This window comes from Bombina bombina, chromosome 8 (genome assembly GCF_027579735.1).
Source record: "Bombina bombina isolate aBomBom1 chromosome 8, aBomBom1.pri, whole genome shotgun sequence".
In the NCBI taxonomy this organism is placed as follows: domain Eukaryota; kingdom Metazoa; phylum Chordata; class Amphibia; order Anura; family Bombinatoridae; genus Bombina; species Bombina bombina.
The window spans coordinates 79,860,542-79,932,630 of record NC_069506.1 but is presented as its reverse complement, the minus strand read 5'-3'; the positions used below and the strand labels follow the sequence as shown (position 1 = coordinate 79,932,630).

General features: G+C 38.7%; 1 pseudogene; it reads left to right on the top strand.

The window, feature by feature from the left end:
• The first annotated feature begins 44,299 nt into the window (after nucleotides 1-44,299).
• LOC128639347 (uncharacterized) lies at nucleotides 44,300-44,417 on the top strand (annotated as a pseudogene).
• Nucleotides 44,418-72,089: the final 27,672 nt, after the last annotated feature.

Here is a 72,089-nt window from a genome sequence, read left to right as displayed (position 1 = left end):
AATAAATCCTAACCTAAGTTATAATTAAACCTAACACTACCCTATCAATAAATTAATTAAATAAAATACCTACAATTACCTACAATTAACCTAACACTACACTATCAATAAATAAATTAAATACAATTGCTACAAATAACTACAATTACATAAACTAACTAAAGTACAAAAAATAAAAAATAACTAAGTTACAAAAAATAAAAAAATATTTACAAACATAAGAAAAATATTACAACAATTTTAAACTAATTACACCTACTCTAAGCCCCCTAATAAAATAACAAAGACCCCCAAAATAAAAAAATGCCCTACCCTATTCTAAATTAATAGAGTTAAAAGCTCTTTTACCTTACCAGCCCTGAACAGGGCCCTTTGCGGGGCATGCCCCAAGAAAATCAGCTCTTTTGCCTGTAAAAAAAAACATACAATACCCCCCCCCCAACATTACAACCCACCACCCACATACCCCTAATCTAACCCAAACCCCCCTTAAATAAACCTAACACTAAGCCCCTGAAGATCTTCCTACCTTGTCTTCACCATCCAGGTATCACCGATCCGTCCTGGCATCCGGTGCTGAAGAGGTCCAGAAGAGTCTCCAAAGTCTTCCTCCTATCCGGCAAGAAGAGGACATCCTGACCGACAAACATCTTCTCCAAGCGGCATCTTCGATCTTCTTCCATCCGGTGCGGAGCGGGTCCATCTTGAATCAGCCGACGCGGATCCATCCTCTTCTTCCGGCGTCTCCTGACGAATGACGGTTCCTTTAAGGGACGTCATCCAAGATGGCGTCCCTCGAATTCCGATTGGCTGATAGGATTCTATCAGCCAATCGGAATTAAGGTAGGAATATTCTGATTGGCTGATGGAATCAGCCAATCAGAATCAAGTTCAATCCTATTGGCTGATCCAATCAGCCAATCAGATTGAGCTCACATTCTATTGGCTGTTCCGATCAGCCAATAGAATGCAAGCTCAATCTGATTGGCTGATTGGATCAATCGGATTGAACTTGATTTTCTTGGGGCATGCCCCGCAAAGGGCCCTGTTCAGGGCTGGTAAGGTAAAAGAGCTTTTAACTCTATTAATTTAGAATAGGGTAGGGCATTTTTTTATTTTGGGGGTCTTTGTTATTTTATTAGGGGGCTTAGAGTAGGTGTAATTAGTTTAAAATTGTTGTAATATTTTTCTTATATTTGTAAATATTTTTTTATTTTTTGTAACTTAGTTATTTTTTATTTTTTGTACTTTAGTTAGTTTGTGTAATTGTAGTTATTTGTAGCAATTGTATTTAATTTATTTATTGATAGTGTAGTGTTAGGTTAATTGTAGGTAATTGTAGGTATTTTATTTAATTAATTTATTGATAGGGTAGTGTTAGGTTTAATTATAACTTAGGTTAGGATTTATTTTACAGGTAATTTTGTTATTATTTTAACTAGGTAGATATTAAATAGTTCTTAACTATTTAATAGCTATTGTACCTGGTTAAAATAATTACCAAGTTGCCTGTAAAATAAATATTAATCCTAAAATAGCTACAATAGAATTATAATTTATATTTTAGCTATATTAGGATGTATTTTACAGGTAAGTATTTAGCTTTAAATAGGAATAATTTATTTAATAACAGTTAATTAATTTCATTAGATTTAAATTATATTTAAGTTAGGGGGGTGTTAGTGTTAGGGTTAGACTTAGCTTTAGGGGTTAATCCATTTATTATAGTAGCGATGAGCTCCGGTCGTCAGATTAGGGGTTAATAATTGAAGTTAGGTGTCGGCGATGTTAGGGAGGGCAGATTAGGGGTTAATACTATTTATGATAGGGTTAGTGAGGCGGATTAGGGGTTAATAACTTTATTATAGTAGCGCTCAGGTCCGCTCGGCAGATTAGGGGTTAATTATTGTAAGTAGCTGGCGGCGACGTTGTGGGGGGCAGGTTAGGGGTTAATAAATATAATATAGGGGTCAGCGGTGTTAGGGGCAGCAGATTAGGGGTACATAGGGATAATGTAAGTTGCGGCGGTTTACGGAGCGGAAGATTAGGGGTTAATAATATAATGCAGGGGTCAGCGATAGCGGGGGCGGCAGATTAGGGGTTAATAAGTGTAAGGGTAGGGGTGTTTAGACTCGGGGTACATGTTAGAGTGTTAGGTGCAGACGTAGGAAGTGTTTCCCCATAGGAAACAATGGGGCTGCGTTAGGAGCTGAACGCTGCTTTTTTGCAGGTGTTAGGTTTTTTTTTCAGCTCAAACAGCCCCATTGTTTCCTATGGGAGAATCGTGCACGAGCACGTTTTTGAGGCTGGCCGCGTCCGTAAGCAACTCTGGTATCGAGAGTTGCATTTGCGGTAAAAATGCTGTACGCTTTCTTTTTTTGGAGCCTAACGCAGCATTTTTTTGAACTCTCGATACCAGAGTTAATTTTATGGTGCGGCCAGAAAAAAGCCCGCGTAGCGTTAACAGCCCATCTACCGCCAAACTCCAAATCTAGGCCTAAGCTAGCTACAATATAACTAATAGTTACATTGTAGCTATCTTAGGGTTTATTTTTATTTTACAGGCAAGTTTGTATTTATTTTAACTAGGTACAATAGTTATTAAATAGTTATTAACTATTTAATAACCACCTAGCTAAAATAAATACAAAAGTACCTGTAAAATAAAACCTAACCTAAGTTAAAATTACACCTAACACTACACTACAATTAAATTATTTCCCTAAATTAAATACAATTAAATACAATTAAATTAAATTATCTAAAGTACAAAAAACAACACTAAATTACAGAAAATAATAAACAAATTACAAGATTTTTAAACTAATTACACCTAATCTAATACCCCTAACAAAATAAAAAAGCCCCCCCAAAATAAAAAAGCCCTACCCTACACTAAATTACAAATAGCCCTTAAAAGGGCCTTTTGCGGGGCATTGCCCCAAAGTAATCAGCTCTTTTACCTGTAAAAAAAAAGTACAAATCCCCCCCCAACATTAAAACCCACCCAATACCCCCTTTAAAAAAAACTAACACTAACCCATTGAAGATCACCTTACCGGGAGATGTCTTCATCCAACCGGGCCGAAGTCCTCAAAAGAACCGGGAGAAGTCTTCATCCAAGTCGGGCGAAGTGGTCCTCCAGACGGTCTTCATCCAGACGGCATCTTCTATGTTCATCCATCCGGCGCGGAGCGGGTCCATCTTCAAGACATCCGACGCGGAGCATCCTCTTCTGACGACGGCTAAGACTAATTGAAGGTTCCTTTAAATGACGTCATCCAAGAGGGCATCCCTTCAATTCCGATTGGCTGATAGAATTCTATCAGCCAATCGGAATTAAGGTAGACAAAATCCTATTGGCTGATGCAATCAGCCAATAGGATTGAACTTCAATCCTATTGGCTGATCCAATCAGCCAATAGGATTGAGCTCTCATTCTATTGGCTGTTCCAATTTTTTCTACCTTAATTCCGATTGGCTGATAGAATTCTATCAGCCAATCAGAATTGAAGGGACGCCATCTTGGATGACGTCATTTAAAGGAACCTTCATTCAGTCTTAGCCGTCGTCAGAAGAGGTTGCTCCGCATTGGATGTCTTGAAGATGGACCCGCTCTGCGCCGGATGGATGAAGATTGAAGATGCCCTCTGGATGAAGACTTCTGCCCCTCTGGAGGACCACTTCGCCCGGCTTGGATGAAGACTTCTCCTGGCTTCATTGAGGACTTCAGCCCAGTTGGATGAAGTCTTCTCCCGGTAAGGTGATCTTCAAGGGGTTAGTGTTAGGTTTTTTTTAAGGGGATATTGGGTGGGTTTTAAAGTAGGGTTGGTTGTGTGGGTGGTGGGTTTTAATGTTGGGTGGGGATTTGTAATTTTTTTTACAGGCAAAAGAGCTGATTACTTTGGGGCAATGCCCCGCAAAAGGACCTTTTAAGGGCTATTTGTAATTTAGGGTGGATGAAGATAGAAGATGCCGTCTGGATGAAGACTTCTGCCCATCTGGAGGACCACTTCGCCCGGCTTGGATGAAGACTTCTCCCGGCTTCATTGAGGACTTCAGCCCGGTTGGATGAAGACTTCTCCCGGTAAGGTGATCTTCAAGGGGTTAGTGTTAGGTTTTTTTAAGGGGGTATTGGGTGGGTTTTAGAGTAGGGTTGGTTGTGTGGGTGGTGGGTTTTAATGTTGGGCGGGGATTTTTAATTTTTTTTACAGGCAAAAGAGCTGATTACTTTGGGGCAATGCCCCGCAAAAGGCCCTTTTAAGGGCTATTTGTAATTTAGGGTAGGGCTTTTTTTTATTTTGGGGGGGCTTTTTTATTTTGTTAGGGGGATTAGATTAAGTGTAATTAGTTTAAAAATCTTGTAATTTGTTTATTATTTTCTGTAATTTAGTGTTTGATTTATTTTGTACTTTAGCTAATTGTATTTAATTGTATTTAATTGTATTTAATTTAGGGAAATAATTTAATTATAGTGTAGCGTTAGGTGTAATTGTAACTTAGGTTAGGTTTTATTTTACGGGTACTTTTGTATTTATTTTAACTAGGTAGTTATTAAATAGTTAAAGGGACAGTAAACACCAGAATTGTTGTTGTTTAAAAAGGTAGATATTCCCTTTATTACTGTCAGTATATTTATGAAAATCTTAGTAGTGCTCTCCAAATAATATATCAGCTTATGGCAGGGTTATAACACAATACAAATAATAATTATCCTTAAAAATAGAAACCCTTAACCAACATGCATCTACTAGAAACCATACAATTAATATAAATATCTGAATTCTTTTATTTAGTTAATATCCATGAACATTTTTAAAATATATTTGCAATAAAAGGAATATGAAATAATATTATATGCGCTTGAAAACTATTTAAATATGCTATGCAAAGTTCATACACGCTTACCTTTAAAACCAACCTTATTTATAAATAGCCTTTTATTTAGTTAACACAACGAGACTAAAATCTTTATCTTTTAACATCCAAGCGATACAATTTTAAACAGTGCTTATAAACAATAGGATAATATATATATTATGCTAATTAATTGCAATTTATCCTAATACAATATTGATTTAAAACACCAGAACTTTCATAGATAAATCACTTAGTCTACCAGATAAACTTAACACCATATAGGACTATGAGACATTAATTAAAATACAAACTGCTCTCTTAATCTATCAACTGTAATTTAAACTGCAGTGACTTTAAAATATCACATGTAATTAGCAGCCCTTTTCTTATACTTTACCAAAATGATCAAAATCGATAATTCAGTTACCAGAAATTTCTTGTTTCATCTCAGAAGACAGATAAGTAACTTTTGCAATCAATGAGAAAGAGGTATTCAGCTTGTTCAGAATGGTTTAAAAATGCCCAGCAGCAGATATCATCCAAAGTTAAACCAGCTTTTTTTTCTATCTCTCTCTTGCTTACTTATATATGTTTTCACTCATTTATGAAATCATGTGGGTGGCACTACGGGAGCTGACCTTCCCATTGGTCACCTGGGAAGTCTAATCGGATTGGCTCTTGGAAATTTCATTTTTAACAGTCAAAAAGCCTTCTGGCTGTATTTCTCGCAACATAACACCGGGGGCAGCGTGATGGACAGACACAGCAATACATACAGCATTTTTAGACAGTGAAATTATTATTTCTTTAAAATATGTAATAACTGCCATACGGCTAGATTTAGAGTTTGGCGTTAGCCGTCAAAGCCAGCGTTAGAGGCTCCTAACGCTGGTTTTGGGCTACCGCTGGTATTTAGAGTCAGTCAGGAAAGGGTCTAACGCTCACTTTGCAGCCGCGACTTTTCCATACCGCAGATCCCCTTACGTCAATTGCGTATCCTATCTTTTCAATGGGATCTTTCTAACACTGGTATTTAGAGTCGTGGCTGAAGTGAGCGTTAGAAATCTAACGACAAAACTCCAGCCGCAGAAAAAAGTCAGTAGTTAAGAGCTTTCTGGGCTAACGCCGGTTTATAAAGCTCTTAACTACTGTGCTCTAAAGTACACTAACACCCATAAACTACCTATGTACCCCTAAACCGAGGCCCCCCCACATCGCCGCCACTCTATTAAAATTTTTTAACCCCTAATCTGCCGACCGCACACCGCCGCCACCTACGTTATCCCTATGTACCCCTAATCTGCTGCCCCTAATACCGCCGACACCTACATAATATTTATTAACCCCTAATCTGCCGCCCCCGCTATCGCTGACCCCTTCATATTTTTTTTAACCCCTAATCTGCCACTCCGTACACCGCCGCAACCTACATTATACCTATGTACCCCTAATCTGCTGCCCCTAACACAGCCGAACCCTATATTATATTTATTAACCCCTAATCTGCCGCCCCCAACGTCGCCTCCACCTACCTACAATTATTGGTCTATAATTTGTCATCTGGTTCGGGTCTTTACCTGGCTTGGGAATTACCGTAATGTTGGCCTCCAGCATACGACTAGAGAAAGTGTTCCCCCCTTCAATGTCATTAAATAGCCTTTGGAGATGTAGTCCGATTTCTGGTGACATTAATTTATAAAATTTTGGGGTGAACCCGTCTGGTCCTGGTGCTTTCTCAGGAGCTAATTGTTTGATTGTATCTTGCACTTCTTTTAGTGTAATGGGGGATTCTAAGTCCTTTTGTGCAGCTTCTGATAGACAGGGTAATTCTAGTTTAGATAGAAAATTTTCTATTTGTTCCTTCTTATTTTGGGGGTTGGGGTTATCCAGATTATATAGTTTACTGTAGTATGCCGAGAAGGCGTCTGCTATGCTTTCACTCTTGTTTTGTTCTATATTGTTTTCATCTCTTATTGTTCTAATGAAAGATTTAAATACTCTCTTTTTTAATGACCTGGCCAGTAGTTTGCCTGCTTTGTTGTTTTCAGCAAAATATTTTGCGTTTAGTGCTAGGGCGCGCCTGTGTGCATTTTTATTGAGATATTGGTTAAGTTCATCTCTGGCTTTGTTAACCTTATCTAATAGATCATTAGATCTCAGGGTTTTCTTATGTTCCCTTTCTGCTGTGTTTAGGGTGTCGAGAAGTGTTTTATAAATCTGTTCCATCTGCCTACGATGATTTGATGTCTGTTTGATTATTTCTCCCCTTATATAGCACTTATATGCTTCCCAATTATTGATGTTTGAAGTATCTACTGGGTCATTTAAATCGAAAAAGAGGGATGTTTTATCTGTGATGCTTTTAAAGATTACGGGATCTGTAAAAATTGTATTGTTTAGTTTCCATGTGTCTCTTATCCCCGGTTTCTGTGGCCATGCAAAGGAACTTATTACCATAGAATGATCCGACCAGGGGGTTTGGGAGATTTTGGCGTCTATTAACAATTGTAGGGAGGACTGGTCACAGAGAATGTAATCAAGTCTCGTATAGGTTTTCTGTGGGTGAGAAAAGAAGGTGAAATCTCTAGTAGTGGTGTGGGTCATGCGCCAGACGTCGAAAGTTGGAATCAATTGTAATGCAAGCCAATTAGCCTTAATCACTTTGAGAGGCATGTAAGTTTTCCCTGTTGATACATCTAACGAGGGGTCTACTGGGAAGTTAAAGTCTCCTGCAATATATATAGGACCCTTTGCAGAGTCAAGTAATCGGTTCATTGCTTTCCTGAAAAATGTGGGTTTGGGGCGGTTTGGGGCATAAATATTAAGTAATGTTAGCGGTCTGCCATAGCAGGTGCCTACTACCAATAGGAATCTACCTTCGTCATCTCTCATACATTTCAAAAGCTCGAATGGAAGGCCTTTCCTAATTAGTATACTGACTCCATTTTTCTTAGTAATGTTGGAGCTGGTATATTGTTTATCGTAATATCTTGTAGGAAGAGATGGTTCATGTCTTTTTTTGAAGTGGGTTTCTTGAATGAATACTATATCTATGTGTTTTTTATGGAAGTCATAAAGTGCAATGGATCGTTTTTGGGCTGAGAGAAACCCTTTAACATTTTGTGTAGCCATAATAAGTTTATTGGGTGTGGATTGTTGTGTCATGTTTTCTTATCAAGCTAAGTGAGTGTGCGCTGCTTTAATATTAGTCGGAGGTTAGTCTAGTCAGGAGGTGAGGGCAAGAAAGAGGGTGAAAGTAGGAGGAGTAAGTAAAGGTGTTAGAAATCCTTAGTAAGTTAAGAAGTATGCAGAAAGTAATGCACAAAGAGTAATAAGAGTAATGAAGGGGAAGTAAGGGTTCTTAGAAGGGGGTCTTGTAGTGGTCAGATAAGGCTTTCAGTTACTCATGGAGGCTCTGGGAAAATCAAGTTCTTACAATACATTCCTAATTTAAAATATGAGATATAGCCAAATAAATGCATTCCTGTAAAACAGCTAAATAAACAAATACATTGAGAAGGTAACAAAAGATGAACAGACATAGATAGCACAACTTAACCATACATTTCAGTGAACAGTGGCTTTTATGTCCTCAGAGAGTTTATGCAGAAATAAAGAATAAATCCATGTAGCTAACGATTGTGTCATCTCTAGCCCTTGTATAACAATACCACGGAACTTTAGATTTTAACTATACGGAACACTTATGAATAACCATTAATTTATAAAGCCAAAAGAAAAGAAAAAGCATTCATAGCATTAAAGTTAATATATAATTTCTTTCTTAATTTATATCAGCACAGTCAGCTGCATTAACACCTGCTCATGCCCAGCAGGTTAGTGTATTAATAGTCTCTTTAGCTTCGTGTCGGTGGTTAGTTTGCAGCTTGCAATAGTAAATGAGGATCTAACCAATATATTGGCAACATTTGATGAGTTCAGTCTGTACAGCTCTTAACTACATACTTTGCAAAATTGAAACAACTCAATAAACTAGAGAAAACCATGAACCTAAAAACTGGTGCATAATAATAAACATAAACATTGAAATGATGAGAGAACCATACTGGACCTATACATGCCTCATACATACTAGCAGGTTCTAGTCCTCTCTCCAAGGCATAATCAAAAGTCAGACTGTAAACAGTGCAAAAATGGGACATCAACTTAGATTAAAGCTGATGGATATTATGTCTTGATCACATACAATAGTTACCCACACTCCTCAGGTCAGTCGATAGGTTGTTTATCTTTAGATCTACTCCTTAGCACAGCTTGAAGAGTGGAGGCAGACTTAAAGGATAGCGGAACTGTCCCATCTCATACTTTGCTGGGTAATGAATCAAGGCTTGGTTAGTAGGGGTCTAGAGATGGGTAACTTCTTAGGAGGAGGTGATTTAGTAATGTCACTCCATGATCTATGCTTGGCGGTAGGGGAGCGACTTTTTTCTGGTAAGTCCTCGTGGTTAGGTAAAGTGGCCTTATTCGTAGGAAGAGCTATATCTAATTTAGTGCAGAAGGAGTTAATATCAGACACCTGTGTGCATTCATATCTTTTCCCGTTCTTCATCACCTGAACCTGCACAGGGAAGCCCCATCTATAAGGTATGTTAAGAGACCTCAGGTGCTGTGTGAGGGTAGAGAATTCTCTCCTCCTTTGCAGTGTCAGGATAGAGAGATCAGCAAAAAATGTAATGGGTACACCTTGATATTTAAAATTTTGCTGCTTGCGTGCCTGCTGTAGAATCAACTCCTTTTCTAGGAACTTTGAGAAGCATATAACCACATCTCTGGGCGGGCTGGTTTCTGGAGGTCTCGGTTTTAACGATCGATGTGCTCTTTCCAGTTGTATAGTTGTTGTATCTGGGTATTCCTCTTCCAAAAGAGAATGAAACAGTCCATCTAAGTAATTCCTTAAATGTGGGCCTAATACCGTTTCTGGAATGCCTTTGATTCGTACATTGTTACGTCGCGTTCTATTTTCAAGCTCATCAAGCTTCGTTTCCAAATCTGTGATCTGTTTCTGTTGTGATCTCATTTTATTTGACATATTCAACATTCCTGCTGTTATCTCTTCTCTATCTTCTTCTAGAGTATCTACTCTAAGTCCCAGATCAGTGATATCTCTTTTTAGCTCTGCACATTCTTCTTTTATGCAGGATTTCACCTGATTGATAAGCATTTCCATTGCCTTGTACGTGATAGGACCTTCCTTATCTTTTTCTGTAATTTGCGTTTCAGCGTCACTGTCAGCCAGCACTATATCTGATTCTGGTTCTGTGGTTTGATCTGCAGATGACTCAGCCATTTTAGGCTTCTCTGTGGCCTTAAAAAAGGTGCTAACGTTGTTGGCTGTAGCCTTGTTGGTTTTTTCCAGTTTTGTTAGTCTCCTAGAGGCCATCTCATGTAAAATATTAAGTGGTCACGTCTAGTGGGTTTAACTATTAGTGATGTAGATCCAGAGCTGCTTGTAAGTATTTAGATCTGCGTCATATACTTGATCGTGGCCACTAATTTGTATCAGAACCGCAGCGTGTCATTTCTCATATAACTGCAGCCATATCCTAATTTATATGGATGTGGATACAATAATGTAGTTTAAGTGCACCAAATGTTTATTGTGGAGCTGATAACAGAAATTTACAACAATGCTTTAGGAGACGTTACTGCATTTATACCTCCAGAAAGTCTCCTGACCTTAATATATTGGTGATCATGTTTCACATTTAAGCAATTAGTTCAGGTCGCAGGTTTTTTTTTTTCAGTTAAGGGGGGAGTATAACTGTTTGTGCAGTACATAAAATCCTCTGCTGCTGCCCCTCAGTTTCCTTACTGCGCCATGAATCATAAATAGATATGACCTGTAGTAAAGTTCAACTGTGGCTTGTAGCTCTGATGCGCACTATGTTAATGTCTCGTAACTGATTGTAAAACATCGTGACCTTTTGTAATCTTGTCACGGATTTTGTCCCCAGTCAAAACTATGTTAGCTCAACTGCCGGTTTGGCCGAGTCGTGTTGCGTGTCTTACCCGGCTGTTGTTTATATGCCTGGTCCTTTTTTGCAGCGTTCCGGTTCAGGCCTCTGTTTTCTTTCACCGGCGTGGTGGAGAGGGCCGCAAACGCCGCGGCGTAATGTGTTCACGCTGAGGTATAAGACTTACATCGATCAGCTGGGCAAGTTTAGATGTTTTGGAATATGCCTCTTGTAGATCTCTCAGAGCCTCTAAGACTGCAGGAATTATGCCTTACACCATGCCACTAGCAGGAGCTCAATGCGGTGCGGCCATCTTAGATGGCGTTCCGGCTCCGCCCCCCCACCTACCTACAATTATTAACCCCTAATCTGCCGACTGGACCACACCGCTACTATAATAAATGTATTAACCCCTAAAGCTAAGTCTAACCCTAACCCTAACACCCCCCTAACTTAAATATAATTTAAATCTAACGAAATAAATTAACTATTATTAAATAAATTATTCCTATTTAAAGCTAAATACTTACCTGTAAAATAAATCCTAATATAGCTACAATATAAATTATAATTATATTGTAGCTATTTTAGGATTAATATTTATTTTACAGGCAACTTTGTAATTATTTTAACCAGGTACAATAGCTATTAAATAGTTAATAACTATTTAATAGTTACCTAGTTAAAATAATTACAAAATTACCTGTAAAATAAATCCTAACCTAATTTACAATTAAACCTAACACTACACTATCAATAAATTAATTAAATAAAATACCTACAATTATCTACAATTAAACCTAACACTACACTATCAATAAATAAATTAAATAAAATACCTACAATTAAACCTAACACTACACTATCAATAAATTAATTAAATACAATACCTACAAATAAATACAATGAAATAAACTAATACAAAAAATAAAAAAATATTTACAAACATTAGAAAAATATTACAACAATTTTAAACTAATTACACCTACTCTAAGCCCCCTAATAAAATAACAAAGACCCCCAAAATAAAAAAATGCCCTACCCTATTCTAAAATTAAAATAGAAAAGCTCTTTTACCTTACCAGCCCTGAAAAGGGCCCTTTGCGGGGCATGCCCCAAAGAATTCAGCTCTTTTGCCTGTAAAAAAAAACATACAATACCCCCCCCCAACATTACAACCCACCACCCACATACCCCTAATCTAACCCAAACCCCCCTTAAATAAACCTAACACTAAGCCCCTGAAGATCTCCGTACCTTGTCCTCACCACACCGGGTCCCGATCTGTCCAGAAGAGCCTCCGAAATCTTCATCCAAGCCCAAGCTGGGGCTGAAGAGTGACGTCCATCCTCCGGCTGAAGTCTGGATCCAAGCGGCGGCTAAAGAATTCCATCTTCGGGCAGAAGTCTTCATCCTATCCGGGCAGAAGAGTCGATCCGGACCGGCAAACATCTTCATCCAAGCCGCATCTTCTCTGTTTTTCCATCCGATGACGACCGGCTCCATCTTGAAGACCTCCGGCGCGGATCCATCCTCTTCTTGCGACGTCCTAAGTCCGAATGAAGGTTCCTTTAAATGACGTCATCCAAGATGGCGTCCCTCGAATTCCGATTGGCTGATAGGATTCTATCAGCCAATCAGAATTAAGGTAGGAAAATTCTGATTGGCTGATGGAATCAGCCAATCAGAATCAAGTTCAATCCGATTGGCTGATCCGATCAGCCAATCAGATTGAGCTCGCATTCTATTGGCTGTTCCGATCAATTTTCCTACCTTAATTCCGATTGGCTGATAGAATCCTATCAGCCAATCGGAATTCGAGGGACGCCATCTTGGATGATGTCATTTAAAGGAACCTTCATTCGGACTTAGGACGTCGCAAGAAGAGGATGGATCCGCGCCGGAGGTCTTCAAGATGGAGCCGGTCATCATTGGATGGAAAAACATAGAAGATGCGGCTTGGATGAAGATGTTTGCCGGTCCGGATCGACTCTTCTGCCCGGATAGGATGAAGACTTCTGCCCGAAGATGGAATTTTTTAGCCGCCGCTTGGATCCAGACTTCAGCCGGAGGATGGACATCACTCTTCAGCCCCCGCTTGGGCTTGGATGAAGATTTTGGAGGCTCTTCTGGACAGATCGGGACCCGGTGTGGTGAAGACAAGGTAGGGAGATCTTCAGGGGCTTAGTGTTAGGTTTATTTAAGGGGGGTTTGGGTTAGATTAGGGGTATGTGGGTGGTGGGTTGTAATGTTGGGGGGGGTATTGTATGTTTTTTTTACAGGCAAAAGAGCTTAATTCTTTGGGGCATGCCCCGCAAAGGGCCCTTTTCAGGGCTGGTAAGGTAAAAGAGCTTTTCTATTTTAATTTTAGAATAGGGTAGGGCATTTTTTTTATATTGGGGGTCTTTGTTATTTTATTAGGGGGCTTAGAGTAGGTGTAATTAGTTTAAAATTGTTGTAATATTTTTCTAATGTTTGTAAATATTTTTTTATTTTTTGTAACTTAGTTCTTTTTTATTTTTTGTACTTTAGTTAGTTTATTTCATTGTATTTATTTGTAGGTATTGTATTTAATTAATTTATTGATAGTGTAGTGTTAGGTTTAATTGTAGGTAATTGTAGGTATTTAATTTAATTTATTTATTGATAGTGTAGTGTTAGGTTTAATTGTAGATAATTGTGGATATTTTATTTAATTAATTTATTGATAGTGTAGTGTTAGGTTTAATTGTAACTTAGGTTAGGATTTATTTTACAGGTAATTTTGTAATTATTTTAACTAGGTAACTATTAAATAGTTATTAACTATTTAATAGCTATTGTACCTGGTAAAATAATTACAAAGTTGCCTGTAAAATAAATATTAATCCTAAAATAGCTACAATATAATTATAATTTATATTGTAGCTATATTAGGATTTATTTTACAGGTAAGTATTTAGCTTTAAATAGGAATAATTTATTTAATAATAAATAATTTATTTCGTTAGATTTAAATTATATTTAAGTTAGGGGGGTGTTAGGGTTAGGGTTAGACTTAGCTTTAGGGGTTAATACATTTATTATAGGAGCGGTGTGGTCCGGTCGGCAGATTAGGGGTTAATAATTGTAGGTAGGTGGAGGCGACGTTGGGGGGGGCAGATTAGGGGTTAATAAATATAATATAGGGGTTGGCTGTGTTAGGGGCAGCAGATTAGGGGTACATAGGTATAATGTAGGTTGCGGCGGTGTACGGAGCGGCAGATTAGGGGTTAATAATAATATGCAGGGGTCAGCGATAGCGGGGGCGGCAGATTAGGGGTTAATAAATATAATATAGGGGTCAGCGGTGTTAGGGGCAGCAGATTAGGGGTACATAGGGATAATGTAGGTTGCGGCGGTGTACGGAGCGGCAGATTAGGGGTTAATAATAATATGCAGGGGTCAGCGATAGCGGAGGTGGCAGATTAGGGGTTAATAAATATAATATAGGGGTCGGCGGTGTTAGGGGCAGCAGATTAGGGGTACATAGGGATAATGTAGGTTGCGGCGGTGTACGGAGCGGCAGATTAGGGGTTAATAATAATATGCAGGGGTCATCGATAGCGGGGGCGGCAGATTAGGGGTTAATAAGTGTAAGGTTAGGGGTGTTTAGACTCGGGGTACATGTTAGGGTGTTAGGTGCAGACTTAGGAAGTGTTTCCCCATAGGAAACAATGGGGCTGCGTTAGGAGCTGCTTTTTTGCAGGTGTTAGGTTTTTTTTCAGCTCAAACTGTCCCATTGTTTCCTATGGGGGAATCGTGCACGAGCACGTTTTTGAAGCTGGCCGCGTCCGTAAGCACCGCTGGTATCGAGAGTTGCAGTGGCGGTAAATATGCTCTATGCTCCCTTTTTGGAGCCTAACGCAGCCCTTCTGTGAACTCTAAATACCAGCGGTATTTAAAAGGTGCGGGGGTAAAAAAGCATGCGTAGCTAACGCACCCCTTTGGCCGCAGAACTCTAAATCTAGCCGATAATTTCTTGTATTAATCTCTCACAATATTCATTTTATATGGGGCAGGATCACGTCACCTCTCTGATCATTTTGATATCAAACATCAATATGCCTTTAGCATACTATATTAAGGCAATTTAATACTGTTAATTATTAGCTTAAAATGCATTACAATTTTATCAGTATCCTGGCATTTATATATAAATAACAGCCTATTTTGAATTCAGTATTGTATTGTATTCCAACAAGAATATGTTATATTTCATGTTTCTAATGGATCTTGGAAGCATGAATCCTTTCTATGCAGATACATTTTCACTTCCATGCAGTATCTTGTATTTGTCATCATCTTAGTTCCATATGGAAAATAGGAAAGCATGTTATATATACATGTAATTCAAATATGGTATTATTAAAAATTTGATTTAATCTATAATAATTCTGAATTTATTTCCTATATAAATGTCCCATGCAGCAATTATCTATTAATACAATGTGTTTATATTTATTATCATATAAAAGACCGTCACATATCCATTAAAAATATATATATTTTCTTATAATGCTGAAATGTATTTTACTTGCCTATAACATAGTTGTTTAAAAATTTCATTGTGAGCCATTTGCTTTCTCTGTGTTATCCTAAGGTCTTCACTGCCCTTTCCTCTAACTCAGTTCCCAAACTCTTCATCTCTTACTCACCACATGGGGTCCGTTTGTATATCTCAGTGTTAGCAGCCACACAGTATGAGCCATTCAACAAATTTGTGCTAATTATCAGCTCCTTTGTTGGCAGGAAGTCCATATATGAGTAGGTATCCTGATCTATGCATCTAAATGCTGTCTTTGGTTCAGCCTGGAGATGTCTATTCAGAATTTTACCTGTGTTAATTTTCAGTTCCTTGTGGTCACACATTTGCATAATTTAGCATATTGAGTGTGGGAGATCTCTTGGAAACAATCCTTGTTCTACAAACAATCCATTTGATAATATTATTTAATAATATTTCAAATACCTTGACATTACCCATTGCCCAATTTTGCATAACCAACACAGTTATAATAATATACTTTTTACCTCTGTGATTACCTTGTATCTAAGCCTCTGCAAACTGCCACCTTATTTCAGTTCTTTTGACAGACATGCATTTTTAGCCAATCAGTGCTTGCTCTTAGGAGCTTCACGTGCCAGAGCTCAATGTTATCTATATGAAACACATGAACTAATGCCCTCTAGTTGTGAAAAACTGTCAACATGCTTTCCGATTAGAGGCAGTCTTCAAGGTCTAAGAAATTAGCACATGAACCTCCTAGATTTAGCTTTCAACTAAGAATACCAAGAGAACAAAGCAAAATTGGTAATAAAAGTAAATTGGAAAGTTGTTTAAAATTACATGCCCTATTTAAATCATGAAAGATTTTTTGTGACTTTACTGTCCCTTTAATAACTATTTAATAACTATTGTACCTAGTTAAAATAAATACAAATTTGCCTGTCAAATAAAAATAAACCCTAAGCTAGATACAATGTAACTATTAGTTATATTGTAGCTAGCTTAGGGTTTATTTTATAGGTATTTAGTTTTAAATAGGAATAATTTAGTTAATTATAGTAATTTTTATTTATATGTATTTTAATTATGTTTAAGTTAGGGGGTGTTAGGGTTAGACTTAGGTTTAGGGGTTAATAACTTTAATATAGTGGCGGCAATGTTGGGGGTGGCAGATTAGGGGTTAATAAATGTAGGTAGGTGGCATCGATGTTAGGGATGGCAGATTAGGGGTTAATAATATTTAACTAATGTTTGCGATGTGGGAGTGCGGCGGTTTAGGGGTTAATATATTTATTATAGTGGCGGCAATGTCCGGTTCGGCAGATTAGGGGTTAAAAATTTTATTTTAGTGTTTGCGATGTGGGGAGCCTCAGTTTAGGGGTTAATAGGTAGTTTATGGGTGTTAGTGTACTTTTTAGCACATAAATTAAGAGTTTTATGCTACGGCGTTGTAGTGTAAAACTCTTAACTACTGACTTTAAAATGCGGTACCAGTCTTGACAGGACAGGGTGTACCGCTCACTTTTTGGCAAACTCGTAATACCGGCGCTATGCAAGTCCCATTGAAAAAAGAGGATATGCAATTTACGTAAGTGGATTTGCGGTATTTCCAAGTCTGGCCAAAAAAGTGAGCGGTACACCTGTACCTGCAATATTCGTAATACCAGCGGGCGTTAAAAAGCAGCTTTAGGACCGGCCAATGCTGCTTTTTAAGCCTAACGCACAACTTGTAATCTAGCTGACAGTTTCCTTGGAAACATTGCTGGGACTTGAAGTTCGTGAAGGAGCCTCTTTGATTGGACGATTGTACATCACGTGACCGGAACAAACTAGAACATGGAGAAATCAGCCGGTGTTCTATCAAGAACTCCAATACATCGAAAACTCCAATCTGACATCACTTCCGGTGATTCCATACATCTGATTGGTTCGTGTCTCAGTGAGTGACAGGATTCACAACCAATCAGATGGGCACTGTAATCGCCTATCTTCACTATCGATTTTGCCTCCGCCTGTGGGGTTCAAAGCCCCCCTTGTAAACCTCCCCAAGGTTTACTTGGGGTGTATGCCAGAGGATGGGCGGTGCGCCCCTTCAAGACAGGCAAAACAGTGAAAATAGAAGAGTCACCGGAAGTGACGTCAGATTGGAGTTTTCAAGGAATTGGAGTTCTCAACAGAACACCAGAGTTTTTTCCTAACAAGGACTAAACAGCTTGAGCTTTTTTTTCACACGACTCAGTGAGGTTAAGGTACATTTCGCTTTTTCAGATGTGCACAGCTGAAGATTTCTCGTCTTCTAAACATGCGGTGACTATCACATTTACAATACGAAGTGATAACTTTATGTTTTAAACACACAGTGACTATCACATTTACTCTACGAAGCGACATCTTTAGATTAGATTAGATTCCTTTTATTGTCCTTGCACAAGTAAAAAAAAAACAGGGCAACGAAATGTATTAAAACATCTAGCCCAGACATTGCAAATAGATAGTATAAGGTGCAAAATACAATAGTAGTTATAAATAATTATAAAAATGGAATAACTTAGATGTTAAATACACATAATAGAACGTGCAAAATTCCAAGAATATATAGTAAAAGTGCATAGTGCAAATCAGTATCAAGCAGCAGTCAGTTGCATGAAAAAGAATGTGTAAGACACAGAAGAAAATGTAACAATATAGTACAAATTATTAATGTGATTTTGAAAGTGCATAGTGCAAATCAGTATCAAACAGCAAGTCAGTTGTACAAAAAGAACATATGAGACACACCAGGAAAAGGATGTGAATGTGATACAAGTTATCGATTTGGTATAGAAAAATGCATGGTGCAAATCAGTATTAAACAGCAGTCAGTTGTATAAAAGAAATATATAAAGCACTGGAAAAGTGTAATAGTGTAATACAAAATTATCAATGTGATATGGATATGTGCATAATACAATCCATGTGATGAGCACAGATGATAATACAAATTAATAAATAAAGTGACAAACAGCAATTGTAATCCGAGATAGTACTGATTTATGGTTTAATAGCGGTCATCTAGTCATGCTTTCACGCTTTCCAGATCAGTAAATCACTTGTCTTTGGGATTTTTTAAAGGACTAACAGTCTCCTTTTCCAGAAAGTGTGATTTGCCTGTTCACTCTTTTATGCAATATTACTATTGCTTTTCCTATAGTTTTATTTTTTATACTGTTGCTATATATATATATTATCTAGCTTTTATATACTAGCTTGATGCCGGCATCGTATATCATTATTTTTTAAAAACCACATTTGGATTAAATTGGCTGCTTCAACTTACTGATTCTATGTTTATTATTAAATATATGTTTATGTACCAATAAGTTTTCTTTTTGTATATTAATAATTGATCTTTAGACAGTTAGCTCTTATTAATAGGAGCTTTTAACCCAAATGTCCTAATGTACTAATGAGAGGGCTAAAATGAGATAACTAAATGCGAGTCTGTCAAAAGAACTGAAATAAGGGGGCAGGCTGCAGAGGCTTACATACAAGGTAATCACAGGTAAAAAGTGTATATTAATATAACAGTGGGGGTTATGCAAAACTGAGGAATGGGTAATAAAGGGATTAACTATCTTTTTAAACAATAAAAATTCTGGAGTAGACTATCCCTTTAAGTCCACCACTGTATCATATCAAGCTACTGGTTATTTAATCTTTTTATATGCACAAAGTTGCAAGCATATACTATAGCTATAAGTAACTGTTTGGAATGTAAAGTTATAGAAAATGTCTCACAGCACTTTTATACAAAAGTGCAATCAGTTAAGTGTTGAGAGAGATTTTCTATAATGTTACATATACTATAATTTATATACATATAATGTAATATACATTCCAAATAGTTACATATACCTAGAGCCTATACTTATAACTTTGTGTGTATAAATCAGCATTCCATAATCACTCTAATACTGGTAACATATGATATTGCTATTGAATAATTTCCTATTCCAGAGGGAATCATATTGTGTGCATTAGTGCTTGTGGAACTTCCAAACAAGCTGGATAGCAGAAATTTAAGCCCTTTTCCAGTAAACATCAAGTCCAACTAACCTGAAACTGATTAACAACACCTCAAAGCCAATTTCACTAGCTTTTGTGATAGAGCCAGCATTAATCTGTGCCTTATGTTGTCAGTTTTAGAACATTCTTAATTCTTAAAGGGACATGAAACCCAATTTTTTTTCTTTCATGTTTTTGAAAAAACAAGCAATTTTAAACAACTTTCTAATTTACTTCTATTATCTAATTTGCTTCATTCTCATGATATCCTTTTTCTGAAAAGCATATCTAGATAGGCTCAGTAGCTGCTGATTGGTGGCTGCTCATAAATGCCTCATGTGATTGGCTCACCCATGTCCATTGATATTTCTTCAACAAAGGGTATCTAAAAAATTAAGCAAATTAAAAGTTAGAAGTAAATTGGAATGCTGTTTAAAATTGTATTCTCTACCTGATGCACAATTTTAATTGCATTGCTAATTTGTGAATTTGAGATTTGTCTTTTCAGCCACACATACTCAAAATACAGTATATAAAATATAATTTTCTACTATTTGAGAGTAAATATTTTTTAGTTGTTTGACCAGATCTATGAAAATAAAATGTTCAGTTACTATAGAGAACATGTGCAGTTTGTGTTTTTGTGACAGGACAGAACATTATGTCAAGTAAACATTAGTCCAAGCTATTGAGAGTTAGGGAGGAGGAGAGTGTGGGTGGAAGCTACCACCCTTCGATTCATGTCCTCAGGTAGTTAACAGGCAGTGTAAACACACAGTGTAGGAGAGTTTTCTGCTTGTGATTCAGCAAACATTTTATGTTCATTCTAGTAATGTGTGCAGGTTTAACAGACAAAAATTGGCTTGTTAAAGTGGTAAAAGAAATTAAAGCAGACATTTCTAATTTATGGAATGTCATTGGTGGGCTTAAGAGGCCATTATAGTGCAAAAATGATGTGTTGTGACAAATTAAACATCATTTTGCACTTTAATAATTTTTTAGAGACATGATAGTAAAAACTTAATTGTATAGAAATGCATTTCAGTTTCAAATACTTATTTTTACAACATACAGATACAAGCCCCTGTATACAAATTGCTTGGGACCAGAAAAAGTTTGGATTGCATAATAGTTTGTGTTTGGAATATTGGTGTATTTAAAGTGAAATAAATTTTAATGAATGAAAGCCCGTTTTTTAAAAATACTATTAAAAACAGAGACACTTTTATTCATCAAAGTTTACAAAGCATAATAAAAACTTACTTTTCTTTCTTTTCACAGCCAGAGCAGCTTCCCCCTCCTGGAAATTCTCTCTTCACACGTCAGCAATGACTAATCCGGCTTCCTCCAAACACAGCATGGCCTCAGGCAATGACTACCCTGGGGGGAAAGCAGTGATTGGAGGAAGCCGGATTAGTCATTGCTGACGTGTGAAGAGAGGATTTCCAGGAGGGGGAAGCTACTCTGGCTGTGAAAAGAAAAAAAGGTACGTTTTTAATCAAAATGGCTGCTTTGTAAATTTTGATGAATGAAAGTGCCCCTGTTTTTAATAGTATTTTTAAAAAAATGGACTTTCATTCACCAAAGTTTACCTTCACTTCAATACTGTAAAAAGAGACAGCTTGGAGAGGGGATAGGACCAAGGGGCCAATTTATCACGGCCCGAATGGGGCCATATACCCTTGTTTCTACACGAGCCTTCAGGCTCGCCGGAAGCAGGAGTTAAGATAAGAAGCAGGGGTCTTAAGACCGCTGCTCCTTAACTCGTTCGCCTGCTCTGAGGTGGCAGACAGCAATCCGCCCAATCGAATACGATCGGGTTGACTTACACCCCCTGCTAGCGCCCAATTAGCTGCGAATCTGCAGGGGGCGGCATTGAACCAGAACTGCTTGTGCAACCAGAACTGCATGTGCAATAATAAATACCGACAGTGTATGCGGTCAGCATTTATCGATGTCTGATGGACATTATCTGCTACAGCGGATCATGTCCTCCAGACACTTGATAAATCAGCCCCCAAGTGTAAATCGCAATATCTTATGTCATTTAGCCAACATTTACATGTCATAATACAGCTTATAAATGAAACCTAAAGGTAGATTTATATCATTTTAATACTTTAGTATACATAGTGCATTCAGTGTTGTACAGTACTGTAATCTGAAAAGTAATATCTGTTGTTTTAAATAAATATAGTATAGCATTTGCATTTTAGAAAGAAAAAAAAAACCAAGGATGTAGGCAGAGAAGATTGTGACTTACTGGTGGGGGAATAATGGAAAAAATGAAAACAAAACAATGAGATGTAGTAGTTTCCATTGTAGCAATTTGTATCCAGTTGTATCCAATGAAGTATTGTAGTCTCTCCACTGTATAAATGATATGTCCAGTTTATAAACTGTGTATGTGAACAAGGCGATCTAGTGTGTAATGCAAATTGTTTACTTTGGAAAGAAATAAGTGGCACACAGTTAAAGGAAAAAAAAAATGTAAGCAGTATTTTGGTGTGTCTGCAGGCATGGCCTGACTGTTATCCGACGAACATTTGTCCGATTGACATTTGTGTGACGGATAATATTCTGTTGGATAACAGTCCAGCCACGAGATAGATAGATAAGGATAGATACAGATCGAAAGATAGATCGATTAGATAGATAGATTAATACATAGATGTATTAGATGGATAGAACCACAAGAACAGTACTCACACATTCTGTATGCGCATTAAAAGCACGTCATGGGGGGTGGGACCCATGGTTAGGTTCCCAGAGACGGTTGCGGTGCCCGAGGCTCTGATTAGAACAGAGCCCTCTGGAGCGTATCTGTCCTCGGCCGTCTCTCGTACATATGTCTAACAGACAAATGTGCTTCACCATTCTGTCCGTCTGCATTCTGTCCGAGAACCCTTTGTAGGATAGCCTATCATGTTAAGTTATTTGCTAGAGAAATACATTTAGGTAAGTGATTGCTATGTTTATGCCAATCACCTGCTAATGCAAGGGGTATGAGGCCAATTGGAAGGAGGATATTTCCCTCTTCTAAACATGGGTCTCATGCCTGTCTGTATTTTTTTGGGGGGGTGGGGCTTTAAAATTGATCACCTGGAAATTAGAGGGGGTTTCTTTCACATGATGGGTTTAATACCACACTAATTTAATCATAGGAGCCCATTTCTTCACTAGAAATCACCTAGTTTCTAGTTGGATAGAGGATCAAGTTTCTAATGGTGATCATCTGCATCCTTGGTGGGTTAGTGACTTTCATTTAATAGAGGGAATTCTACCCTTTTAAATGAAGAGTAACATCCCTTCAGCCCAAAAAGAGGGCCAATAGGAGCATCACTGAAACCCCTTCCCTTACAGGTTAAACAACACTTTAAAGGGCCACTAAACCCAAAATCTTTTTTTCATGATTCAGATAGAGAATACAAATTTAAACAACATTACAATTTACTTCTATTATTTATTTTGCTTCATTTGTTAGATATCCTTAGTTGAAGAAAAAGCAATGCACATGGGTGAGCCAATCACACGAGGCTTCTATGTGCAGCAACCAATCAGCAGCTACTGAGCATATCTAGATATGCTTTTCCAGCAAATAATATCAAGAGAATAAAACAAATTGGATAATAGAAGTAAATTAGAAAGATGTTTAAAATTGCATTCTCTGTCTAAATCGTGAAAGAAAAAATGTGGGTTTAATGTCCCTTTAAGAGACCCTTGTCCCTTAAATTGGCCTGAGGGTTAAGATGGACTCCTTCCCCAGCCCCAGGTTCACAACCTGGAATGCCTTGAGTTGCTGATTGTCAGGAAATCATTATTATTGATATGTTGTGGTTAGGGTGCTGAGGACAAAAGTGTGCCTTTTGAAATACTTGCTACAAAAAGGTTGATAAACAATTTTCTAGACTTCCTGGATTTGTTGTTAAGCTGCAAAATGGACACAGCTGATAAGCATTGGCCCCTGCTGCCTAACCTGCTTAATTATACAACCCCTTCCTTCATTTTTTCTTTGCTTTATACTTATGTATGTTTATTCTGACAGCATTGACCAAGAAAATATAATTCTCTAATTTTTACAGAAGTTACAGTTAGAGTAATCTGATACGTCATGCTTTGATGATTTGATTAAACATTTGTATTGCTAATTCGAGTAAAGCACTAATTTCAAAGATGCTGTTTTTATTTGCTAAATCCTATGAATTCAGATAATTGCCAGCATTTCTATTAATGTAATGTAATTTAGTTTACTTTTGTTACAATTCCTAACTTGGTTTATGTAAGGTTGTGCTGTGATCTTACTGGAACTGTCTTTTAACATGGGCTGGCTAATATCCTTGTACAATGTTAGTTACATAAGATGAACAGTGGCTTAAATTTCCAAGCCTGAACAATTTTTTATTATTTTAATAATTGTTATTTATGTGCAGTCTTCCATAAGACTATACAAGCATAACAGTGAATAAAAAGTCACAGATAAGCAGACTGAGGCCTGATGATATAAAGCTCTCTAATCAAATGAGATGATATAAAATGATCCCCCAGCACTGAAAGATCCCTCACGATATTCTAAAAAGACAGATGTTGCTACAGTTCTCCAAGGGGCATTCCTGGCATTACTGGATGTGAAGGAGGGACATGTCCAGTGCAATATAGCACTGCATGACAATACAGTTTTATTACATTTAAACTTTTTACTTTCTAGTTTGTACTTTAATTTATATAGATTTTGTATACAGCAGTGTATTTAGTACTGTAATTTTACACATTTTGATTATTATTTGACAGTTTATTTGCAACTTTAACAAATTAGGCTCATACTTTGCATTTTTGTGTATCTTTTGCAAATTACTTTGCACCTTGCATTTGTTCTATTTGAAATAAAACTGAAAAACTGACAGCTTCAGTGTTCCAGAGAGCTTCATTACTTTCTGTGGGCCCAATAATCAAAGATTCTCTAGTTTGAAAGGAAATTATAATGCAGACTTCCCAGGGGCTGAACTCAGTGAATTCTATAAGAAAAGGTGGAACCTGGAAGTCTCAGAGAGATGAGTGATGACTTCCACAGAAATTAATGAGGCTATCTGGGTACAGAATTTCCCAGGGGAGAGAGAAGTTAACAGGAGAACACCTGGGACTTATATAAAATCTCAGTTTGCGGCAAACACAAATGAAACTGAAAGATTTTCAATACAATGAAACTTGCTTTTACCTCTAGTTTAGAATATATTACTTTCCGGTCAGGTAAATATGTGTATTGTGAATTTTGAGCAAACTTCATCTGCATACAACTGATAGTGAGACCAGTTTGTAAAATTTTTTTACAGCATTTGCCAAGACTTGTGAGAGAGCTTCATACATACATACAAACATACTGTTCATCCAAGGTAACTCCCCTCTCCCTCCCACTTTCCTGAAGCTAAATAAGTGCAATGCAATTTGTAAACAAATACACATAAATATACAAAGTTTGATCCTAATTTGTTAAAGGGATGGTATAGTATATGAATATGCAACACTGCATTTGATTAATAATTTAAAAATAATGGTACTCTCATTCATCAATTCATATTAAATTTAGCTTATTAAGATTGAATAACTTTTAAAATGTTTAAATCTTGCCTCTGTTCCTCTGCCGTCTTTTTTCTGGCATTTTTTTAATGACGTTTTTTCGACCAATGAAAAGCCAGGCTAGCTGGTATCCTTTGAAGACAGACTGACGCCCCTTCAATGGTAAGAGCATGCGCTAAAGAGTTTTGACATTGCCATATTGTAATTTGCATACAGTCACAGTGATCTTAATACATTGTATACTATGTATGGGGGGGATAAAATTTGAATGCATGCACAAAGCTACCAATGAAGAAACATTGCCCATAGAATGATGCAGTGAGCAGGTGGAACTGCTCTCTGCGTGAATAACAGAAGCAAACCGGAAAAAAAATGGGGGCGGAGTAAAGGTTGTAAATGTATTGTGAGTAAAATATGTTTTTAAAAACGGATTGATTTGTATACAAAACAAACCTAGCGATCCACATTGTGTTACCTTTAGAAATAAAATTCTGTTATTAGTTTTATGAAAAATTACCATCACTTTAAATTAACACAGACACTTTCAAAGCATATTCAGATTTTTGTAAAATCACTGCTGTACACAAGATCAAAATGCATTAAAATACAAAAGAGAAAGTGCAAAGCTTAAATGTAATAAAACTTAAAGGATCCAATTTGGCCCAAAGTAATATAAAATACAAAGCACAAAGTGTAAGTGTAACAAAACTTAAATTTTAAACTTTTTTAAAATTGTATGCACTGTATGAATCACAAAATAAAATGTTTGTGTTTCATATCCCTTTAATTAAAGTGTGTTTTAAAACTTTTTCAAAGAGATATCAAACACTGTGAGATTGTTAATCTAAAACCTCATTTATAATGGCCCCTAACTGGTGTCAGTAGAGACGATAAATTAAAGCTAGGAAACCTGTTACAATATAGTATACGTTATGGAGATTAAATGTTTTTTATACATTTATTTAGCATTTAATATCCCTTTAATAAATGAGTCCATGGGACTATGCACAAATTACAAGTTAAAAGCTCCTTTTAGAGACTAGGACACATTTTTTCCCTGTTTTTTTCTTACATAAACTTGTTTCTGCATTAAACACTGATCTAAAAATAATGTTCATTCACTTTAGCCCTAAACTTAAGAACACACAAAAAAAAAATAGTTTTGTGGATTCAAAGATTTTATTTTACTAGAAAAATATTTATAAATGCATAAGACAGACACAGCAACACTCTGTATTCCATTTTTTAAAATAAATTATACGCATCTCCCTTCACTGAGCATACTGTTTTTTCCCCAGTATGCAGATGTGCTGAACTTGGCCTTTCATCTTACTGCTAAAAATGTTGTTTGTTTTATTTGAGTTGGCAAGATATTTATTTTTAGAAAACTGTGGTAGAATTTAATGACAGCAGCTGCTCATTTATTTTCTTACTAGCAGGTGTAATTACAGCAGTGAGCAATTGCTTTTGAATGTTAGATTATGTGTTACTTTAAATTAAGCCAAAATAAGTAGTAATTAGATTACTTGAAATTATATTTGACTTAAAATATATTCACAACCTCTTGGTTGCCAACAAATTTGCAACATATTGCATAGCAATAATCTGCAGCCCTCTCTGACAGCAAAGGGATTTAAATATACTGGGGTCTAATAAAGATCTGTTAGAATAGCTTTTCTTATGGGTTTATTCAGTCTATGAAAAAAAAAATCAAAACAATTTCAGACCTATTTACTGTTCCTGTTTGAGAGGGCCCGTCCAGAATTCTGAGCTGTGTTATGCTGTCCCTCTGAGGTAGTCATTTGTCCCTATTTGCGTAATTTCTTTTAGCCCCACCCATAGTCTGACTAGGCAAACCGACCCTTATGATCCCACCCACTATCCACATGTGACCCTTCCCATCCTGACATGGCCCCGCCTACAAATCCCCCTCAACCCTCTGAGTCCCTAATACCTTGCCACAAATGTTGGGAACATATGCAGTTTTTCTAATGGGTTTTAAAGTGAATGTAAAGTTGAATGAATAAGTGCCCAGTTTTTATAAATACTATTAAAAACAGGGGCACTTTCATTCATAAAACTTTACATTGTAGCAGTTTTTTTAAACACTTACCTTTTTCTTTAGGAAACCGAGACCGGTGAGACCAGCGATCCTCCGGCCCGCAGCTCCTCTGTACTTAGCACAGCAATGACAAAACCGGCTTCCTCCAATCATGGCATGCACCCCAGAGCGACCAGTTCATGAAGCCACGCAACGATTGGAGGAAAGCGCATGAGAAGCGAGCAGAGGATCGCTGGTCTGGGTTTCCTAAATAAAAATATTTTTTAATTTAAAAAAAACAAACAAAAACTCTTCAATGTAAATTTTAATTAATGAAAGTGCCACTGTTTTTAATAGTATTCACTTTAAATAACTTAAATGTATGCAAGAAACTAACAAGAAACATTACATGCTCTAATTCCTTAGCGCAAGTCATTTTTCATTACTGACCCTAGATAACTATAGGGTTGATCACAACCTATCGTTTGATAATTAATGGCTCCTGATGAGTCATTTTTGATGTTTTTGTAATCACAATTAGACATTTTTATTGTTTATTTGAATCACTTTTACTATTATTGGTTTTAAGTAAGTTGTCCCTATATTTAAAAGGGACATTAAACACCAAATGCATTGTATATGAATATTATTGAGGCTATTCCCAACCTCCTTCAAGTCATGACTGCTGCCATGTTGAAATCTAGAATACTCTTCATTCTTGTGTTTATACATCTGCAGCAACCTCTTTCAGATACCTGCAGTACAACCTTGGTTCCAAAATGGCGGCACCCATAATTAGAGGGATGTGAATGAAATAGATTTAGTATTTAGTGTCCCTTTACTAAGTGCCAGTCCTGTTTGTTCTGACCACAATACACATTCACAATATTTTTTTACCCATTTTTAGGGACAATTTTCACTTACAAAAGCTAAATCTCATGGGTATGCTAAAGCTCTCCATGATCAAAAAAATGTTTAATCAGTAATGCGAGGTCTCTCAAAAATATTTAGGAAGGCAAATTTTAGCTTGAGAGCCTGTAGGGTCAATTTATCATATGTCTGTCCGACATGATCCACTCAGCAGATCATGTCCGACAGACATCGCTGAATGCCGACAGTATACGCTGTCAGCATTTAGCATTACACAAGCAGTTCTGGTGAATTGCTTGTGCAATGCCACCCCCTGCAGATTCACGACTGCTAGCAGGGGGTGTCAATCAACCCAATCGTATCTGATCGGGTTGATTGCTGTCCGCCGCTCAGAGGCGGCGAATCAGTTAAGGAGCAGCGGTCTTAAGACCCCTGCTTCTTAACTGCTGTTTCCGGCGAGCAGAAACAGATTTATTAGGCATCATACAGTGCTTAATAATTTGGCCCCTGTTTCTCTAGTTATACAGGGTTCTGGATGAATAGGAGAGAAACCTTAAAATATAATGCTCAAAAACACCCAAAGATTTTGCATGATTTCTTTTCATGTTGGTGAGTTTTTGATCATCAGGCCTTAAAGGGACATGAAACCCAATTTTTTTTCTTTTATGATTTAAAACTTTCTAATTTACTTCTATTATCTAATTTGCTTCATTCTCGTGATATCCTTTGCTGAAAAGCATATCTGGATAGGCTTAGTAGCTGCTGATTGGTGGCTGCACATAGATGCTTCATGTGATTGTCTCACCCATGTGCATTGTTATTTCTTCAACAAAGGATACATAAAGAATAACGCAAATTAGATAATAGAAGTCAATTGGAATGTTGTTTAAAATTGTATTCTGAATCATGATATAAACATTTTGGATTTAGTGTCCCTTTAAGTCTGGGAAATCCTGTATAAAGACTAATAAGATATAGGTGTTTACCCAATCTAAGGGGTCGAATTATCAAGCTGCGGTGAACGCCGCAGCTCGCTTCTGGTGAGCTGAATTTCGTTGCCGGAATTCAGCATTGCACACGAACTCTTTTTTGCGCTCGCATTCAATCCCGCCCCCTGCCCACGCACAGCCAATTACGCACGGGCAGGAGCTGTCAATCTCCCCGGATGGACGAGACCCTAAGAGCTGGCAAAAAGGTAGCGATGTAGTGGTCTGATGACCGCTGCTCATTAAATACAGACTGCAGGCTCTCTTGTAAGAACTTACAGCTGTAGCGGGGCGAAGGGGTTGATAAATCGACCCCTAAGTGTAGGAAACCCATATGTTCCAGAAGTGTTGCTGATATAATTTGCCCTGCCTAATTAATTAACAAACTTGCTTTATAAGGGTTAAAATATATAATATATGATAGAAACTTTTAAGTATATTAAAGGGCTTCATAAAGTTGAAGGTACAAGCAATGTTCACAGAAAGAGCAACACCAGAACAACGTGTCATAAGCTCAAGTTGATGGATAGCAGTTTCAAGAGTAATTTTCAAAAGCACTTCTTCCCAGAAAGGGAAGTTGATAGGACTTGATTAATGGAATATACTTCTATTAGTGGACTTGATTAATGGAATATACATCTATTAGTGGACTTGATTAATGGAATATACATCTATTAGTGGACTTGATTAATGGAATATACTTCTATTAGTGGTGGACAAACATTGTGGGGGACTTGAATAATGTTTGGGATAAGCATAAGGCTATTCTACAAACTGCTTAAAGAGACAGTAAAGTCAAAATTACACTTTCAGGATTCAGACAGATCATGTAATTGTAAAAAAACTTTCCAATTTACTTCTATTATCAAATTTGTGTTGTTCTCTTGAAATTCTTTGCTAAAGAGTAAACCTAGGTGGGCTCATAGGACCTCAGGAGAGTGCACGTGTCTTTAGCAGTCTTTGGCAGCAGTATTTGTAACTTTTTATAACATTTTTTTAAAAACAATGTTGCAAAACACTACTTCCATAGGCTATTAAAGACATGTGCACTCTCCTGGAGTCCTATGAGCCCACCTAGGTTGACACTTCAACAAATATTACCAAGAGAACAAAGCAAATTTGATAATAGAAGTAAATTGGAAAGTTGTTTTACATTGCATTCTCCATCTAGACCATAAAAGTTTAATTTTCACTTTACTGTCCCTTTAAGCTTATACTTTATAGGAAATCTGGGCAAACTTGTTGGGCCTATGATTTTTATCTGGCATCAAAATCTATCAGGTAGATTACGAGTCTTGCGTTATGAGGGGTGCGGTGCTAACGATTTCCCCATAGACATCAATGGGGAGAGCCGGCTGAGAAAAAGTCTAACACCTGCAAAAAAGCCCCGAGTCTAAACACCCCTAATCTTACACTTATTCACCCCTAATCTGCCGCCCCCGACATTGCCGACACCTGCATTATACTTATTAACCCCTAATATGCCGCTCTGGACATCGCCGCCACCTACATATATAATCTGCTGCCCCCAACATTGCCGACACCTACATTATATTTATTAACCCCTAATCTCCCTCCCCCAATGTCACCGCAACCTACCTATATTTATTAACCCCTAATCTGCCACCCCCAACGTTGCTGCCACTATTCTAAATTTATTAACCCCTAAACCTAAGTCTAACCCTAACCCTAACACCCCCTAACTTAAATATTAATTTAAATAAATCTAAATAAAATTCCAAACATTAACTAAATTATTCCTATTTAAAACTAAATACATACCTATAAAATAAACCCTAAGCTAGCTACAATATAACTAATAGTTACATTGTATCTAGCTTAGGGTTTATTTTTATTTTACAGGCAAGTTTGTATTTATTTTAACTAGGTAGAATAGTTACTGAATAGTTATTAACTATTTAATAACTACCTAGCTAAAATAAATACAAATTTACCTGTAAAATAAAACCTAACCCAAGTTACACTAACACCTAACACTACACTACAATTAAATAACTTACATAAATTAAATACAAATAAATAAATTAAATATAATTAGCTAAATTAGAAAAAAAAACCACTAAATTACAAAAAATAAAAAACAAATTACAAAATATTTAAACTAATTACACCTAATCTAAGAGCCCTATAAAAAAAAAAAAACCCTAGCTTATACTAAACTATCAATAGCCCTTAAAAGGGCCTTTTGCAGGGGCATTGCCCCAAAGAAATCAGCTCTTTTACCTGTAAAAAAAAATACACCCCCCAACAGTAAAACCCATCAACCACACAACCAACCCCCCAAATAAAACCCTAACTAAAAAAAACTAAGCTCCCCATTGCCCTGAAAAGGGCATTTGGATTGGCATTGCCCTTAAAAGGGCATTTAGCTCTATTGCTGCTTAAAGCCCTAACCTAAAAATAAAACCCACCCAATGCACCCTTAAAAAATCCTAACACTAACGCCCGAAGATTCACTTACCGGGAGAAGTCTTCATCCAAGCGGCAAGATGTCCTCCACAAAGCCGGCAGAAGTGGTCCTCCAGATGGGCAGAAGTGGTCCTCCAAACGGGCAGTCTTCATCCAGATGGCATCTTCTATCTTCATCCATCCGGCGCGGAGCGGCTCCATCATCAAGACATCCGGCGCCGAGCATCCTCTTCCAATGATGTCTTCTTGCAGAATGAATATCTCTTTAAGTGACGTCATCCAAGATGGCGTCCCTTAGATTCTGATTGGCTGATAGAATTCTATCACCCAATCGGAATTAAGGTTGAAAAAATCCTATTGGCTGATGCAATGCTCAATCCTATTGGCTGATTGGATCAGACAATAAGATTGAAGTTCAATCCTATTGGCTGATTGCATCAGCAAATAGGATTTTTTCTACCTTAATTCCGATTGGTTGATAGAATTCTATCAGCCCATCAGAATCTAAGGGACGCCATCTTGGATGACGTCACTTAAAGAGATATTATTTCTGCAAGAAGACTTAGTTGGAAGAGGATGCTCTGCGCCGAATGTCTTGAAGATGGAGCCACTCCACGCCGGATGGATGAAGATAGAAGATGCCATCTGGATGAAGACTTCTGTCCGTCTGGAGGACCACTTCTGCCGGCTTCGTTGAGGACATCTTGCCGCTTGGTTGAAGACTTCTCCCGGTAAGTGAATCTTCGGGGGTTAGTGTTAGGATTTTTTAAGGGTGTATTGAGTGGGTTTTCTTTTTAGGTTAGTAGGGCTTTGAGCAGCAATAGAGAGCTAAATGCCCTTTTAAGGGCAATGCCCATCCAAATGCCCTTTTCAGGGCAATGGGGAGCTTAGATTTTTTTAGTTAGGGTTTTATTTGGGGGGTTGGTTGTGTGGGTGGTGGGTTTTACTGTTGGGGGGGTATTTGTATTTTTTATTTACAGGTAAAAGAGCTGATTTCTTTGGGACAATGCCCCGCAAAAGGCCCTTTTAAGGGCTATTGATAGTTTAGTTTAGACTAGGGTTTTTTTTATTTTGTGGGGCTTTTTTTATTTTTTAGGGCTCTTAGATTAGGTGTAATTAGTTTAAATATCTTGTAATTTGTTTTTTATTTTCTGTATATTAGTGTTTTTTTTTGTAATTTAGCTAATTATATTTAATTTATTTAATTTTATTTAATTTATGTAAGTTATTTAATTGTATTGTAGTGTTAGGTGTTAGTGTAAAAGGTTAGGTTTTAGTTTACAGGTACATTTTTATTTATTTTAGCTAGGTAGTTATTAAATAGTTAATAACTATTCAGTAACTATTCTACCTAGTTAAAATAAATACAAACTTGCCTGTAAAATAAAAATAAACCCTAAGCTAGCTACAATTAGTTATATTGTAGCTAGCTTAGGGTTTATTTTATAGGTAAGTATTTAGTTTTAAATAGGAATAATTTAGGTAATGATAGGAATTTTATTTAGATATATTTAAAATATATTTAGTTAGGGGGTGTTAGGGTTAAAGCTAGACTTAGGTTTAAAGGGTTAATAAATTTAGAATAGTTGCGGCGACGTTGGGGACGGCAGATTAGGGGTTAATAAGTATAATGTAGGTGGCGGCAATGTTAGGGGCGGCAGATTAGGGGTTAATAATATTTAACTATTGTTTGCGAGGTGGGTGTGCGGTGGTTTAGGGGTTAATATGTTTATTATAGTGGCGGCGATGTCGGGAGCAGCAGATTAGGGGTTAATAATTTTATTATAGCAATGCCGGAGGGCCTCGGTTTAGGGGTTAATAGGTAGTTTATGGGTGTTAGTGTACTTTTTAGCACTTTAGTTGTGAGTTTTATGCTACGGCGTTGTAGTGTAAAACTCATAACTACTGACTTTAGAATGCGTTAGGAATCTTGGCGGTAGAGGGTGTACCGCTCACTTTTTGGCCTCCAAGGCAGACTCCTAATACCGGCGCTATGGAAGTCCCATAGAAAAAGCCTTTACGAAATGTACGTAAGTAGGTTTGCGGTAAGGCCAAAAAAGTGTGCGGTACACCTATAACTGCAAGACTCGTAATAGCAGCAGGCGTAAAAATAGGACCTGATAACGCTGCTTTTTTACCTTAACGCAAAACTCGTAATCTAGGCGACTGTTTCTATGTTAAAAATGATTTCAAACAGTAAACTCTAAAAGATTTGAATCCAAGCTACAAATAATATTTTAGATTCATGATATCAATATAAAGGCAAGGAAGAATGAAGTTTACACGTTTTATTTGTTTAATAGTTTTAGTATACATTCCAAACATGTTACATATCCTATAGGGATGGGCAAATTATTTTTTTTGGCACATTAGCTAAAAATAACGAATGTTTGTTGAATTCATTCCAAAAGGATGTCAAATGTTTATTTTTTGAAAATAAAATTTGATCTAATTTTACCAATATGGAATGTAACTAAATGCAGTAAATTAACCCTTTTAGTGTATGAATTTTGAGATACTAGAAGCCAGACAGATTTTCATGACTTTGATACAGATTTATTTGGACTTTATGCTTCATTGTAAAATGACATGTACACAAGAAAATTATATATTGTTTTTTTCCGATGCCTTTTTCAAAACTGTAATTTTGTTTTTGGATTATGATATGATGCAATAAATGTGATTAATATGAAATCATATTTTTCTGGACACCATTGTTTAAAAAATTAAGAGCTGCTGGTGCAATGCTTAATAATAACATGAAAAATGCTTAAAAAATAAGAATGGATAATAGCACCTCATTAAATGTTAAGTTTCACAATATATAAGTCCATTTTTTATGAGCTAGACTGAACAGTCTGTTGATTCAATCATAAAGTTCAATACACTTTCAGCCAACAGCAGAAGGCTCTCAATGGTCGCAAAATCGACTCCCTTCTTCTCACGGCAACAGGCCAATACTTTGGCCGAGCACACCAATGTGCTTGTAGAAATAGACTGGTTGTCAGAGCAAACCAGCTTGCTCTCTCCGGTGTACTTTCTCCTTGCAGCCGTCAGATGATAGCAGAATCACTGGCTCTTCACAGCGGTTTGGAAATGAGAACCTCACTTCACAGCGGTTTGGTAATGAGAACCTCACTTGTCAGGAAATGGCAGACAATGATTATAAAATAAAAACCTTTAATCATTGATAAAACCTTAAAATACAAGAAGGTGAACAATGTGTAACAGTAGTATTTGCTACGCGTTTCTCGGCTCACTCGGCCGTTTCCTCAGGCATAATCAGTTTATGCCTGAGGAAATGGCAGAGTAAGCCGAGAAACGCGTAGCAAATACAAAGAACATTTTCTTTTAAGTGAACATTGAAATGTAAAACATTTACATTAAAAACACAGTAAAACATAATAAAACATATTAAAATTGATTTAAAAGATTTTTCATTTTTTAAATGTATTTGAGCGGAAAGGGCTTACAATGGTGTGTTTGTGTGGGTATGTGAGTGTGTGTATGTATATATATATATATATATATATATATATATATACATAGAAATATAGAGATTGACGTCAGATAAAAGCCATAGGCCTAGCAAGTCTAAACGTATCTAGTGTGTAGGATAGCCTTATGCTTGTCCCAGGCATTCTTAAAGTCAACTACAGTGTTTGTCATTACTACCGCTTATGAAATACATATACCTGTATATTTATGTATGTATATATATATATATATATATATATATATATATGTACATATATATATATATATATATTTATATACACATATAAAAACACAAACATACACATGTATATACCAATATACACATAAATACACACATGTGTGTAAATATATATATGTATACATATACTATATATATATATATATATATATATATATATATATATATATATATATATATATATATATATATATATATATATATATATATAGCTTCACGGCCTCCATTTGAAAAAAGGCTCCTGCGAGAGCCGAAACTTCATGATTATGGGTTGAGGCCCTTGTCTTTTTGTCATTACATAAAGGCTTTTTGTAATATACTCCTGTGGTTTGCCTGCTTCATTTGGGTAGCCACTTTTTGCAAATGCAGGGCTTGGGGATTACTAATTCTCTCTCTATATATATACAGTATATATATAACACAAGGGAAACAGCACACTCCAACCATCAACACCCTACGCCTGGCTCCAGCGTTTGTGAGGTCACCCAAAGCAGGCACAACACATAGGGATTTCTGCTGTAAAGGCCTTGCCCAAATGTTTCAGCTCTCGCAGGAGCCTTTTTCAATGGAGGCCTTGCAGACATTACTAACATCATACAAACCCATACCTAAATACCTCATACCTAATTTACTGAATAGTATCAGCTGTCTTCAGATCCAATCACACGCACGCACGCTAATCCGATGCGAACACGCGCCACTTTATCTGGGGCAAAAAGATGACGTCATCATTTAGTGCCAATCACAACACACCGACCGCATCATCAGTTGCTATGGTGATGAAATACACAAAACATTTGGTAAGAAATCGCCAGTGTATTAAGCATGACCCATGTAATCTGAAGCTCAAGAGAAACAGCTGAGACCAAACGAATACAAACCAAATGTGTATATACAAATCACGTAAACATTTACAATATGAAAATTAATAACACTATTAGATGATCAAACTGCGATCAGACAGCACATTGATAAAAAAGGAGGTTACATATGTTCAGTGATACCATCTATACCCCACGGTATCAAGGTATCCACTGTCCATGTACCCTATTGCCTATTATATCAAGGATCACACCTCTTTATTTATACAGGGTGAGAAACTGGACACCCTTAATATTTATGCTTTGTATCTCAAGGAGTAGGTAGATGCAGCACTGACGACTCCCACTGTCCTTATTATTTGCGATAACAACAGCCAAAGCCTATGTTCGCATTCAACCCCCTAGGGGTAATGGTATACAGGCTGAAAATCTATCTCGCCTCCAACTGTAACAGAGCCTTTGCCCTGTCACCATCACGTCTAAGGTGTGGGACATGATCGATAAGCATAGTCCTTAACATAGACACTGAATGCCCTGCATTGAGTAAATGTCTTGCGACAGGCTGGTCCGAACGACCTCTCTCAAGTGCTTGTCATATTGCCGATTTGTGGTTAGCAAGTCATTCACGGAAGGATGTCACAGTCTTTCCATCAGTCTATGAGGCCTATTTATCAAAGGTCTGTCGGACCTGATCCGACAGTGCGGATCTGTTCCGACAGACCTCGCTGAATGCGGAGAGCAATACGCTCTCTGTATTCAGCATTGCACCAGCAGCTTTTGTGATCTGCTGGTGCAACGCCCCCCTGCAGATTCGTGGCCAATTGGCCGCCAGCAGGGGGGTGTCAATCAACCCGATCGTACTTGATCAGGTTGAATTGTGGTGATCTCTGTCCGCCTTCTCAGAACAGGCGGACAGGGTTATGGAGCAACGGTCTTTAGACGGCTGCTTCATAACTGCTGTTTCTGGCGATCCTGAAAATAAGACACTACATGCAAAGTAAAAAGAATGGTGGATCGTTTCCTCCAAAAAAATGCTGCCCCTTTGGGTGTGTACACTGGCCTTATTCTAATAAGTTTTCATATGAAAAAGGCCTTTGTACAGGCCTAAATAAGTAGCATTTTTTTGTGGGTGCCCTACCATTTATTTTTCCTTGACACTTAGCAATGCCTCCACTTGATGCAACCGTGACCAGTTTATTGGGCAAGAAAACATTGGGCATCAAACATAATTATTTTTGGACTATATTGTTGGTGCTGCATGGGATAATTAGGGGTTAATTAATCCTAATCATTAATCCTTTTGCCCCATTTCTTTGTGCATTTTTTTTCAGAGACAATATTTAACTTTTCTAATATCACTCTGCATTTAGTGTCATACAGTGTTTAATAATTTCTATGTAGATATATTTTCAAATTCATTAATGAAAGTGATTTTTTTAGAGACAATTGCAAATCAAATCAAATATAAGGCTTATTAGGTTTTTTTTGTCAGCAATGTACATAATTTAAATAACTTAAAGGGATACTAAAGCCACATTTTTTTTTCTTTTATGATTCTGATACAGCAGGCAATTTTAAGCAACTTTCTCATTTACTTATATTATCATGTTTTCTTTGATCTCTTGTTCTCTTTATTTGAAAATAAGGAATGAAAGCTTTGCAGCCGGCTCATTTTTGGTTCAGTACCCTGGATAGCGCTTACTATCAGCAAGCACTACCCAATTTTTTCAGATTTTTTTTTTTCATAAAAGAAACATTTTGGGCTTAGTATCCCTTTAAATAGTAGCACAAGGGGTCTTGGAACACAATTATATTTAGCCTTCCTTGTACTCAAATAGTCAATTAGTAAATTTTTAGTTACATCATCATCATAAGTTAATTTTTAACAATTTAATCATGGACTTGTGTTACTAAATTGAGCTAAAGTGATTGCAAGAAGATGAGCACAATGTACTGTTCCATATGCAATGAGCATTGCTTTATTTGTAGTCTAGGCCTATGTGTTAACCCTTACAAAGGGGTTAAACGCTGAGGTAAAGCCCTAATCTGGAGCAACAAACAAGGCACGGCTAGTAAGTTGTTCAAGAACCTCCAATCACAGGATGTGTCCTGCTAAGACCTACAATGCTTGTTGGACTTTACCTATGTGTTTAACACCTTTATAGGGATAAACACATAGGTCTAGATTACAAAAAATGGAAAAGAGGCAACACAAGTGAAGCACAAAAATGCAAAAAAAGTGGTACGAAGCATAAACATCACTGGAACAATATACATTTATCAACTTAGAGCTAGATGGTGTTCTGCAGTATTCTTGTCAATGCTTAAAGGGACATTAAACCCACATTTTTTCTTTCATGATTCAGATAGAGAATAACGTTTTAAACAACGTTCTAATTTACTTCTATTATCTAATTTGCTTTATTCTCTTGATATTCTTTCCTGAAAAGCATATCTAGATATGCTCAGTAGCTTCTGATTGGTGGCTGCACATAGAGGCCTCATGTGATTGGCTCACCCATGTGCATTGCTATTTTTTTAACAAAGTATATACAAAGATTGCAGCAAATTAGATAATTGATGTAAATTGGAATGTTGTTTAAAATTGTATTGTCTATCTGAATCGTGAAAAAATATTTTTAAACAGTAGAGATTAAATTATTTACTATATACATTAATTGATTTTGAATGCACAATAGCAAGCGATATCACTTAATACCGGATTGTGCGCTAGAAAAGCACTTAACTATTAGCTTGTAATCCATGAGCTTGTAATCCATTCTATCACTTCCCACTGAAAGTACAGGGCACACTTTATCAGTATTAGATGTGTTAAAATGTTTTTGCTTCACGTTTTACCTAAGAACTTGTAATACCCAATTGTACGTCAATGATTATAAGAGGCTGAGTGCAAAATAATGTCCACATGTTATCAATTGCGCTCCACTTGTAATGTAGACTGCAATAAACTACGGTCAGTAAAATAAAAAATAAAAACATTTAGAAAATGTAATTTTTGCTTTCGAATATCCCTATTAAAGGGACAGTCTACAACAGAATGTTTATTGTTTTAAAATATAGATAATCCCTTTATTACCTATTCCTTAGTTTTGCATAATCAACACTGTTATATAAATACACGTTTTACCTCTGTGATTACCTTGTATCACCTCTGCAAACTGCCCCTTATTTCAGTTCTTTTGACAAACTTGCATTTTAGACAATTAGTGCTGGCTCCAAGCTAACTCCACATGCCTAAGCAAAGTGTTATCTATATGACACACATGAACTAACACCCTCTAGTTGTGAAAAACTGTCAAAAGACATTCAGATAAGAGGCGGCCTTCAAGGTCTAAGAAATTAGCATATGAACCTCCTAGGTTTAGCTTTCAACTAAAAATACCAAGAGAACAAAGCAAAATTGGTGATAAAAGTAAATTGAAAGTTGTTTAAAATTACATGCCCTATCTGATTTATGAAAGTTTATTTTGGACCAGACTGTCCCTTTAAGAGATTCTTGGTGTTTCTAAAACCTCAGGAGCCAAAGAATAATGTCATTGTTTTCAATGAGTTTTTATTGTAACATAATTTACCTATTTTCTCTAGTTTATGTTTATTCACTTAAAGGGACACTGAACCCAATTTTTTTTATTTCATGATTCAGAAAGAGCGTGCAATTTTAAGCATCCTTCTAATTTACTCTTATTATCACATTTTCTTCGTTCTCTTGCTATCTTTATTTGAAAAGAAGGCATCTAAGCTAAGGAGCCAGCCAATTTTTGGTTCAGAACCATGAACAGCACTTGTTTATTGGTACTGTCCAATTAGCATGGACAACCCAGGTTGTTCACCAAAAATGGGCCGTCATCTAAAATTACATTCTTGCTTTTCAAATAAAGATACCAAGAGTATAAAGAAAATTTGATAATAGGAGTAAATTAGAAAGTTGCTTAAAATTGCATGCTCTGTCTGAATCACGAAAGAAAAAAAATTGGTTTCAGTGTCCCTTTAATTTCATCAGTCCCATCAAATAACTTTATAAGTAATTTCACTTGTGTCCATATGTGATGCTAAGTTAGCACATTTAAAATAAAATCTTATAACTAATCAAATAGTCTTTGAGAAATATAATTTAGTGCTATGAATTGGCATTTGTGTCCCCATTACTGAATTCCTGGAACAATCTGATTACAGCTATCCCCACAACTGGGTATTTTACAGCTTCATTCAGCAGAACATTTGTGCCAGGTCCCTTTGTGCAGTGTTGAAAGCATTGCCAGAGATAATTGTTTAAGTGCAGGGGCTTTGCCAAAGCTCCCTGTTGTGTAGTTGAGAAATCTTCAGGAAGTTTCATGTATTGCTTAGCAGTTTGCGTCCTGCACATCTGAATGTTCACTTCAATTACTTGAAGTGCATGAACTCTTGAGTGAGTGGGCTGACAAAGAGACAATTATATAAGCTTCCCAAAGGCTGCTAAGTTTAAACAGGTGTGACATCATAAATAGACCATTGTAGCTCATTTCAACTGCAATATATTTTTAACGGGCATATCATTTATTGTGAAAATCAATTGTTTTATAGGAAAAATACATTCTGATGGAGTGACATCATGCTACTGAGCAAATACAATCGCTTTTGATACAGTTGGAAGACATATTGTTATATGCTTTGCTAAAGTCTATTTGCTGGAATTAATATTAAATTAATTACTTTTCTTGAATTTAATTAATTAATTAATTAATTCATTCATTAAAGATCAAAACATTTTCAAATCTGAAGTTTTTTTCTGAAAGTGTAAATAAATTACTACCTTAAAGGGACATGGAAGTCCATAAACAATTTTAATATATTTGTTGCTATCAAATTATCTTGTTCTTTTGGTCTCTTTTTTTAAAAAACGTAGCTGTTTTCCATGAGAGCATACCTAGGTATGCTGAGGAATATGTCTTGTGCAATATGGGCTAGATTACGAGAAGTACGCTAACTGTTGAGCGCAAGCAATATCGGTTTTATCGCTGCTCTCTGCACGTGTCGGAAGTAGCTTGCTATTACAAGGTGAAAGTAGAAAGCATAAGCACAATCGTAATTTATGTTCATGGGGTTAGCGCGGCTTCAGAGCTCTGGTTAACTGTTAAGGTAGAATAAAAAGTAAAAAAAAAACACTCATTAAAGGGAGAGTAAAGTCAAAACTAGACATTCAGGATTTAGACAGAATATGCAAATTAAAAAAAAACTTTCCAATTTACTTCAATTATTTAATTTGCTTCCTTCTCGTGTTATCCTTTGCTGAAAGGTTTATCTAGATAATCTCAAGAGCAGCAAAGAACCTAGGTTCTAGGTGCTGATTGGTGGCTGCATATATATATACCGATTGTCATTGGCTCACCCATGTGTTCAGTAAGAAACCAGTAGTACACTGCTGCTCCTTCAACAAATAATACCAAGAGAATGAAGCAAATTTGATAATAAACTGGAAAGTAAATTGGAAAGAGAAACCCGGAAGGAAAACATTGAACAAAGGGTTCTGTGACCCCCATGGAGGCCAAGTGAAGGGGTCATATGGAGGTCAGTAGGTTAGGCCATATGAGGGTAGGCGGTAGAAGGCAACAGAAGGGTGGCATTGCAGGATTGGAACGTGCAAGGAGAAGCTGCTGCTTCCCTGTGCACAGCTGAATGGCGGGACCTGGTGAACGGCAGGTGGATCTTACCTGTCCTGCTGTGGAGGCTTTCCGGAATCGTTGTCTCGGCAGGTTACTGCTGATCAGGGGAGGACCGGGAGCATCGAATGGACCAGGATGCGCATGAAGAAGCTCCGGCGTCTACTCGCACGGCTTATTCCCAGGACCAGTGGCACGGCAGAGGGCTCATTCCTGTCTTGGCAGTGGCTCTGCAGGAACAAGATCACGGTGTGTGGCTTAGGAGTGTAAGCTGTCCGCCTTGAGGTAGGTCAGAGGTAGGCCCGTTACTGGGAAGCGGTCGCAGGGGACTGGCTGGAGACGGCAGGAGGGCTGCTGGAAGCGGAGGCGGTGTCTGGAGCAGACGGCAAGCGTTCAGTTTGCAAGGGGTTTGGGTCCTGGTCAGGGAGAGGACACAGTGGGAGCCTGTCAGCCCGGATGGCGCGAGCTGAACTGCCGGTGTTGGGACGCATGTGTGGCCTGAGAGGCCTGTGAGGCGGGACCTGGTGTGCACGGCTCTCAGAGGCAGATGGGTGGTGTGGAGAGGGGAGTGTGTGGGGCCACCTTGTATCTCCGGCTGTACCTTCTGTAGCAGTAATGGGTAGGCCTGGCCCAATTTTGGTTGTAATCACACCGGGAGCGGGTGGGGCAAGGACCCATTGGCATAGGCTGAGTTAGAGGGATGATCGGTAGGTGGGGGGGCCAGAGCTGGGCAATTAGTGTCGGGAGGAGAGGACAGGGCTGGGTGCAGGTGAGGTCAGTTAGGTTAGGGCCATAGTGACATGGGAGCCTGAAGGCTTTAGGTGGCGGTAACAGGGGTAGGCCAGGGGTTCGTGTCAGAGTAGCCCAGTGTTTTCGCTAGGAGGCCTGCAGTTAGTCAGTGCGGGGGGGGGCATTTTGGTTAAGGTACAGGGATTCCTGTACATAGCATAGTGGTGAAGTAACTGGGTTATGAGTGTGGAGCCCCTTGGTTTGAGTCTATGGAAAAATATTCTTATAACAGGTGGGGTGAGTAAGGGGCAGTTTAGGGAGGTTGTGTCGGGCGCTGTCGCGTGGGAGTTATTTAGCTGATTGTATTAGCGTTTGCAGGCAATCATTCCCTGGCATTAGCTTCCTGTTGACATATGATGGGGCCAATTCTCTCTGAGGCTAAAAGGCTAAATAATAGAGTTTTTAATATTCCCCCCTGTAGATGTTTCATCATTGGAAAATAGGGTGGGGGAGGGTGGGGCTTTCCTCTTAGAGTACCATACAGATTTGGAGAGCATGGTGGTAGCCTTCGGGCTTTGTTAAGAGGTTGTCCTGCTTGCTGGTTATGACAGGTTGTTTTGGATGGGAGCCGAGGACATGCTGGGGTAGCTTTTTGGGAGATTAGGGTCCCAGTGGGTGGCATGGATTTGACTGTCAAGGATAAGTGTTCTAGGGCTCTGGTATGGGCAGGGTAGCAGGGGGAAGTGGGTTAGGGGTTGGGGTTAGGACCAAGGGGTGGTGCAATTCCCATTGCAGCAAAGGTGGGTGGGTTTCAGGAGAGGATAGTGGAATCTGGGTGGGAGCTATAGGCGACGGTTCAGGAGCAAAGCGCTGGCGGCCAGGTATGGGTTCCAGCTACCACCGAGGAGGTGCTCATGTCATTTTTCATCTGGCGGTTGGCGTTTGAGTGGATCAAGAGGATAATGGGGTGAAGTTAACCTCAGTTGCCATGTTGGCAGGTAGCTACACTGTCTCCCAACCCTAAAGTCATAAGTTTAATTATGTGGCTGTAGTTACTGGGGGCTGCATTTCAGAAGCAGGTAGTGGCAAATGGGTGCCGCAGGCTGCGGTCCGGGAGACTACGGCTGGTGACCTGGTAAAAGTCCCAGCTACCGCATGGAAGGTGTTGCAATATGCTTGGACAGCATGGTAGACGTGGAATTGGTTCAAGGTGGTAAAGGGGCCCCTCTGAACATCACTTGGCAGATGTGGTGAGGTATATGTTTATCGTAGTGGGAGGTAATTTATATGGCATAGGCATGTGGATTTTGGGTCCCCTTTTGGGGCATTCTAGTCTGCATCGTTGCAGTTTGTTGCGCATTCGTGGTGGTCTTTATGTGGCTGTTGCGAGGTGGCTAGGGTGTTGTCTAGTGGTTAGACCAAATCCGGCGGTTAGCTGGGTCTCCTCTTACAGGCCCTCTGGTTTGGGCTAGTGGTTACTTAGCGGCCCATTTGTAGGGAGGTTGCGAGGTTCAGTCTAGCGGTGGAGGCGGTGTTCATAGTGAGTAGCTTTGCTGTTTGGGGATTCTAGGGGAGTTTGTGTTCAACCAGTGGGTATCCTTAGGCGTTTTCTTGGTGTGTAGGTGTTAGGGCATGTAGGCCTATGGTGGTGCCTGAATTTTGAATGAGTAGTAGTTTTCATAGGTAATTTTAGGTTATGTTGTTTCCTCATCCCCTTCAGCATGTTATATCAATTCCCTAATATCATATGCATCTTCGTATGGTTCGTGTGGCTGTGTTCATGCTCAGTAGGAGCCGGTGGCTTAGAAATAGTATAATATGAAAGTCTACCCATTTTGTCTATGGAAATAAAGGGGAGAGTTGGGCGGAGTCCATGCTCTTCCTGAGTTACATTAAAAATAAAAATAATTAATGTGGCTCGAGTGCCCCTTTAAGAACTCTGGGAGTTTGTTGAGTTGTATGGTTGTTTATGTGTGGGGGGGGGATAAGGTTTTATCTGGAGTAAGGGGTACTCATGCTTGGCTATGTCCGTTGGATGTTGCTTGGGTTGGGCCTACGGCCAATCCACCCTGAATGCGCCCGATCTCGTCTGATCTTGGAAGCTAAGCAGGGTCGGGCCTGGCTGGTACTTGGATGGGAGACCACCTGGGATACCAGGTGCTGTAGAAAAAAAAACAAACTCCGGGGTTGGGTTGTTGTGGCGTTGTAATCCCTGTGTGTTTTTTTTTTGTTTTTTGTGTTCGTCTACCTATGGGTGTTGGTCTTAGCCCGGTGCCAATTCAGTTTTTACTTCCTCCAACCCACGATTTCCTATTGGTTTATCAAAAAAAATAAAAATAAACTCTTGCTCCTTGATTGGTACCCCCCCTTTTTTTTTGGCCTTTGGTTTGTTTCATTTTCACTTTTGGGTCCGTGCCCCCCTCCCCCGCAATTTAGTATTAATCCCCCCCGGCTCTTAATAAAGCTTGGCTGGGGATTTAGTCATATGGGAGTGGGGCGGTTCGGAAGATGGTAGATTGATGATCATGTGGGCATTTCATCGGTATGCCGTTGTTTGATTTGGGTAGATATTTTTGTATTCAATTTTCAGGGTATATGGGTAGGGGTATACATAGGTATATATATATATATTTAGGGGAGTTGGCCAAAATAGCCCAGTTGGTAGAGCGATAGGCTGAAGATCTAAAGGTCACTTGGTCGATCCTGAGTTTCGGCAGTGGCTTGGCTATTGTAGATATAATACTTTTGTCTGATTCATGCAGAGTTGTGTGTTTCATTAGATTTCATGGTTGTTATATATCGGGTTGTATGCCGGCCCTCCTGTATATATATGAGTGGTATGTTAAAATCCTGTCTAGGTTCGCATTGTTATGGTTATTGAGTTTGGTTGAATAGGTGGCATGTGGAGCTTCCCTTTGGTTTGGGGGGTGGGTCAGAATTTTGGGCGTCGGTCACTTTGGGGGTCCTTGGGTGTACGGAGCAGGTCGTTGCCAGATCTTGGTGAGGTTGGCATTTTGGCCATGCGCATTAGCTGGAGGTCGCAGTAACGATTTAGGAGTATTGGTGAGTGGCTGGGCTTATGTTTGCCGGCCTGGATTGGTCATTGGGTAGTTGGGCTAGTTTTCAAGCAGGACGGTGAAAAGTTTGTTAGGTTGTTCCCGGCCCATTGGGGAAGATTCAGTTGCTTACGCTAGGTGATATTCCCGGTGGGGGGTCCTGCTGATGCCAGGTTGGGTACAATTGGGTCGGGACTGAAGTTGTTATGGTCCTAGTTGTGTTTCTTCCCATATGGTGTCTTGGGATCCTTGGTAGGAGGGCCGATGCTACCCTCTTTGATTATTCTATTGTGTGGCGTTGATTTATAGTGAAAGTTTGGTGTAAGATATGTTTGTTGATTTGCGGTAGGATTCTATCTATGGCAGTTGCATTTGTTTCATTTGTGGACGAAGCAGGAAGCTACTGGAGGGCACATGCACGGAACAGTTGGTTGGGTTGGTGGTCTAGTTGGGTATGGGAGTCTTTTTTAGTGGTCGACCAGGGGTGTTTCTGGTTCAGGGTGTGAGGGGGACCGGGAGTTGCAAATTTTGAATTCGGCAAGGGGAGCTGACGCTCTTGATCGATGGCTGGTGAGGCCGTGGCTTATACCCTTTCAGGGGTGTTGGTGGAGAATGTTGGGTTTTGGCTTCCCCCTTTGCGGAGTCCTCAACTTGGTTAATGTTTTGTAATTGCTGAAAGGACCCGCCAGGGGATTGTGGGCTTGTAATAAGAGAACACTTGATTAGATAACTAGGTGTTTGGGAAACCAGCGTAGTCCTTGAGAGTTTATGGTTTGATACCCTATATGGGTAGAGTAGTGTATTTTATTGTCGTTGGGACGGTGGGTTCAGAGTATTTCAGGTAGCAGTGGACAATTGGGGTTTTGGTTGTCGGACAATTGGTGTTTTGGTTGATTTGGTAATTAGGCTTGTCATAGTGCTGGTTTGATAATATGCATGGGTTCCATGTTCATGTTTATTGGGGCTTATGCTTCCCATTGTGGAGATGGGTTTTAAAATTTAAAAAAAAAAAAACAAGTTGTGAGTGGCAGTGGTAGGTGATCGGATGTGGAATTTCGTGTTGGGGGTTTGGTTTTGTGAATTTGTTGCTTGGGGCCTTTCTCCTTTTGGTTTGGAGTAGGGTCCGGGGTCGGTTGTATATGAGTCGGGTCATTGGAGTCAGCAGTTAATTGGTTCCTTTGATAAGTAGTGGTTTAGGGAGCACCCAGCTTGGTGGTTGAATTGGGTAAGTTAAGTTTCAATGTACTGTGAGGTTTTTAATGATTTGTTCTCCCCGGTAAGGGGTAATCTAGTGGTTGTTGGTGGGCAGCTTCTGCCTTAACGTGGGGTTACAAGGCCATTGTGGTGGTGCTCGACGTTGGGTCGAGCTGTGGCGGGGGGTGCTTGCCTATTTTGTGGTGGTTTGAATCACAGTGGATTGTTGGTACCTCCTGTTTGATTGGCAGGGGAGAATTTTATACAAGGGGGCGTGCCCTTCTTAGTGGTAAGATCGGCACACGTTGTGGATGGGCAGGCACCCTAGAGTTTTTATGAAATGTTTAACTGATTATTTGGTATGGTTATGGATATATTATTTATGGTGTTCAATAAAGCAAGCTGTGGCCTTTGTAACCCCACTTCCTTGTGTCATGCGTTTATTTAAGCGGAACAAAAGTGCCTAGTATGGGGGTCAAGAGGAACCCGGAAGGAAAACATTGAACAAAGGGTTCTGTGACCCCCAAGGAGGCCAAGTGAAGGGGTCATATGGAGGTCAGTAGGTTGGGCCATATGAGGGTAGGCGGTGGAAGGCAACAGAGGGGTGGCATTACAGGATTGGAATGTGCAAGGAGAAGCTGCTGCTTCCCTGTGCACAGTTGAATGGCGGGACCTGGTGAACAGCAGGTGGATCTTACCTGTCCTGCTGTGGCGGCTTTCCGGAATCATTGTTTCGGCAGGTTACTGCTGATCAGGGGAGGACAGGGAGCATTGAATGGACCAGGATGCGCATGAAGAAGCTCCCGCCCTCCCTCCCCTTTTTATATGTGGTTGATCTGTATGTCGCAGCTTCGGGGGTGGCGGGGGGTGCTTGCCTATTTTGTGGTGGTTTGGATCACAGTGGATTGTTGGTACCTCCTGTTTGATTGGCAGGGGAGAATTTTATACAAGGGGGCATGCCCTTCTTAGTGGTAAGATCGGCACACATTGTGGATGGGCAGGCACCCTGAGGTTTTTATGAAATGTTTAACTGATTATTTGGTATGGTTATGGATATATTATTTACGGTGTTCAATAAAGCAAGCTGCGGCCTTTGTAACCCCACTTCCTTGTGTCATGCATTTATTTAAGCGGAACGAAAGTGCCTAGTATGGGGGTCAAGTTGTTTATAATTGTATGTTCTACCTAAATCATGAAAGAACATTTTTGGGTTTCATGTCCCTTTAACACAGTCTGATTAAAATTATTGCATTAAAAAGTTATAAGGACGCAATCTTATGAGATGTGAAGTGTTAGTAAAAAGAAAGTGCTTTTACATAGGGATTGATAGGAACACAGGTATAATGATATTTATTAATACAAATATATATGTATGCAGTTCTATACATATGTTTTTATATGCGTAGATTTGTATTTACGTACTGTATTTACATACTGTATATATGAAATTTTGAGTTCAAAATGAGGCTCCATTTGTCTTTGGGGATTGAGAAACTGTGATTGCAACTTGACAGCCTTATTTTTTTACATCAAAGTTGAGACATCTAAGGCGATTCATTTTTACTTGCGACCTGTTTTATGCGCAAAACGTGGCATGTGCATTCAAATTGAATTGAGTGCCGCAAACAACCGTGCGGAAGTGCAAGTATACGCCTCACTTGTAATCTAGCCCGAAGTGTAGTTTGAACCAGTGCTAATTTTGACGGCAAATTTCGATTTAGTCTTAGTTTTAGTCTTTTGACTAAAATGCCATTTTAGTTTTAGTCGTATTTTAGTCATCTGAATTGTTTTAGTTTTAGTCTAGTTTTAGTCAACTGAATCTCCAGTAGATTTTAGTCGACTAAATCTCCAGTAGATTTTAGTCGACTAAAATCTAAGGAGTTTAGTTAAAGTGTAATGCATTATTTAAACAATTCTCTATAATTTGCAAACTGAGTATATACTCCAAGAGTAAACATAACACCTGTTATTATTTATGGTATTAAGGTTTAAACACGCAATACAGACACAGATTTAGCCGTTGTGATATGTAACATCTTTATTAAACTTAAAATTAAATAAAACCAAGTTTCATAAACAAACAGAAGTACAACTTTAAAATATAAAAAAACAAAACTGTAAACTGTATTGGCTGTATTGCACATATTACCCAATATAAAAACTTTAACAGTTCTCTGTTAATAATTAAAACAAGTATTAAGTAACTCAACACAACAAAAAGTTTCTGCAGATAGCACAGGCACAGCATAACTTAAAACCCATACTCGTGGGTTATGCTTATTTCTATAGGAAGAATCAATTGATTGTTCAGAGATTAGAAAAATTTTCGGCAACGATATTAGCACTGTTCTAGAACTTCCAAACTCATTATATACTCCTGGAGTAAAGGTTTATTAACCTGTTTTTATTTATGGTATTAAGGTTTGAACATGCAATACAGATTTAACAGATTTAACTGTTGTGGAATATAACATGTCTATTTATCTTAAAATTTAATAAAATTAAGTTTTATAAATTTTACAAAAGAGCAGTAATTAGATATGGATTGATTATAACACCTTGCATAAAATGTTTTTGTCAGCAAATTTTTATTTAGTTTTAGTCATAGTCTTTTGACTAAAATGTAATTTTGATTTAGTTTTAGTCATAGTCTTTTGACTAAAATGCCATTTTAGTTTTAGTCGTATTTTAGTCATCAGAATTTCTTTAGTTTTATACTAATTTTAGTCTAGTTTTAGTCGACGAAATTAACACTGGTTTGAACCCATCTTGTGTCGCAGGCCCTCACAAAATTCTAACTCTCTTTCTGAATTTTTCTATCTTCATCTCTGAGAGTCAACAAGTCCTGAGACATTCTATGATAGAAATGCCACCTCTTTTTTCCACTCACATCATAAATGCTTGCTTGATCACTTTATATTTTATAGTATATGGATTGGGAAACCTGAGTTTGAATTCCAGCTGACCCTTTTGGTTCAAAAATGTATTTTTTTTTTTACTTTATTATTTTAACAAATTATTATGTATTTATTATTACATAATTTTGACATTATTTTAGGCCAATTTAATAGGCTTATTTTTTTATTGTAAAACATTTAATTTACGATGTCTCCAGAAAATAGGCAACAGTTGTCAGAAACAGATGATTCATACTTCAGTGGAGAGCTTGATGCAACAATTAAACAGCCAAATGCAGACGTTATGGCTAATTTTAATGTGAGTCAGTCTAATTTAGCTAAGAAAGCCACTGACAAAAAGGAAAATATGTGGTTCATAAATTTATAAACACAAATTCAAATATTAAAGGGTCTGCTCAGATAAGACTAAACAATAAACATAATTTATCTACCTTTCATTTAGAATAAGAGATTAAAGGGACATGAAACCCAAAAATTTTATTTAATTGTTCTATTATCTAATTGTCTTCATGCTTTTGGTATTCTCTCTTGGGAGTATTGTGTGAGCCAATAATATGACACATATATATGCAGCAACCAATCAGCAGCTCCTGAGCCTACCTACATATCCTTTTCAGCAAAGGATACCAATATAACAAAACACATTAGATAATAGAAATAAATTTGAAAGTTGTTTCAAATCACATGCTCTATCCAAATCATGAAAAAGAAAAGTTAGGTTGCATGTCCCTTTAAATTAATAAACACTAAATTAAAGCCCCATACAAGTCTTCTCACTATATGGATACTTATAATTTTCATCAATACTTAAAAAATTTGCTAAGCTTCAAAATGTAAAATTTCATTTAAGTCCAATAAAATTGTAATATTCGATAATGGCCTAGATTATCAGTGGAGCGCAATATTGAGTTTACGTGATATTTGCGCTTCACTCAGTTAAACCAACGCACGTAAATTTAAAAATCTTTGTGCTTCGCCCATAAAAACTCGTTCACAAAGGCGCAATCTTGTCAGCAGGGTCAGGATTTACAGTTTAAAAAAAAGCCCTGTTAAAAAATATATATTTAAATTTTAAGTGTTTGACACAGAAACTCATAGTCACCATTTTGTTTACAGTTCGGGAGCTTTTCTGTTGAAAACATGTTTGCTTGGCAGGTTTTTAGCAAAAATAATTTGGGAGTAAATCACTGATAGATTATAATCGCCCCTATATTGTCACAAAACTAGAGTAATTGCACTTTGACTTCTATGTCCCTTTAATGCTTCAATAATGAGTAGTTCTAATTTATTTGTATTTTATTTATTTGATCATATAGTCATAGCTTAACCCCTTAGTGACCAGAGCACTTTTCCATTTTCTGTCCGTTTGGGACCAAGGCTATTTTTACATTTCTGCGGTGTTTGTGTTTAGCTGAAATTTTCCTCTTACTCATTTACTGTACCCACACATATTATATACCGTTTTTCTCGCCATTAAATGGACTTTCTAAAAATACCATTATTTTCATCATATCTTATCATTTACTATAAAAAAAATTATAAAATATGAGGAAAAAATGGAAAAAAACACACTTTTTCTAACTTTGAACCCCAAAATCTGTTACATATCTACAACCACCAAAAAACACCCATGCTAAATAGTTTCTAAATTTTGTTCTGAGTTTAGAAATACCCAATGTTTACATCTTCTTTGCTTTTTTTGTAACTTATAGGGCCATAAATACAAGTAGCACTTTGCTATTTTCAAACCATTTTTTTTCAAAATTAACGCTAGTTACATTAGAACACTAATATCTTTCAGGAATCCCTGAATATCCATTGACATGTATATATTTTTTTTTAGAAGACATCCCAAATTATTGATCTAGGCCCATTTTGGTATATTTCATGCCACCATTTCACCGCCAAATGCGATCAAATTAAAAAAAACGTAAACTTTTTCACAATTTTAGGTTTCTCACTGTAATAATTTACAAACAGCTTGTGCAATTATGGCACAAATGGTTGTAAATGCTTCTCTGGGATCCCCTTTGTTCAGAAATAGCAGACATATATGACTTTGGAGTTGCTATTTGGTAATTAGAATGCTGCTAAATGGCGCTGCGCATCACACGTGTATTATGGCTAGCAGTGAAGGGGTTAATTAGGTAGCTTGTAGGGAGCTTGCAGGGTTAATTTTAGCTTTAGTGTAAAGATCAGCCTCCCACCTGAAACATCAGACCCCCTGATCCCTCCCAAACATCTCTCTTCCCTCCCCTACCCCACAAATGTCCCCGCCATCTTAAGTACTGGCAGAAACTCTGCCAGTACTAAAATAAAAGGTATATTTGGGCTTTTTTGTGCATTTTTTGTTAGCATATTTACATATGCTTCTGTGTAGGGATCCCCCTTAGCCCCCAACCTCACTGATCCCCCACTAAACAGCTCTCTAACCCTCCCCCTCTGACTTAATGTGCGCCATCTTGGGTACTGGCAGCTGTCTGCCAGTACCCAGTTTAGTGAAAAAAAATGCTTTTTTTTTAAATAAAATATGTCCCTTTTCTGTAGTGTAGCTTTCCCCCCCCCCCAAGACCAACCCCCCACCCCTTCCAGATCCCTTAGATGGTTTTGAAAAAAAGTATATTTAATTTTTTATTTACTTTTACTTTTTTACTTTTCTGTAGTGTAGCGGTTCCCACCCGCTCCCGCCCCGTGCACGCGCCCGCCCGCCACCCCCCGTGCACGCGCGCGCGCCCGTGCGCGCCCCCGACGGTCCCGATCCCGATCCCGCCCCCCGTGACGTCACGCGCAACACCGATGGCCGCCCACCCGCCTCCCAATTCGGCTCCCACCCACCAACGATACCGGCCATCGATGTCCGGTGCAGAGAGGGCCACAGAGTGGCTCTCTCTGCATCGGATGGCCATGTATGGTTATTGCAGGATGCCTCCATATCGAGGCATCACTGCAATAACCGGAAAGCAGCTGGAAGCGAGCAGGATCGCTTCCAGCTGCTTTCCACACCGAGGACGTGCAGGGTACGTCCTCAGGCGTTAACTGCCTTTTTTTTGAGGACGTACCCTGCACGTCCTCGGTCATTAAGGGGTTAAAGGGACACTAAACCCAATTTTTTTCTTTCATGATTCAGATAGAGCATTCAATTTTAAGCAACTTTCTAATTTACTCTGATTATCAATTTTTCTTCATTCTCTTGCTATCTTTATTTAAAAAGCAGGAAAGCAGGACCCGGCCCATTTTTGGTTCAGAACCTTCGTTTGGTTTGCTAAATGTAGCCACCAATAAGTAAGCGCTATCCCGGGTGCTGAATTTAAAATGGGCTGGCTCCTAAGCTTTAAATTCCTGCTTTTTAAATAAAGATAGCAAGAGAACAAAGAAAAATTGATAGTGGGAGTAAATTAGAAAGTTGCTTAAAATTGCATGTTCTATCTGAATCATAAAATACAAATTCTGGGTATAGTATCCCTTTAAAAGGACAGTAAAGTTAAAATGACAGTTTCATAATTCATATAGAGCATGCTAGAAATGTTAAACAACTTTCTAATTTACTTCTACTATCTAGCTTTGTTCTCAAGTTATCCTCTGGGAGCTAGCTACGTGATTGGTGATTGTACATATATACAAATAAAAGTTATAAATAAAATTAAAATAAGTTTGGTTTGTGGGGCCAAACTGGGTACTGGCAGACAGCTGCCAGTACCCAAGATGGCGGTAATTAGGTAGGGGAGAGGGTTAGAGAGCTGGAGGGGGGGATCAGGGAGGTTGGTGCTAAGGCAGGGGTCCATCACAACTAAAATATTTTATAATTTTTATTTAAAAAAAAAAAAAACTCTTTTATTTAGTACTGGTAGACTTTCTGCCAGTACTTAAGATGGCGGTAACAATTGTGGGGTGGGGGAGGGAAGAGAGCTGTTTGGGAGGGATCAGGGGGTGGGAGGCTGATCTCTAAAATTAACCCTGCAAGCTCCCTACAAGCTACCTAATTTAACCCCTTCACTGCTGGGCATAATTCACGTGTGGTGCGCAGCAGCATTTAGCGGCCTTCTAATTACCAAAAAGCAACGCCAAAGCCATATAAATCTGCTATTTCTGAACAAAGGGGATCCCAGAGAAGCTTTTACAACAATTTCTGCCATAATTGCACAAGCTGTTTGTAAATAATTTCAGTGAGAAACCTAAAATTGTGAAAAATGTAAAGTTTTTTTTTTATTTGCTCGCATTTGGCGGTGAAATGGTGGCATAAAATATACCAAAATGGGCCTAGATCAATACTTGGGGTTGTCTACTACACTACACTAAAGCTAAAATTAACCCTACAAGCTCCCTACAAGCTCCCTAATTAACCTCTTCACTCCTGGGCATAAAACATGTGTGGTGCGCAGCGGCATTTAGCGGCCTTCTAATTACCAAAAAGCAACCACAAAGCCATATAAGTCTGTTATTTCTGAAAAAGGGGATCCCAGAGAAGCATTTACAACCATTTGTGCCATAATTGCAGAAGCTGTTTGTAAATAATTTCAGTGGGAAACCTAAAGTTTGTGACAAAATTTGTGAAAAAGTGAACTTTTTTTTTTTTTTTTTTAATCGCATTTGGCGGTGAAATGGTGGCATGAAATATACCAAAATGGGCCTAGATCAATACTTTGGGATGTCTTCTAAAACAAAATATATACATGTCAAGGGATATTCAGGTATTCCTGACAGATATCAGGGTTCCAAAGTAACTAGCGCTAATTTTGAAAAAAAGTGGTTTGGAAATAGCAAAGTGCTACTTGTATTTATTGCCCCATAAATTGCAAAAAAAGCAAAGAACGTGTAAACATTGGGTATTTCTAAACTCAGGACAAAATTTATAAGCTATTTAGCATGGGTGTTTTTTGGTGATTGTAGATGTGTAACAGATTTTGGGGGTCAAAGTTAGAAAAAGTGTGTTTTTTTCCTTTTTTTTCATATTTTATCATTTTTTTTTTAGTAAATTATAAGATATGATGAAAATAATGGTATCTTTAGAAAGTCCATTTAATGACGAGAAAAACGGTATATAATATGTGTGGGTACAGTAAAGGAGTAAGAGGAAAATTACAGCTAAACGCAAACACTGCAGAAATGTAAAAATAGCCATTGTCATTAAGGGTAAGAAAATTGAAAAATGGTCCGGTCATTAAGGGGTTAAGTTAGTGTTTTGAGATGTGGGGGGCCGGTGGTTTAGGGGTTAATAGGTTTATTTAGTGGTGGCGATGTGGGAGGCCAGAGGTTTAGGGGTTAATAGGTTTATTTAGTGGTGGCGATGTGGTAGGCCGGAGGTTTAGGGGTTAATAACTTTATTATAGTGTTGGCGATGTCGGGGGACGGCGGATTAGGGGTTATTAGGTTTATTTAATAGTCACAATGTGGGTGGGTAGCAGATTAGGGGTTAATAAGTTTTAAATAGTGTTTTCGATGCAGGAGGGTGGCAGTTTAGGGGTTAATAGGTAGTTTATGGGTGTTAGTGTACTTTGTAAAATTTTAGTTTTGAGTTTTGTGAAACATTTTTATTGCACAAAACTCATAACTACTGCTCTCAGATGGTGGTATGAATCGTGTCGGTATAGGCTGTAACAAAAGCATTTTAGCCGGACCGCACAACCTGTAATACTGGCGCTATGAAAAATCCCCCACAAAAACGTCATTTTTTAAAATGCGTAATGGACATTGCATTACAGGCTAAAATGCTTGTGGTATAGCTATACCGCCGCGACTCGTAATATGCGTTACTGGCAATTACGCTGGAATTGCCATTTTTCTGCATTAAAAGCCGTAATGCAAAACTCGCAATCTAGGTGATTGTGACTACTATTTCAGTTTGACTTGACTATCCCTTTAAGATCTGCCCATATATTGATTTAATGATTAAGATGACTAATTACATTGAGATTTCTATTCTGATCAAATAATAATTGTACAGAAGAACTCCACTAAGAGTACATTGTCACCTTGCAATGCTCAGTTGTACTTTTTAGCTTAAAGGGCCACTAAACCCAAAATATTTCTTTTGTGATTCAGATAGATCATACAAATTTAATCAACATTACATTTTTTTGTACATGCACTGATAAATAACGTGGGATTAAAATAACTTGTTAAAATGTACTCAATCAATTAAATGCAATTTAAAAAAAAAAAAAAAGTGTGAAGAACACATTAAAATAAAATAAGTGTTTGCAGATGGCATAAAAATAATCAATAGTCATAATTATGCATTCAGCAAAAAGCACCCAAAATAGAATTCTATTGCAGAAATTATTAACTTAATTATATAGCAACACTTTAGGATACTTGGTTATGTAATCTTGCACACTGTATATTAATTATATATTATTTCTATCAACTGTCATTCTATTTATAAAAAAAAATCAAGAAATCTCTTTTCACTGTAATAATTTTATTTTCAATTGTAAAAAATGGTTTATATCTGGATGCAGAGCACAATTCCTTTATTAATTGGGTTGTTATTATTCAGTACAAGCTTATAGGGACGTGAAACACAACTTATTTTTTCTTTCATGATTCAGATAGGGCAATTCCATTTTTTAACAATTATCCATTTTTTTTTTGTATATCTTCAGTGTTAGAAACTCTGATATAAACAGTAGGCTCTGTGGCTCTAATGTAGATATACAGGCGCACTCCTTATATATATAAGAAGTACACCTGCATATCTACATATGGGCCCATATGTGGCACCCTTTTACATTGACAGTTCTGGCTGCAGCATCAGGCCAATAAAAAATGGACTCAAAGGAGAAGCAGGCAGCAGCATTAATAATAGGTAATGGATTTCAAAACTTTAAAAATACTTTGATAAAAGAAAATCGCCTTCAACGAGGTTGAGTCTAATTAGACATGTGCATTAATTTAGTTACAAATGCTTATTCATGACAAAAACTTTTATAAGGCTTTGTGAACGAATGCATTAACTAATTAAAAAAAACAAATATATTCTAACAAAACTTCTCAGTATACATGAGTTTCCTTTAAATTAGCTTTAAAAGGTAAAATACATAACGATATCACACTATTCCCAACCCTTCTTCACTGAGCCCAGGGCCACACTAATATGAGGCTAAATTCCAGAGCCTACATTAAAGGAGAAGGTTCTTTTGCGCAGGTTATGGGATCCTACGCTTAGCGTCCTATTAGCCCGGCAAAACAAAACACTGCAGTGTTCGCTCCAGGCGTCTGACAGCCATGTACAGTATATATGGATCTTTATGTTAAAGACCTTTGTCTGACTTTTTTTTCTATCACATGAGACCTCATATCTTTGAGCCCTTATAACTTTGGAACTCGATATTTTTTTTAAATAATTTTTTTACGACAGTGTTTCTGTGAACGTAACTGTACTTTTAAAATGTATTTTTTATGTATTTTGTGCAACTTTTTTGTGAAGTTTAACAGTTAACCAGAGCTCCGAAGTTGCGCTATCCCAACGCACGTTAAATTCAAATAAGTCAAGTGAACAAGTTTAATTTCAACTTGTAAACACCTTATCGCTGATCTGCAACTGTTAGCGCACCACTCGGAATCTAGCCCTTTGTCACAGTTTCATGTATCATTTTTATCCAATAGTGTTTAATCACTGTAAACAAATCTGTTTGAAAAAAATAGTACACCTACCCACCATACCTACCCACCAGCCAAAGTTTCCCCTGTTAATGTGCTACGGAAGAGTTTGATATGAATAATGGTCATGCAAAAAAGTATTCAACTGGATAAAATGAATTCCCTGGGGGTTAAATGAAAATGAATTTAACTTTTTCTCAACAGTTTTATATTGAAAAAAAAATGTTAGTGATTAAGAAGGTTTTTCTTAAATATAACCAAAGGGATTTGGAATACTAATTCAATGGGCATTCTAGGTTTAAATATAGTGCCCATTTTCAAAAGTTCAAAGTTTCATTGCCAGTCATGGTGGCGGGCCTTGGATTTTTGAAAGGTTGTATTATATTTATATGAAATTGGCTAAATAAAGAAATTCGTAACTGATTTTGGTTATTGTTTTAGTATAAAATTATTTGCTTATGGATATCTAAGAATAGTAAATTAAAACATGAGACAAGAGTATACAAGTTATGATCCAAATCTTTTATCCTGAGCCTGAGGGGATGACGAGAAAATGTGCTCATATTCTAATAAAGACATATTAGTTTGTGACACAGAAGCCTATTTCCTAATGAGTCACAAATATCTATATGGAATAACACTGTAAAAGATGAAACGCTCCTTACTTATGTTAAAAAATGTGTTATAAAAAAAATATATTGCTACTCATTTATTTACAGGATTTAACTTGTTGCAGATAAGTAGAAAAGAAAATATGATTAGTGTATATCATTGTGCTAAATTTCATCTTGCTAGAAGGATATTATGTCATTCTTATAAAAGGATGCCGAACCCTTTATTTGCTTACTTACTGAGCAATTAGTGCGGGGAAGGACAGTTACCTGCCCGCTATGCAGATATTCTTATTTCAACTTTAATACAACAGACAAGCCTTTACTAGTACAGTTATTTCATAGCACCACGGGCATATTCAGCTAATTAACTAAACTTAAAGGAACATGTTTTATTTTTGCACTATTGCTTGCATATAAGTATTTGTTTAACCATTTAAGTGCTAAGCACTTTCCCACCTGGGTACTAAGCTGATTTGAGTTTTTTTTTATTTTTATTTTTTTTAAATATATATTTTTTTCACGTTAAAAAAAACCCATTTCAGATCCCCAAGACTTATACACTTAGATAATTACCTTTCTAACGGTGGGTCTTGGGGGTCTGTAGCTGCTTAGATGCCTGAGATACAGACTTCTAAGCAGCATGCCCCCTTTCCCTATTCTTGTCATTGTGATTTTTAAATAAAGTTGCGCGGTGACGTCATCACGTCATTGCTTGTAACATCACCACGCAAAACGTGAAGCCCCGGTGATGCCTGTCACTATATAGGACCGATCGCCTGGGTAGGATCGGGTTGGAGCCCCCAGATCTCCCTCAAGGTGGAAAAGTGCTAGTGACGGCTCTGAGCCGTCGTTGGCACCCTACTGAGACAATTTGCGACGGCTCAGAGCCGTTGTTAGCTCTCAAGGGGTTAACCCGTGTAAAGGGGTTAAAATAACACTAAAGTCAAAATGAAACATTCATGATTTTGCACACAATTGTAAAACACATTTCCAATTCCCTTCCAATATAAAAATGTACCCAGTCTTTTTATATTTACACTTTCTGAGACACCAGCTCCTACTGAGCATGTGCAAGAATTCATAGTGTATACATATATTCCTTTTCTGATTGGCTGATGGCTGTCATATACAGTATCTCACAAAAGGGAGTACACCCCTCACATTTTTGTAAATATTTTATTATATCTTTTCATGTTACAACACTGAAGAAATACACTTTGCTACAATGTAAAGTAGTGAGTGTACAGCCTGTATAACAGTGTACATTTGCTGTCCCCTCAAAATAACTCAACACACAGCCATTCATGTCTAAAAAGTTGGCAACAAAATTGAGCACACCCCTAAGTGGAAATGTCCAATTGGGCCCAAATTAGCCATTTTCCCTACCCGGTGTCATGTGGGTCATTAGTTTTACAAGGTCTCAGTTGTGAATGGGGAACAGGTGTGTTAAATTTGGTGTTATCGCTCTCACACACTCTCATACTGGTCACTGGAATTTCAACATGGCACCTCATGGCAAAGAACTCTCTGAAGATATGAAAAAAAGAATTGTAAAAATGTTTTTGTTGCTCTACATAAAGATGGCCTAGGCTATAAGAAGATTGCCAAGACCCTGAAACTGAGCTTCAGCACGGTGGGCAAGACCATACAGCAGTTTCACAGAACAGGTTCCACTCAGAACAGGCCTCGCCATGGTCGACCAAAGAAGTTGAGTGCACATGCTCAGCGTCATATCCAGAGGTTGTCTTTGGGAAATAGACTGTTACGGTTACCCTTAGTCTCGCTGAGAGATGGACCGCTTAGTAGCCTGGATTCCTATTGCTGAAGAGGGGAGAAACTGCTTTCCATAGTATTCTATATGAGTCTCGCAAATGTAGAATAATCCCCCTTAGCTGTAGTACAGCTAGGATACCCTTCTGCCCACAAAAACGAGTCAACGCTGCGATTGAGGGACAACCAAGAACTGAGGACTGGGATGCCCAGCCTGCTTTTTATTTAGGTTACATGCACACAGGGCACTCCCAGGGGGGGAAGCATAAAATCCCCCATCACACATTTAGACAAAGCCCTTGGACAGGCCACCGCAGATAACAAGTACACACAAGAAAACAATTGAGTCCTTCTTATCACCTAGCAGTGAATGCTTATCACAAACTTAATTACAGTACACAATATGCTAGGAAACCTGCCTCAGAAAATAGTTTTCTCAAAACTGAACAGAGTTAACCCTTTATGAAATGATACTTGTTACAGTTTTCTTGGAGCCCTTCTTAGGCGCTGGCTTGGCTGGTTCAGGCATTGCTGCTGGGAAATAAGTTTCTTCACAACAAAATAACTAATGCTTCTGTAACAGTGCTCCCTTTCTGTGGAACACTCTGGCAGACACGGTCTGACCCCTTTTCGGGGCAGACTAAGGCTGTCCAGACCGCTGGTTATGCGGGGCTGAGGTCGGTTTGTCTGGACAACCCGTCGGCGTTGCCATTCTGTTTCCCAGGTCTGTAAGTAATGGTGAAATTGAAGGGTTGCAACGATAAACTCCAACGTAATAGCCTGCCATTATCTCCAGAGACCCGGTTCAGCCACACCAACGGGTTATGGTCGGTGACCAGAGTGAACTCCTGCCCATATAAATAGGGAGTCAATTTCTTTAATGCCCACACCAAAGCCAAACACTCCTTTTCGACCGCTGCATAGCTGACTTCGCGGGGCAGGAGCTTCCGGCTGATGTAGGCAACTGGATGCTCCCCTCCATCTTCGCCTACTTGGCTGAGGACGGCTCCCAGCCCGAACATGGAAGCATCTGTGTGGACGATAAAACGTTTGTTAAGGGCTGGAGCCGCCAAGACAGGAGCGTTAATTAGAGCATTTTTGAGAGCCTGGAAAGCCGTTTCACAGTGGGGAGACCACAGGACCTGTCGAGGTAAGTTCTTCTTGGTCAAGTCAGTCAGGGGTTTGGCAAGTGTGCTGTAGTCTGGTACGAACCGTCTATAGTACCCTGCCGTGCCCAGGAAGGCTAGGACCTGAGTCTTAGTGATGGGGGTGGGCCAATTGGCGACAGCTTCTATCTTGGCCGGCTCTGGTCGCTGCTTTCCACACCCCACCCGGTGACCCAGGTACTGTACCTCGGCCATCCCAAAGTGGCATTTTTCTGGCTTCAGAGTCAGGCCAGCAGCCCGGATCTGATCCAGAACCATTCCTATGTGAGCTAAGTGGTCCTCCCATGACTCACTGTGGATCGCTATGTCGTCCAGGTAGGCGCAAGCAAAACTCTGGAAGCCATCCAGGAGCCTATCCACCAAGCGCTGGAATGTAGCTGGGGCATTCTTCATCCCAAACGGCATTACCCTAAACTGATATAAGCCGAATGGGGTGACGAATGCCGACTTGGGGATAGCCTCCGGGGCCAGGGGAATCTGCCAGTAACCTTTGCAGAGGTCAATAGTGGTCAGGTAATTTCCCCTGGCTATACGATCGAGTAGCTCGTCTACCCTGGGCATAGGGTAAGCGTCCGTCACGGTCTTTTCATTGAGCCTCCGATAGTCTACGCAGAACCGGGTGGTCCCATCTTTCTTGGGCACCAAGACAACTGGGGAGGCCCAGGGACTATCGGAGGGCTCAATTACCCCGAGTTGGAGCATCTCATCGATCTCCTTCTTCATTCCTATCCTAACTGCTTCGGGGATTCGGTACGGAGCCTGGCGCAAGGGAGCTTGTCCCGGAGTATCTACCTGGTGGGTGGTTAAAGTAGTGTACCCTGGCTTCGGGGAGAAGGTGAGGTGTTTGGACTGTAGGAGTTGGTTGAGCTGCTCCCTTTCAGTGGGGCTAAGTCGGTCTCCTATCTGAACCTGAGCCACTATACCTGTGGGGAGACTCTTTTCTAATAGGTCTGGAATGGGTAGACTGTCGGGGCCTTCCTGAGGGGAACAACATATGGCCGTCACGTTCTCTGGTCGCTCAAAATATTCCTTGAGCATGTTTACATGGAATGTCTTTCTAAGATTGTTGTCGTGGCAGCTAGCTATCACATAAGTGGTGTCTCCCCTTTTCTCTACGATCTGGTAGGGGCCCTGCCAGGACGCCTGCAATTTGTCTGTCTTCACCGGCTTAAGTACTAACACCTTTTGTCCTATGGTAAAGATTCTCTTTCGGGCCCCCCGATCGTACCATACTTTCTGTCTTCTCTGGGCCGACTGGAGATTAGCCCGCACGGATTTGGCTAATTGCTCCATTCGGTCCCTGAGTTCCAGCACGTATGGCACAATGGGGACACCGTCAGTCTCCATCTCTCCCTCCCAGTGCTCCCGGATCAGGTTTAGGGGTCCCCGTACCTTTCTTCCGTAGAGCAACTCGAAGGGAGAGAACCCTGTCGTTTCCTGGGGCACCTCCCGATAAGCAAAAAGGAGGTGCGGCAGGAAGCGTTCCCAGTCTCGGTATTCCTGAGTGAACGTCTTGAGCATTTGCTTGAGGGTCCCATTGAACCTCTCACACAGCCCGTTCGTCTGGGGGTGGTATGGGGAGCTCAGGAGGGACTTAATTTTGCAAACCTGCCAGAGTTGTTGGGTCAATTCAGCCGTAAATTGGGTGCCTCGGTCGGATAGGATTTCTTTTGGAAATCCTACCCGGGAGAACACCTGTACTAGTGCATTCGCTACCGTATCCGCTTGTATGTTGGATAGGGCGACAGCCTCTGGGTACCTGGTAGCGTAGTCCACTACGGTAAGAATGTAGCGCTTACCGGAGGGACTAGGGGTAGCCAGTGGTCCCACTAGGTCAATAGCAACCCGGCTGAAGGGTTCCTCTACAATGGGCATATTTACTAGATGGGCTTTAGGGTGATCGCCTCGCCTTCCTACTCGTTGACACACATCGCAGGTGTTACAGTAAGTTCTAACGTCGGCGTGTACCCCTGGCCAAAAGAACGTGTGAGTAATGCGGTGTAGGGTACGGGTTACAGCTAGGTGGCCTGCTAAGGGGATGTCATGGCCTATCTTGAGGATTTCTTGACGGTATTTGTGGGGCACTACCAGCTGTCGCCTACGCTGTCCCCTTTTCTCTGTCCAGCGGTATAGTTTCCCTTTTTCCCATAAGAATGTTTCATTATCTGCCCCGCCCCCTCCGGTCTCTGCTCGTTCCCGGTACTTTTGTAAGGTCGGGTCAGTCTTAGACTCTGTCTCGAAAGCATCTGGGGTGTCCCAGGGTATGGGGCCTAACATGTCAGGCAATGTCGGGGTAGGTCTTACCTGTGTCTCCCGCACTGGTGAGAGTTCTCGCTCCGTCCGGGCTTGGGCCCGTGTAGTCACTGGGTCCGCCTCGTTGTTGCATACTGGAGCATAGGCAGAAGTCATGGGGCCCAAATCATTGCCCAGTAGTACTTCGGCAGGTAAATTATCCATTATGCCCACGTTCACAGCCCCCTTTCCCGCTCCCCAATCAAGATGCACTTTAGCTGTTGGAATTTTGTACACATCCCCCCCCGCCACTCTAACGGCCACAGTCTGTCCAGATCGCTTGTGCTCCGGCACCAAATGACTCTGTACCAGCGTGATAGTAGCCCCTGTGTCTCTCAATCCCTCGGTAGATCGCCCCTCGAGCCATACCTTCTGCCGATGGTGCTGGCGGTTATCTGAGGCAGCATATACAGGGTCCGCCTCGTGAAGCGGCCCCAAATATTCCTCCATAGGGGCCTCTTGGTTAACACAGAGGGTCCGGGCCGGACGATATGCCCCAGAGGGGTAATTGTAATTCCTGGGTGTCTGGTGCGTATTAAGGGGGCAGCTAGCCATGAAATGCCCTGGTTGCTTGCATCGGTGGCAAGTCGGTCTGGGACGCTCAGAGCTGTTATTGGGTGGTCCTGAGTGTCGGGCGGGCCCTGCGGGCACCGGGGCTCGAAATTCAGCACGAGGGGGTGCACGGTAAACCTCTCTGGGTTCGTGAAGACGGGAGTCATAATGTTCATCGGCCAATTTGGCTGCTTCTTCTAAGGTAGAAGGTCGCCTGTCTCGCAGCCATTCCTTCCCTTGCTGTTCCATGCCATTATAAAAATGTTCTAAGAGAAACAATTGTAAAATTTCCTCACCAGTCACCGCTTTACTTCCGCTCATCCAGTGATTTGCCGCTCTCCGCATTCGGTGCGCCCATTCCATATGGGTATCGTTAGGCTTCTTTTTCGTGCCCCGAAACTGTCGGCGATACGCGTCCGGAGTTACTGCGTACCGTCGCAACAGTGTCTCCTTAACTAGCTCATACTGTGTCACTTCCTCAGCACCCAGAGTACGAAAGGCTTCCAGGGCTCGCCCGGATAGTTTCCCAGACAATATCGTGGGCCACTCCCTGTTGGGAATCTGGTGCAGGGCACATTGCCTTTCGAAGTCCACCAAATATTCATCAATCCCTGTCTCGCTCTCTAGGAAGGGTCGAAATGCCGCATAGGGTATCTTGGGCCTCCCAGCATTTTCGACAGGGATGATTACCTGCGGGGCTTCAGCATTGCGGTGTGCGTTCGCTAGGTTGAGTTCGTGGGCTCGAGTCTCTCGTATATCCTTGTCCGCTTCCGCCATCAACTGCTGTACCAATTCCATGGAGGGGTTCGGCCCGTACAGTGAGAGCCTCTCCCGAACAATCCTGGTTTTTTCGTCACTAATCGTGGTCGGTGTTTCCGCCATTGTGAAGCTCTGATCCCGTTCGGTCAATTCTGCGATCAGCTCTCTCCTCGGCCGGTTGCTGGCGTACCCCCCTCTGCTTTCAAGTAAATCCTTTAGGGTTGTACGCTTCAATTTTTCGTAAGCGCTCTCCATCCGTTCTGTACCTCTCCTAGGAAATCCAGGAAAAATCCCACCGCTGCCGCCAAATGTTACGGTTACCCTTAGTCTCGCTGAGAGATGGACCGCTTAGTAGCCTGGATTCCTATTGCTGAAGAGGGGAGAAACTGCTTTCCATAGTATTCTATATGAGTCTCGCAAATGTAGAATAATCCCCCTTAGCTGTAGTACAGCTAGGATACCCTTCTGCCCACAAAAACGAGTCAACGCTGCGATTGAGGGACAACCAAGAACTGAGGACTGGGATGCCCAGCCTGCTTTTTATTTAGGTTACATGCACACAGGGCACTCCCAGGGGGGGAAGCATAAAATCCCCCATCACACATTTAGACAAAGCCCTTGGACAGGCCACCGCAGATAACAAGTACACACAAGAAAACAATTGAGTCCTTCTTATCACCTAGCAGTGAATGCTTATCACAAACTTAATTACAGTACACAATATGCTAGGAAACCTGCCTCAGAAAATAGTTTTCTCAAAACTGAACAGAGTTAACCCTTTATGAAATGATACTTGTTACAGTTTTCTTGGAGCCCTTCTTAGGCGCTGGCTTGGCTGGTTCAGGCATTGCTGCTGGGAAATAAGTTTCTTCACAACAAAATAACTAATGCTTCTGTAACATAGACGTTTGAGTGCTGCCAGCATTGCTGCAGAAGTTGAAGGGGTGGGGGGTTAGCCTGTCAGTGCTCAGACCATACGTCGCACACTGCATCAAATTGGTCTGCATGGCTGTTGTCTCAGAAGGAAGCCTCTTCTAAAGATGATGCACAAAAAAAGCCTGCAAACAGTTTGCTGAAGACAAGGAGACTAAGGACATGGATTACTGGAATCATGTCCTGTGGTCCGATGAGACAGAGATAAACTTATTTAGTTCAGATAGTGGTTGTGTGGCGGCCACCAGGTGAGGAGTACAAAGAAAAGTGTGTGTTGCCTACAGTCAAGCAGGGTGGTGGGAGTGTCATGGTCTGGGCCTGCATGAGTGCTGCCGGCACTGGGGAGCTACAGATCATTGAGGGAATCATGAATGCCAACATGTACTGTGACATACTAAAGCAGAGCATAATCCCCTCCCTTCGGAGACTGGGCCGCAGGGCAATATTCCAACATGATAATGACCCCAAACACACCTCCAAGACGACCACTGCCTTGCTAAAGAAGCTGAGGGTAAAGGTGATGGACTGGCCAAGCATGTCTCCAGACCTAAACCCTATTGAGCATCTGTGGGGAATCCTCAAACGGAAGGTGGGGGGAGCGCAAGGTCTCTAACATCCACCAGCTCCGTGATGTCGTCATGGAGGAGTGGAAGAGAACTCCAGTGGCAACCTGTGAAGTACTGGTGAACTCCATGCCCAAGAGTGTTAAGGCAGTGCTGGAAAATAATGGTGGCCATACAAAATATTGACACTTTGGGCCCAATTTGGACATTTCCACTTAGGTGTGTACTCACTTTTGTTGCCAATGGTTTAGACATTAATGGCTCTGTGTTGAGTTATTTTGAGGGGACAGCAAATGTACCCTGTTATACAGGCTGGACACTCACTACTATACATTGTAGCAAAGTGTCATTTCTTCAGTGTTGTCACATGAAAATATATAACAAAATATTTACAAAAATGTGAGGGGTGTTCTCGCTTTTGTGAGATACTGTATATATATATATATATATATATATATATATATATATATATATATATATATATATATATAATACAAGGAAGAACTTGTATAATTTTAAATATTTGCATTTTGTATTTAAATATACAGTATTTGTGTGACAGAATTATAACCATGAACACATATTTTTACTTTTGTGAGTTAAAGGGACAGTCAACACCAGATTTTTTGTTGTTTAAAAAGAAAGATAATCCCTTTATTACCCATTCCCCAGTTTTGCATAACCAATACTGTTATAGAAATACACTTTTTACCTCTCTGATTACCTTGTATCAATGCTTCTGCAAACTACCCCCTTATTTCAGTTCTTTTGACAGACTTGCATTTTAGCCAATCAGTGCTCCCTCCAGGGTAACTTCACATGCATGAGCTCAATGTAATCTATATGAAACGCATTAACTAATGCCCTCTAGTGGTTAACATGCATTCATATTAGAGGCAGTCTTCAAGTTCTAAGAAATTAGCATATGAACTTCCTAGGTTTAGCTTTCAACTAAGAATACCAAGATAACAAAGCAAAATTGGTGATAAAAATAAATTGTAAAGTTGTTTAAAATTACATTCCCTATTTAAATCATGAAAGTTTTTTTTGCACTTGACTGTCCCTTTAAGTGCAACTTCATTTTTTTAGCTATTCAATTTTGTATACTTTGTTACTGTCAATGATTATTATACAGATTTTTTTAACCTTTTTTGGGGTTTCACACTCAGACCTATCCATAAGTACCTCTAAAGAGTGAACAGTGCAGTGCTGGGTGAGATTATTTATAATGACTTGCTAGTTAACCAACGCCCTTTACACTGACTCTTTAAAGATAGTTAAGAGTTGTCAGCTAACATACAAGTATCTTTCAGATTTAGACAAACTATTACAAACAGAAAGTGAAGCTATAATACAAACAAATACCATAAAACATAAACTCACAGAAGACAAAAAAGTCTGATGCATGTTTCGCCTTATCAAAGGAAAAGGTGTGTCCACTTTTAATATAATTTGTATCCAATAGTGTTCATTCCTTGAAGCACAACCAAATAAATAGGTGCACTACCTATCATATACATCAGCCAAAAATGCCCCTTCCAATATTCTAGGGAAGAGTGAGATAGTTTTTATGAATAAATGTAGAGGAGGTTGATGCTAACAAAATAGTATTCAACAGCATAAACTGAAATATTTTAACTTTGCTAGGGAGGACAATTCAGCTAGTATGATCTATTTATGTAATAATGATGACTGTAATAACCACACAAATGACATGGTGAGTGATGGTGAAGTGATGAGAAATTTGATTGATAGATAGTTAGATAGATAGATAGATAGATAGATAGATAGATAGCATGGAAGATGATTTGGCAGTCTCAAGAAATAGTGATGGTGGATAGACTTTTTCCTAGGGGTGCAAACTTGTAAGAAATAGGAAAATGTTATTATGAGTAGGGAGTTATTATTATTATCATGTATTTCTAAAGCGCCAGCAGATTACGCAGCGCTATACAAAGAATAAAAAAACATGACAGGGATACAGTAATACACAAACAAGTACAGTATTGGGGTAAATAACAGTTGTAGGTGCAATAATTCATTTATACAAAAAGAGAGGAATGCCCGGCCCTTGAGCACAATCAGTAGTAGTTAACTTTAAATACAAAATGGCCTACAGGTAGAGAGGCTCTCAAGCTTACAATCTAAAGGAGAGGAAATGGACACAGAAGGTAAGGGAAAAAAGAAATATGTCTGATATAAGGCAGAGTGAAATGAGAGTAAGTGATGACATGGGGGGGAGTGTGTGGTTACTGAGCAAGTGAAGTTTGCAAAAGTGTAAAAGAATGTGGTAAAATGTCAGTACAAAGGCTGTGAGTCTGAAGTGGTTTCTCTATCCTGGATTATTAGTGACAGCTGCACATAATTAGTGTTAGAAGGTGTGTGTATATATTAAAGTAAACAATAGGGTGGGTGGTGGTGGGAAGGAATGGAGGGCTAGTGCTTGCAAATCTGGAGTCTGATGTTAGGTGTGAGGCTTTTAAAATGTCTTTGCAAATCTGGAGTCTGATGTTAGGTGTGAGGCTTATAAAATGAGACATCCCTTTTAATCACCAATGAAATTTTTTTAATGATAACGTATAAAGACAATTTTGCTATTTAAGTTTCTCATGTTCTTAGGTGCTAATACCTTTGGAATCGTCACTATAAAATAAGGGACTGGACTTTAAGGGATCAGAGACCCAACCTTTTTCTTTTGTGATTCAGACGGAACATAACATTTTAAACACGTTTCCAATTTACTTCTAGTATCAAATTTGCTTTGTTCCCATGATATTCTGTGCTGAAGAGATACCTAGGTAGGCATCTGGAGCAATACATGGCAGGAAACAATGCTTCCATCTAGTGCTCTTGCAAATGAATAACATGCTTGTAAAACTGCTGCCATATAGCATTCAAGAAATGGGCAAGCTCCTAAGCATATGCCCATGTTTTTCAACAAAAACACCATGAGAACAAAGAAAGTTTGATAATAGAAGTAAATTAGAAAGTTGTTTAAAATTGAAAGCTCTATCTGAATCATGAAAGAAAAACACTAATATCTATGTATGTTGATATATTCTTAGAATTGTATTAGAGTTACACTGAAATATCAAAGTTAAATATACTTGGAGAATATAAAAAATGATTACTAATTATATACAAAGTGTATTTGCATTAATAATCCATTATGAAGGAATAATGTAGATAAGTAATTATTTAAGCAATTATTTAATGCCCACTGTTTATTAAATTCACATAAATGAGTTATTGAAGATTGTTCTTATTGAGAATTGTTTTCATTTCGATGGCAAATTTGGGGCTATATCCCATTCTTACCTCTATTGATAGCAACTACCCTGTAACTATTAATTGTCACTTGCTCACAACTAAGTCATTGGTAGCAGCATTGCATCAGCTTGCAAGTAAAGCAAGCTGAAATGGGAGGAGTTAAACAATAATAGCTATAGTATCTCATGTCTACAGTGTTAATTTCGTCGACTAAGACTAGACTAAAATGAGTATAAAACTAAAGAAATTCTGATGACTAAAATACGACTAAAACTAAAATGTCATTTTAGTCAAAAGACTATGAATAAAACTAAATCAAAAAACATTTTATGCAAGGTGTTATAATCAATCCATATCTAATCACTGCTCTTTTTTTTTTTAAATAATAAAAGTATATTGTAGATTTTTATTTATTTATACAGTTTATCATTTTATGTTACCATCTCAAACTGTTTAATGTCCCTTTAATGCTTGAATGGACATTGTGTTGCATATTAGATTTATGCATTACTGCAATCAACATAGTAGTTGTGTGTCAAGAAGGCATAATTTACTGTATATGTTGTGACCAACTTTCTTTAAATTATGTTTTTTAGGGGATTCCTGGTCCACGTGGTCCACAAGGTCCCACTGGACCTCCCGGACTTCCTGTAAGTTTCTTATTAATAATGGTTTTGATGTTATACTCTAGACGCATTGGCTTATTATTGCATATATTATATTGTTTTTTTGTTTATTTTGTTATTTAAATTTTTATTAGGTTTACATCATACAGGTTAATGAAATTAGCAGTAAATATAACACAGACATAATAAACACATATTAATAACATAACAACTTGTTGTTCCTTGATTTCAGATTTAACAATCAAAATGTTATAAAACCGCTGTTGCACTACCTTTGGCTATCTATCTGTCACATCTAGAGAAGACCAAACAAGGCCCTCTGTTGTAGGTTCTTTCCGACTCCTTCGCTATATGGTATACTTCACCCCAACTCACTACCTTATAAATTTCTAGAATGTTTTTATTCATTTAGATTATACCTTTATCGCCCCCAAGTAATCTTCCCTCAAAAATTTTATGGAATGTTATTTTTCGATATGGTTGGTTTGCTGATAGTGGTATTTTTCTAGAGATAATAGCCTTGATACCTATTCCCTCCACTCTTGTACCTTAGGAACTCTTGTGCTTTTCCATAACCTTGGTACTAGCTTTTTAGCACAGCTTAACATAATGTATAGTAGCATTGATCTCAGTTTACACTTTATTTTAGGTACTTTATTAAATAAAAATACAAATGGGTTATTTTCCAATTGGGCTGTTAGTATCTTCCCTATTTCTATCCGTATGTCATTCCAGTAATTTTTTAATAAAGGACAACTCCACTATATATGTGAAAAATTCCCTTCCTGACCGCAACCTCTCCAACAGAGTTTGCTGGTATTTGGGTAAATATTAGATAATCGTTTGGGGGTCAGGTACAATCTGGTGAGTAACTTCATATTAGTCTCTGTGATGTTCATAGAAGATGGAGCTCTTCCCATCTGATGAAAAATAATCTGCCACTCGTTTGGTGTTAAAGACCCTTGTAATTCCCCCTCCCACACCCTAGTATAGGCTGGTAACTGTTGTGAGTGCATCGCTAATAACAGTTTGTATGACTGTGATAACCCTTTTTTCGATGTACCCGTAGAGTAGCGTATGGATTCAAAAGTGGTGAGTGGTCTAACGAGATCTGACTTATTCTTGTTATGGTTAATGTAGTGTGAGAGTTGTAGATATTCATATCAGTTCTGACAGTTGAGTATATGTTTGTCTGTTATTTCCATCCTTGTCAATAGCTTACCATTATCTAAAACCGAATGTATCAGCACACTACAATGTATGTCCATGCTTTCTGCAACAACCATATTATATCCCACTGGGGAGTCAGTGTTTGTTATTAGGGGAGTTAAGAGAGATGGGATATCTTTTTTGTTTTTTAATATTAGATCCCATACCTCTAGTGTTTCTGTTACTAACTTGGGGGCAGATTGCAGAGTTTCCTCTGTGACCTATGAAGCCAGCATTGGCCACCCAAGCTTGTTGTATCTGTTAGTTTGTGCTCCAGCTTCACCCATTCTTTGTCATTGGTGTGTTTGCACCAATATATGATTCTAGTCAATAGAGATGCTTGTTTATAGTATAGTAAGTTAGGTACACTTAAACCACCATTGTGTCTATCTCTATACATGATTTTCTTTGAGACCCTAGACATTTTGTTCTGCCATATAAATGAGTTTACATTGTCTTGGAGTTTATTTAGGTAGGTTTTTGAGAGCGGGATGGGTACTGTCTGAAATATATATAATATTCGTGGCAAGAATGACATTTTAAAGGCATGAATTCTGCCAAGCCAAGAGAGATATTTGTTTCTCCACCCATTTATTTCTACTTGTAACTCTTTTAATAGTTTCATGTAGTTTAATGTAAAGAGTTCATCCTGGGTTTTTGCTACATGTATTCCTAGATATGTCAGAGAGGTTTTTTTGAATAAAAAATTGAAATTGGTTGCTTATTTGTTGTAACAGTGCTTCAGACATTGCCACACCTAGAACCTTCAATTTGGTTGTGTTGATTTTAAATTAGGAGTTGGAGCTGTATAAATCAAATTCCATCTGCAATGCTTTTAGGGATGTTAGGGGATTAGTTAGTGTCAGTAGGATATCATCCGCATAGAGCGATAATTTATAATGAGTGTCCCAAATCTTGATACGCTCAATAGCAGTGTTATGACGTATTTTGGAGGCTAATACCTCCATAGCTAACACAAACAATAAGGGAGATAGAGGGCAGTCCTGTCTGATCCCATTTCTTATAATGATATAATTTGAGAGGGAATCGTTAAGTCTAACCTTAGCTGAGGGACAGGCATATAATGCAAAAATCTTATCTATCATATGGGGCCCAAATCCAAATTTAATAAGAGTATGACGCAAAAAAGACCAATTAAGCCTATCAAAGGCCTTTTCAGCATCGATTCCTAAGAATATTGTAGGATTTTTTTTTCTTTGAGCATATTCCATGAGGTCTATGGTCTTCACCGTATTATCACGTGCCTCTCTACGTGGCACAAATCCGGCTTGGTTAAGATGGATTAGTTCAGGCAAATAT